This window comes from Zingiber officinale, chromosome 6B (assembly GCF_018446385.1).
Source record: "Zingiber officinale cultivar Zhangliang chromosome 6B, Zo_v1.1, whole genome shotgun sequence".
Taxonomy (NCBI): Eukaryota; Viridiplantae; Streptophyta; class Magnoliopsida; order Zingiberales; family Zingiberaceae; genus Zingiber; species Zingiber officinale.
In genome coordinates, this window is record NC_055996.1 from 110,701,554 (window position 1) to 110,773,642 (window position 72,089).

The following is a 72,089-nucleotide window of genomic DNA, read 5'->3' on the forward strand; positions in this document are numbered from 1 at the left end:
CCTTCGTCGACTCCTACTCCAAGGCCTGCACTCGTCGAGTGCTTTCGTTGGGCAATTCACTAGCAGTTCGCAAAAAGATTACAGAAATAAGTACAAGAATTCTTTAAAAGAAATACCGACAACAATTGAAAATAAACTTGAGCCGCAAATTTTCGGAGAAGCTTCGCAGTGTAGCAAGAGCGTCTTGGAAGCAACGCACACAAGAGTAGTCGTAGCAAGAAGTGTTGTTTGTAGCTCTGGAGAAAGGCTCCTTTTATAGGAGTGCTCCGAGCGTCCGGACCGTGACGTCGGTCAGGCCAATCAGCGCACTCCACGTTTGCGACGAGATAGACTTTTGCCTTTCGGGCGCCCGGACCACCATTTTCTAGAAAATCATTTTCCTGCAAGAAAATGTTAGTCCAAAGTAAAAGTACAATTTATACTACCCTGCAAAATAAAGTGTTGGTTGGTCCTAGGAGGATCGTACCGGTTCCATTGTACAAAAATTTTGTACAAGTATCGAACCTTTTCCTAAACAACCTATTGTGTTTTTTAGAAGTTAAATTAGGAATCACAAACGGAACTTAACATTATTAATTCCAAATTTAACTTATCTGTTCTTAATGGTTTAGACTTGGATTGCAAGCGGAACTTAACACTATTGATCCAAATCAACTTATGTTATAAATTCAATTAAATATTAATTTCCAAAATTGGCTTCCAGGACTGCATGACAAGGCACATGGCCTTCTTGGGTATGGGAACATCCACCACCGTCTAGATAAAGCCTTTTAAGGAAAACTAATATTTAATTTCCTTATATAATTCTAGGTTTAACCAAAAAGAACAATCGAATCATAAATTCGAAAAACCAAGAAAAACACAAACTCGAATTACAATTCAAAAAACTAGAATCTAATGCCTCTTGTGTTTGGAATTCATACAAAAGAAAAACTAGTATGATGCAGAAAATAATTACTAGTTATACCTTCCTTTGTATGCAACGACCTCTTGATCTTCTACCGTATTTCTCTTCTTATCCCAGACGTTGTGTGGGCAACGATCTACCGAGATGAGAACCACCCAAGCCCTTCTCCTTCCTCCTTGTAAGTTTCGGCCAAACCAAGAATCCTCCAAGGATGTAGAATTTCGGCCACCACCACCAAGCTCCAAGGGATGCAAGAAACAAAGCCTCTTTTCTCTCCTTCTTCTCCTAGCTAGAACCGGCCACCATCAAAAGCTCACAAAAGAAGGATGAAACCAGCCACTAAAGAAGAAGAGAAGAGGAGAGGGAAAGCCTCTAGGGACGACTACACCAAGGAGGAAAAGAGATGAAGAAATAGAATAACGTCGTTACACATGAAGGCACCTCTACCTCCTCTTTTATAATCCTTGGTCTTGGCAAATAAGGAAATTTAAATAAAAATTTCCTTAATTCCTTTGCCATGAAAAGGAAAATTAATTTAATTAAAAAAACAATTTCCTTTTCATTATTAACATGGTCGACCACCTATAAGATCCAAACAAGGAAAGTTTTAATTAACACAAGAATTAAAACTTTCTAATTTGTTTCCGGAAATTTATAAAAAATTTCTCCAATAATTTTTCCCTTCATGGTGGGTTATAAAAGGAAATTTTATAAATTAAAATCTTTCTTTTAAACATGTAGATGATTTTCAAAAAGGAAAGTTTTCTGTAAAAATTAAAATCTCCTTTCAATCAACAAATAAGGAAAGATATCAAATCTTCTCTTAATCTTTTGTAGAAACTTATAAAAAGAAATTTTTAATTTTAAAACTCTCTTTTTAAATCATGAACATGGTTACAAAAAAGGAAAGTTTTATCAAAATGAAAATCTTCTTTCAATTTACAAATAAGGAAAGATTTCAAATCTTTTCTTAATCTTTTGTAGACACTATAAAAGGAAAGTTTTAAATTTTAAACTCTCTTTTATAAAACCATGTTATCCAGATAAAAAAAGATTTTAAATAAAATCCTTTTAATTTTATTAGGGTCGGCCACATCATGCTTGGGCTCCAAGCATTGGTCGGTCCCTCTATCTTTGTTCAACCCTTTGCTTGGCCAGCCCAAGCTTGGTCTCCAAGCTTGCTTGGCCGACCCCTTTGGGTTGGGTAAGGAGTGGGTATGCGGTGGGTATAAATCTCTATATACAAGATGCTACGATAGGGACCGAGAGAAGGAATTGGTTTTGGTCTCCCGATGAAATTAAGCTTCCCGTGTTCGCCCCGAACACTCAACTTAATTTCATCAATAATAATTCATACCACTAAAGAATTATTATTGAACTACCGCACCAATCCCAAATTACATTTTGGGCTCCTTCTTATTATGAGTGTATTAGTCTCCCTGTGTTTAAGATGTCGAATGCCCACTAATTAAATGAGTTACTAACAACTCACTTAATTAATATCTCAATCCAAGAGTAGTACCATTCAACCTTATCGTCATGTCGGACAAAGTCCACCTGCAGGGTTTAACATGACAATCCTTATGAGCTCCTCTTGGGGACATTTTCAACCTAAATTACTATGACACAGTTTCCTTCTATAATCAACAACACACACTATAAGTAATATCATTTCCCAACTTATCGGACTTATTGATTTATCGAGCTAAATCTCACTCATTGATAAGTCAAAGAAATAAATACTAAATATATGTGTTTGTTATTATATTAGGATTAAGAGTACACACTTCCATAATAACTAAGGTCTAGTTCTTTTATCAAGTCAGTATAAAAAGAACTTACCTAAAATGGTCCTACTCAATACACTTAGAGTGTACTAGTGTAATTTATTAGTCAATATAAACTAATACCTAATTACACTACGACTATTCCAATGGTTTGTTCCTTTCCATCTTAGTCGTGAGCAACTGTTTATAATTTATAAAGAACTGATAACATGATCTTCTGTGTGTGACACCACACACCATGTTATCTACAATATAAATTAATTGAACAACTACACTTAACAAATAAATGTAAGTATTTGACCATTGTGATTCTTTATTTATAAATAAATGTTTATACAAAAGCTAGGCTTTTAGTATACACTCTAACATAAAGTGTTAGTAAATATAATAAAAAAGGGTAGTAATTAGACTCTGTCTCACTGAGACCAGAATCTAGTCACGATCTCAACTTAGATTCCCGAAATGGTTCTAAGTTGGATAGACGCCTACTGTTCCCTCGAACCGGAAACACGTCCTCACCAAGTCACTCCCCTCAATGACTTACCTTAACTTACAAGCCAGACATCCGGTCAGACCGTCGACCAGTTTAGACTTCATGCCAGCTATCCGGTCAGCCCGTTGACCTAGCTGGACTTCGTGCCAGACATCCAGTCAGTCTGTTGACATGTCTGGACTTCGTGTCAGCTATCCGATCGACCCGTTAATCTAGCTGGGCTTCGTGCTAGATATCCGGTCAGCCCATTGACCTATCTGATTTTCGTGCCAACTATCCGGTCGGGCCGTCAACCTAGCTGGGCTTCACACCAACTATCTGGTCGGCCCGTCGACCTAGCTGGATTTCTCCTGCACACTTAGTGCTAACACAACTAACTTAACCTACTTTATCATTTATTAAAACCTGAGTTAGATCGTTAGTACTAACCGCAACAATAATATGCATTAATAGTGGGAAATTTCATATATTCACAACTTTGTACTCAACCTAATATAGCATTTATAGTAGGGATGTTAGGCAAATATGTTAATAACCCAAGACTATCGTACTAGAAAGCGGTTAAGGGAATGATGCGGTATTTGCAAAGAACTAAAGGACATATGCTCACGTATTGAAGATCAAATCACCTGAAGGTGATTGGATACTTAGACTCTGATTTTATTGGATGCTTGGACAGCAGGAGGTCTACTTTGGACTATATTTTCATGCTTACTAGAGCGGCTATATTTTGGTAGTAGTCATTTCTACTATGGAGGTAGAGTTGGTAGCATACTATGAAACATCCAATCATGGGATTTAGCTGTAAAAATTCATCATAGCATTACAGATCATTGATGGTATTGAGAAGTCATTGAGGATCTACTGTGATAATAAAACCGCAAAACTTTATGCAAAGAACAACCGCAGTTCGTTGAAGTCCAAGCACATCGACATCAAGTTTCTAGTGGTTAAAGAAAGAGTTCAAAGTTGTTAGATCATGGAAGAACATATCAGTACAGATTCTATATTGGTCGATGCACTCACCAAAGGCTTAGTGTATAAGGTGTTTCATGCGTATGTTATGGATATGGGAGTCCTTCTTATGGAAGAAGAACTCATCTAGTGGGAGTCTATATTTGATAATAAAGATAAATATTTTATTTTAATTATTGTACGTACTTAAAGTTCAAAACATTCATGGGATTTGATTTGTTTATTGCACACTCTGAAATACAATATCATGATTTATTACTGTTGTTTAATATGTGATGTTTGTAAATATGATATAGATTCCATTTAGGAATCATAAGGTTTAGATCATGATTTATTATTGTAGTTTAGAATACGGTATTTGTAGGTACCCCATGGTAGTTTTGGTGTGATCAATCAAGTTAAATTAGATCCTATGTTTATTTGATATCTTGTGTCTAAGTGTGCAGGAATTTAGGAGCACAGGAAATCTAGTGAAAGACTCAGCTAGCGAGAAGGACGACGTAGGAGAGAGTCTATGGGCTTGGTGCGTTCGAGGGACGGGATGTTGTGGAAGAGTACGCTAGCGGACGAGAAGGAAGCGTGCAACATTTTTTGAGGTACAAGAAATCAAAGCGGAAACTTGCTCAGGAGAAGGCTAGAAAATGGATTTGGGCGAGCCTTATTCCGAATGACCGAAATCACCCAAGAGAACAGAGTTAGAACGGAGGAGAACCAAACAGTCAATGAGATGTTGATTGTCTGGGCGCCTGGTCCAAGTCCAGGTGCCCGGACCCTTAGGCACAGCCCAGGGCGCCTCCTCAACGCACCCTGTTTAACAACTGGTCAACACGATTCGGACGCTCAAAGCTACTCCAAACACCCATACCACTTAAGTTTTATCTATTATGCACTGTTGTTGGAACCCCAAGGTTGTTTTGATGTGATCAAAGAAGTTAGGTTAGGTCCTGTTGTATTTAATTCTGTGTCTAAGTGTGCAGGAACTTAAGAGCACAGGATATCGAGCAAAAGACGTAACTAGCGAGAAGGAAGGCACGGGAGAGAGCTGACGGACTTGGTGCATCTGAGGGACGAAGTGCTGCGGAAGAGTACATGGGCGGACGAGAAGGAGGCCCGCGATGTTTCCGAGGGATGAGAAGTCAGGAGCGGAAACTTACTCGAAAAGGTCGGAAGTTGAGTTCGGGTGAGCCCTATTCTGATTGGCCGAGATCACCCAAGCAAGAGGAACTGGAACGAAAGACCCGGACTGAGGCTAGTGAAACTAGAGCGGAAGGCCCGGATTGGAAAAAGTCAACTTGGTTGACTTTCCTGGTCTAAGTGCCCGGACTCCGGGCGCTTGGAACCTTCCAGGCGCCTGGAATCAGATCTTATCTGGATTGTATTTTGTTTTTTATTTAGCTTCTTTTCTGTGTGTTCGTTGTTGCAAGAGGCTTCTCCTCCTGAAGGAGATTTTTTAGTGCACTTTTTTGCCTTGGATTAACAACCTCCCCGGTTGTAATCAAGTAATTCATTGTGCCTCTTTCTTTTCAATTTCTTTATTATTCTTTTATGCAAGTGTTCATTTTATTTAAGTTATAAGCCGAGAAACGTTTTTTGTCTTGATTTATACAGGGGCTATTCATCCCCCCCCCCCCCCCCCTCTAACCGGTCGCTGAGGGTCCTAACAACTGTTGCCTCGTGGATAAAGTTTTATCCATGCCTAAGTGCTCGGACCCATTCTAGGCGCCCGGAACTGCCACATTAGCAAATTGTCAGATCCGACTAGTAGGATATAAATAGAGTCTTGGTCTCAGTAGTTCAGTACAACACTTGAAAACGATCTTCTTTCTATTCGATTTTGTAATCTAATGCTTAAACTGCTATAAGAGAGTTCTCAATCAGAAGGAGCTTTGATAGTGAGTTTTCAACATTTTGGACTACCAATCTCCTAATTGCAAACCAAATAAAAAGATCTGTCTCTTCCTTCTTTCTTGTTAATTTGTTTCTTATTAAACAAGTGTTTGCCTAACTTAGTTTGAAAAATCGAGAAAGGATTCATTTTCATTTTCAGGGCAATTCACCCCCCTCTTACCGGCCAACTGGAGACCAACAAGTGGTATCAGAGTAAGGACGCTTCTGAAGGACTAACCGCCAACCGAAACAAAGAAATCAGTGGTCAGACCAAGCTTCTACCCGCTAAAGTTCGAGGGGGAGTTTGTGCACTGGAAATGCCGAATGGAGGTATTCCTACAAACTAATTTTGAAATTCTATTAATCATAAAATTTAGTTTTGTAGTTCCTAAGGATCATCAAAGAGAAGAGAAAGAAGAAAGTCAATGGACAAAGAAGGAACAAAGTGATTTCGTAGCAAATAATATGGCAAAATACCATTTGTTGAGTGTATTGCCGCCTCAAGAAGTCAACCGCATCGGAAGCTACTCATCAGCCAAAGAACTCTAGGAAAAATTCCTGGAGCTCCATGAAGGCACATCCGAGGTGAAGCTTGCATGACGAGATCTCCTTCAAAATCAACTATCAAACGTCCGTTTGGAAAAAAAGTAAGAATGTAGCCTAAAGGTAGCCTAACTCTATGCGAAGATCAAGGAGCTGATCACTGGACTGGTCAACCTTGACAAAAAGGTCATCAACCAGGATTCGATACGCTACACGCTCAACGTCTTTCCCAGAACCCCAGAATGGACTTCGATTATAGACGCCTACTATATCTCGAAGGATTTGAAGATAAGTACCTTAGAAAAACTATTTTCAACTTGAGAATTATATGAATTTAGATGTACAGGGATAAGTAAAGAGTCAAGCTAGAACCTAGCACTAAGAGCCACCAAGAAGGGCAAACTTAAGTCAGACTCAGATATTAATGCAGACCAAGAAACTTATATGGTAAGAATTTTTTTAAAAAAATTAATCTAACAAGTTTAAAGAAATACATACTATAAAAAATCCAAAAAATAAGAGAAAGGTTTGATACTATCATTGTCAAAAAGAAGGATATATAAAGGAAGATTGTCTAGATCTCAAGAAGGAGAAAGAAAAGGGGTCAAAGCAAAACAAGCACAAAAATCTCAAAGCCACTTGGGAAGAAAGTTCATCATCCGAGTCAAAACTAGAAGCATATGCTAAATCAACGCTGATGACTAGTCACAAAGAACAAAACAACTCGGAAGCTATATAACATCGATGCAGGGGGGGAATTTAGCTTCAGATCCAACATTGTAAGTTAGATATGTCTGTTACCTCCTGATCAGCTATATTTGAGTATAAAATCTATGTCTAAGTTAATATGTAAATTGAAAAATAAAAATAAAAAATTGAAAAAAGAGAATTTAGAAATTAAAGTAATCTTAGTAAAATCATGTTTAATAGAAGACTTTGATAAATTAAAAATTGAAAATGTTAAATTGAAAGAGCAAATAGAAAACTTAAAAAATTCTGTATATTCAAATTTTACTACTTCAAATGTTAGAAATCATCAAGGACTAAACTGGTATTATAGATTTCACAAAGGTCAAATCAAAAGAGTAACAAAAAAAGTATATTTCTAGAAAGTACCTGATTAATCCGGTAGAAAGGAACCTATATTGAGTTTCAAAATAATGTTTAGATTAAATTCTTTACGCATATTTCTAATTTAATTTGATATTTTTAAATTATCTAATATTTTTAAATAAATTTTTTTGTATAATTTCTTTTTGAAATTAATTAGATATTGATTTTTATAAGAAAGAGGATTTCATTTTTAATATGTAGAAAAAATTTAAAAATTTGTTGACTATTGAATTATTTCCTATGAATTTGTTAACAAAAATTATATTTTTTTAATTTAAAATATTTTGCAGAGTTATTTTTTAAAAATTTTATTTTTCTATAAACACTTATGATGTTATCTATCAAAGGAAAAAAAATTAAAATTTTTTTATCATTATTGAATTTTCTATAAATTTTTTTATAAAAATACTAATTTTTAATATTAAAAATTCTCTAACATTCAATTTTTAAAATTTTATTATTTTTTATAAAAATACTTGCTATATTACATTCTCAGAAAGGTTTTCAATTTTTTTAGAGCTTAGAAACTATTTTAAAGTATTTTTTAAAAGAAATTATAGCAAATAATTTATTATTCCTTAAATTATCCTCCATTATTTGTGAAAATTTTATCACTACTTTAGATATATTTGTTTAACTATTATAAAATTTTTCAAAATTTTTAAAAAATAAAAATAATTTTTTAAATTATTTTGGTTAAATTACTTTGTAATCATAAAATTCAATTTTCAAAATTTTCTAAGTGTTAATCACAAAATTCAGTTTGTGTATCCCTTAGTATTTAATTCCAATTTATTTTTAGAGCATACCCCTATTTTTAATGTGATCAACAAGGGAGAATTAGAAGTTAACTTTAGGGAGGTTAAGTTTAGGGGAGATGCATTTTTGCATATTTAAAAATTGCATAACATGTCTATTAATTGAAATTATTTCCATGTTATTTTTTTAATACTTTAATTTGCATATTTATTTACTTTAATATTTTATTTTACCCTAACATAGGTTGATCTACATCAAAAATAGGGAGATTGTAGGTACCCCGTGCTAGTTTTGGTGTGATCAATTAAGTTAAGCTAGGTCTTGGGTTTGTTTAATGTCTTGTGTCTAAGTGTGCAGAAACTTAAGAGCACAGGAAGTAGAGCGAAAGATGCAACTAGCGAAAAGGACAGTAAGGGATAAATTCAACGGGTTCGGTGCATCCAAGGAACGAGATGCTGTAGAAGAGTACGTTGGCAGACGAGAAGAAAGCGCACAACGTTTTCTGAGGTACAAGAAGTCAGAGCGAAAGCTTACTTGAGGAGAAGGCAGGAAAATGAGTTTGAATAAGTCCTTCTCCGGATAGCCGAAATCACCCAAGCAAACGAAGTCAAAACGAAGAACCAGATGATCAACTGGATGTTGACTGTCCGAGCACTGGACCAAGTCCAGGTACTGACAGTTAGGGCGCCTAGACTGGTCTGGGCGCCCAGACCCCCTAGGCATAGCTCAAGGCACCTCCTTGAGGCGCCCTGTTTGGCGACTGGTCAACATGGTTCGGGTGCCGGAGCTACTCTAGGCGCCCGGACCACTTAAGTTTTATTTGTTGCGCATTGTTGCGTCGTGAATAAAGTTTTATCCACGCCTAGACACCCGAAGCTGTCATGTCAGCGAATGGTCAGATCCGACTAGCATGCTATAAATAGAGACATGGTCTCAGTAGTGTTGGGATCTTAAAGTAGCTAGAAGGGGGGTGAATAGCTCGTCACGTGCTAGGTGCTCGTCGTTGCTTGTTTCTTCAGAGATATGCAGCGGAAATACAAGAAACAAAAACACGCAACGCTAACAAGGATAGTTTACTTGGTATCCACCTCACAAGAGATGACTAGTCCAAGGATCCACACCTACTCACGCACCCTCCACTATGAAATACTCCTTTATGGTAACTACCAAAGGCGGAGAAGCCCTACAAGACTCTCAATACAAGAAGAAAGGGAAAGGTAATGAAATACAAGCACAAGCTTACAATGAGTACAAAAGCCCTAACCCTAGCTTCTTCTTCTTGCTTTTGATCCGCCTCTTGACTTGGAGGAACCTCCAAGAACCTTCAAAAACTGACGATCTGGAGCTTAGTGAGAGCTGTGGAGTTGCTGGTGAAGATCGTGATTGAACAGTCAAAGTTCTACCGAAGAAGACGCACGCCAACGGCCTTTATCTGCGCCAACGGTCGGATCCAGATCGATTGAATTGCTCCCAATCGATCGGGGAGGCTTTGGATCGATCCACGGATCGATCCAGAGCACCTCTGTGCTCTGGAAATTCGCCTGGATCGATCGGCTGATCGATCCAAGGCTTATCGCGACATACAGCACCTTCCCAATCGATCAACTGATCGATTGGGACCTCTGGATCGATCGGATGATCGATCCAGAGGCATTCTGTGCGCTCGCGACTTCCTCCCAATCGATCCACTGATCGATTGAGACGAAGGCTTCTCGCAGGAACACCCCAATCGATCGACCGATCGATTGAGCTCCAGCCAATTGATCGACCGATCGATTGAGCTCCAGCCAATCGATCGACTGATCGATTCGGCTTCTGGTTTTTGCCCAAAACTAAGTCCCAAGCCTCCCAAACAAACATCCGGTCTACACCTTGACCTACTTGGACTTTCACCAGATGTCTGGTCAACCTTGACCCATCTGGATCTCTCCGTGTCAAGTATCTAGTCAATCCTTTGACCTACTTGGACTTTCACCAGATGTCTGGTCAACCTTGACCCATCTGGATCTCTCCGTGCCAAGTATCCAGTCAATCCTTTGACCTACTTGGACTTTCACCAGATGTTTGGTCAACCTTGACCCATCTGAATTTCCCCGTGCCTGGCTTCACTCACAAGGACTTTCAATCTGCCTAGCTTCACTCACTAGGACTTCCGATCTACCTAGCTTCACTCACTAGGACTTCTCTTCTGCCTGGCTTCAGTCACCAGGTCTTTCACCTAGCTTCACTCGCTAGGATTTTCACCTGGCTTCACTCACTAGGATTTTCAATCTGCCTAGCTTCACTCACTAGGACTTCCGATCTGCCTAGCTTCACTCACTAGGACTTCTCTTCTGCCTGGCTTCAGTCACCAGGTCTTTCACCTAGCTTCACTCACTAGGATTTTCACCTGGCTTCACTCACCAGGATTTTCTTCTGCCTGGCTTCACTCACCAGGACTTTCCAGTCAAGTATCTGGTCATCCTTGACCTACTTGACTCTTCTTCAATCAACCTTGTATTGTCAAAACATTGAAACTCAAACCAAGACTCAAGCTTGGTCAAACAGGTCAACCTTGACCTGAGGGATGTTGCACCAACAATCTCCCCCTTTTTGATGCTTGACAATACCAACACTACCACTTACAATACCACATGTAAGTTAGGCTAATCTCATAGCCTAAACCTTCTTCATGCCACTAGGTAATGAATACATAAGTTAAACCCTTCATTCTCCCCCTAAGAGGGCAAACTCCCTCTAGGTAATGAAAGCCTAACTTATTCCCTTTCATTCTCCCCCTATTGGCACACATCAAACCATGCCCCATTTTTGGGCACACATCAATAAATTCACTTGTTGAAAACTCTCCCCCTGAAGAGTTGCTCATCGTTGTTCACAACTTCACTCGTTGTGATCAACACGATAATGAAGGTCTCATACCCTTCATTATCCTTAACCCTACATTCTCCCCCAATGTAGGCAAATGCCCATCCTTGAGCATTATCCACTTGAAACCACTTGAACAATGAGGATATCCACTCCCCATTAAAGTTCAAACGCTCAACCTTGAGCATGTTTTGAAAAGAAGGTTAACCACCTTCCAAGGTTCATGAAAAAATAGTTTTCATGTCTTTAAATAGTCCCTCCCCCTAAAGACATGGTGGTCACTTCTGTCATTGCACCAACAATGACTTGGAATCCCCAAACCTTTAGGAAACCCAAATTTAGAAGTTTTGAGGTTCAAAAATTCAATATTGAAACAAACCTCAACCTAAACTTCAATTTAGTCTTCCTTAACCAATTCATCCTTGTTTTCAACATGAAAACACCCTTTTAATGTATACACATGTATTTTGAGGGGTTAGGAATGGTTACCTAGACTAAAATAGGTTCCAAATGCTGAAAATAAGCTTTCCCAGCCAAAATCAGCATCTTCGATCGATTGGAGTTGGGTTCCAATCGATTGAACCCTGTTGAATCGATCCACTGATCGATTCAGTCTTCTTGGATCGATCGGCTGATCGATCCAACGAGCTTCTGCTCGCGAGAAATGCCTTCTCAATCGATTGACTGATCGATTGAGGCACTCCAATCGATCCACTGATCGATTGAAGGCCTGAAATTGCTGAAATTCAATTTCATCCAATTTCAAAAACCCCTAGAAAATTCTACAAAATTTCAAAAATCGTGAAAATTTGTGTAGACATTATTTAGGGTATACTTTATCATGAAAAAATAGTTTGCTATGAAAATACATCATATTTTTAAAGATTGACACAAACTTGAAAACTTGCATAAATTTTAGTGTTTTCTTCAAGTTTGTGTCTAACTATTCAATGGTGATTACTATCAAAAGATAGCCTTCACCAAGGTTTTCCAAAATCATTTTAAAAATATTTTCAAAACCAATATCCCACCATGTTCCTTGGGCTTAATGCACATGACTTGTACATTAGCTTTCCCAATGATGGGAAAACACATAACTATGTGTTTTGATAAACTCAAAACTCAAAAGAATGCACTAAATCAACATCTTGAGTTTTGTTCATCATCCTAACATCTCACTTGTATCTAAAGTGCACAAAATACATACAAATCATCTTATTGGTCTTTGTGAGATGTAAAGGTTGGTTTTGCCCTAATCTAGGGATCATGCATATCTATCTAGGCATTTTGTGGATATTGAACATCCACTTAGGATGTTACTTGTTAATACCACTTGTTGACAACACTTGTTGAAAATCCTTGTTGATAAATGTCATTTGTCCTTGCTTTTAAGGAATTAAACATAATGCATGATAATATTATGGCATACATCAAAATGAAATAGCTTTCAAGAGAAAGATTCCTATAATTACATGATGTATGTATGACATGACATGATATTTTTGCATTTTTCATAATAAGTCATGAATGAAAAATACAAAACTAAATATGGTGTCATGGCATGTGATGGGAAAACATAACATGGCAAGGTTTAGCATAAATAAAATTACCTAGATTACCTATCTAAGTATCCTTAATCTTAGCTAAATTAAAAATTAAAACTAGATTGCCCAAAAATGCTTCAAGAAAATGTCAAAACCTATATTGGCATTTCTAATTCTCTTGATTAATTTTTACCAATTGAAATTTAGCGTATTCCTCAAATATTGGCAAATTTCATTTTTCCACAAGAGTAGCACTTTAAATTAAGGCTTAGCTTGTCTTTAATTTCCTAAGAACATACCAAAATCCCAACTTGGTAGTTCTTATGTTTTCTCAAATTTTGCCAATTTAAAATAAAATCAATACTTCTCCAATTTGGCACATTTTACTCTTTCAAAGAGTAAATCATAAATCCATTTCATTTTAAAAGGTTAATAATAACCTTGAAAATGCTCCTTGAGTGTCAATTTCTTCAAAGTTGGATTTACTGCCCTTCTTCTTAGAGTTGACACTCTCTAGCCCATCTATGGGGTAGAGAAGATGCTCCTAGGAACCCAAAACCTATTGGTGCTCCTTGGATGCTCTAGGTATTCATTAGGGATAACTTCCCTAGATACCTTCCTAGTGACCTTGTTTGGCTTCTTAGAAGCCTTGGTCACTTTTTCTAGGTCAACTCTAGGGATTGCTTCCCTTGTGACCTTGTTTGTGACTTTCTTAGACTTCTTAGAAGCCTTAGTCACATTTATTACAAAAATACTCTTAGGGATGACCTCCCTAGTATTTTTGGCTTGCCCACTAGACCTAGGATTGATTCCATAACTATATGGAACCCTATGATAGGAAGTTACATCCTTCTTGGCCTTTGATTTGTATCCCAAACCTCTATGGCAATTGAATGGCTTTGATACTCCTAGCCCTAGATTTTCACCCTTAGACCCTTATGTCATATTTGTGATTTTTCTAAGGGTCTTCTCTAAATTACCAAGTCTTGACTTCAAGACTTGATTTTCCTGCCATAATTCTTCAACCTTAGGTTTTTCACTAAAACCTTGGTTTTTCTTCTTCTTAGGCAAATACTTAGAATCCTTAGGGTTCTTGCCTAAATTTCTATCCACCTTTTTAAACCTAGGTTGAGAGGTTTTAGCATGATTAGCTATATGTTTTTCCTTAATGCTATCATGCTTCCTATTTTCATGGTAAATAGCATTAAAATGATATAGATTAGAATTAGCATGCTTTTTACCATAATTTAAAGGGGTAGGCTCAATGAAAGTTATCTTTCTTTTTACCTTGGAGGCTCCCCCTTGAATTGAGCTTCCTCCTTGAGCCTTGACCACCTTCTTCCCCTTTGGGCATTGACTTCGGTAATGCCCCTTTTGATTGCAAGAGAAGCACACAATGTGTTTCTTGCTCTTCTTTGTTGTGGGGATGGTCTCCTTGGGCTTTACCTTGCCCTTTAGTGCCACTTGGCCCTTTTTCTTGGCCAATTTAGGGCATTTGCTCTTGTAGTGCCCTTTTTCTCTACACTCAAAACAAATAATATGATCTTTATTATTTATTGAAATGTTTATACCTTCATGTGTAGGGACGGCACTTGCTCCTTTATTTGACTTGGAAGTAGAGGCTTCCTCTTGATCCGAGGATGATACTCCACCATTTGATTTTGCTTGACTTGTGGAGGTGGAAGCCTCTTCCTCCTCTTCTTCTCTTGACCCGGATGTAGAAGCTTCTCTTTCTTCTTGATCCGGCGTCACCAAGGACTGCTCCCCCTCAATCCTAGAGGTGGAGGCTTCATCATCTTGTACATGGAACAAGGAGTATGCTCCCTCCTTGTTCCCTTCATTGCATTCCCTCGAAGATGAAGCTTCTTCTTGGACTTCTTCTTCTTCAGAAGTTGAGCATCTCTCAACTTCGGAATCCTCCTCTTGGTCTTGCTCCAATGAGTCGCCCTCTTTGGATTCCTCTTGATTCGGTACAGTGGAGGGGATCTCATGAATAGTTGCCAACTTGCTCCAAAGCTCCTTGGCATCTTCAAATTGTCCAATTTGAACCAAAATGTGGCTAGGCAATAAGTTGACCAAAAGCTTGATCACTTTATGATTTGCCTTGCTCCTTTGAATTTGCTCCGAGCTCCATTTGCTCTTCTTGAGGACTTTTCCCTTGGAGTTCTTTGGAGCTTTGAAACCTTCCATAAGAGCAAACCATTGCTCTATCTCCACCATCAAGAAATTCTCGATCCTTGATCTCCAAAGATCGAAGCTTATAGATGTGTATGGTGGAGCCACCCTCGTGTCAAATCCAAGTCCATCTTGGAATTGCATCTTGAAGTTGAGCTTCTTGAATTCTTTGACTTTTGATGAGTTTGCTCCAACTTCTTCACCCTCTAGCTTTGCTTGTTTTGTTTATCCCTTCCGGCGATGATTCCGGTGAAGAGCGACCTGGCTCTGATACCACTTGTTGAGACCGAAAAGTAGCTAGAGGGGGGGTGAATAGCTCGTCGCGTGCTAGGTACTCGTCGTTGCTTGTTTCTTCAGAGATATGCAGCGGAAATACAAGAAACAAAAACACGCAACGCTAACAAGGATAGTTTACTTGGTATCCACCTCACAAGAGGTGACTAGTCCAAGGATCCACACCTACTCACGCACCCTCCACTATAAAACACTCCTTTATGGTAACTATCAAAGGCGGAGAAGCCCTACAAGACTCTCAATACAAGAAGAAAGGGAAAGGTAATGAAATACAAGCACAAGCTTACAATGAGTACAAAAGCCCTAACCCTAGCTTCTTCTTCTTGCTTTTGATCCGCCTCTTGACTTGGAGGAACCTCCAAGAACCTTCAAGAACTGGCGATCTGGAGCTTAGTGAGAGCTGTGGAGTTGCTGGTGAAGATCGTGATTGAACAGTCGAAGTTCTACCGAAGAAAACGCACGCCAATGGCTTTTATCTACGCCAACGGTCGGATCCCGATCGATCGGATTACTCCCAATCGATCGGGGAGGCTTTGGATCGATCCACGGATCGATCCAGAGCGCCTCTGTGCTCTGGAAATTCGCCTGGATCGATCGGCTGATCGATCCAGGGCTTATCGTGACATACAGCACCTTCCCAATCGATCAACTGATCGATTGGGACCTCTGGATCGATCGGATGATCGATCCAGAGGCATTCTGTGCGCTCGCGACTTCCTCCCAATCGATCCACTGATCGATTGGGACGAAGGCTTCTCGCAGGAACACCCCAATCGATCGACCGATCGATTGAGCTCCAGCCAATCGATCGACTGATCGATTCGGCTTCTGGTTTTTGTCCAAAACCAAGTCCCAAGCCTCCCAAACAAACATCCGGTCTACACCTTGACCTACTTAGACTTTCACCAGATGTCTGGTTAACCTTGACTCATCTGGATCTCTCCGTGCCAAGTATCCAGTCAATCCTTTGACCTACTTGGACTTTCACCAGATGTCTGGTCAACCTTGACCCATCTGGATCTCTCCGTGCCAAGTATCCAGTCAATCCTTTGACCTACTTGGACTTTCACCAGATGTCTGGTCAACCTTGACCCATCTGGATTTCCCCGTGCCTGGCTTCACTCACCAGGACTTTCAATCTGCCTAGCTTCACTCACTAGGACTTCCGATCTGCCTAGCTTCACTCACTAGGACTTCTCTTTTGCTTGGCTTCAGTCACCAAGTCTTTCACCTAGCTTCACTCACTAGGATTTTCACCTGGCTTCACTCACCAGGATTTTCAATCTGCCTAGCTTCACTCACTAGGACTTCCGATCTGCCTAGCTTCACTCACTAGGACTTCTCTTCTGCCTGGTTTCAGTCACCAGGTCTTTCACCTAGCTTCACTCACTAGGATTTTCACATGGCTTCACTCACCAGGATTTTCTTCTGCCTGGCTTCACTCACCAAGACTTTCCAGTCAAGTATCTGGTCATCCTTGACCTACTTGACTCTTCTTCAATCAACCTTGTATTATCAAAATATCGAAACCCAAACCAAGACTCAAGCTTGGTCAAACAGGTCAACCTTGACCTGAGGGATGTTGCACCAACAAGTAGTTCAGTATAACACTTGAAAACGATCTTCTTTCTGTTCGATTTTGTAATCTAGTGCTTAAACTGCTGTAAAGCTTCTCTACCATAATGAGATTTGATAGTGAGCTTCCAACTTCTTGAACTAACAATCTCCTGATTGTAAACCAAGTAAAAAAGATGTCTCTTCTTTCTTTTCTTGTTAATTAGTTTCTCATTAAACAAGTGTTTGCCTAAGTTTGAAAAATCGAGAAAGGGTTGATTTTAATTTTCAGGGCAATTCACCTCCTCTTGCCGACTGACCGAGGACCAACAGTATTTACAAATATGCTCATACCCTTTTGGGTCACTTAAGACCAATTGAAAATTGACATGTATTAATCATATTTCATGTAATTTTCATTCTACATATCCACATCTTGATCTATGATATTAATGGCATTGGTATTGTGATTATTGTTGGGGCTTGTTACAATCATATATAATAGCTATAACCACTTTAGTCATATACTAATAAAGTTAATGGACCAAGTTATTTACAGGGGTATCTTGTATCCATAAAGTATGATATCAACTAAAGTTATATTCGCGCGTTGTCAATAATCACATATAGCCCAAGTGGGAGATTGCTAAATTTAATATCCCTTAAGGTGGGCTCATTAAGAGACTTATGTTGGGGTTGCAAGGTTGCAAACATAGTCCCATATTGGAAACACATGGGAAAGATCATGGGTTTATAAGAGAAAAGATATCTCCATTGGCATGAGGCCTTTTGGGGAGAGCCCAAGAGCAAAGCCATGAGGGCCTAGGCCCAAAGTGGATAATATCATACCATTATGGAGATATTTAAATTCTTTTCAATCCTACAATTGATATCAGAGCCCGAACTACCAGAAGGTTTAACCGCCGACTGTGCACAAGAGCTATGGTATGATTGAGCCAAGAAAGTGGAGGCTCCTATGTTCGGATCAAGAGGACCAGACACCAGGCAGGAAGACACTTAAGGTTATTGGATTTCGAGTTATTGGATGTAAGTTCATTGCATAGAACTCTTTAGCCCAATTTGTTATTATCTATTGGCTAATAATAGATTGATTCCTATATAAAAGGGAGGTCCCTAAGGGTTTAGGGTAACCTTGACAGAGCTTTTGATTTCCTATTGACCTAGAGCTTTTTGGTGTCGTCATCCCCTAAGCCCCTTGGAAGACCTTCCTTTTTGCTACTTCTTCTTCCACGGGGATCAAGCCGATGATGCTAAAGACAAGGCCATGGATCTTTAATCAATTTTTTTTTTTTATCTATTATGCTTTCTTATATGTTGTCATGTTTACAACATAACTATATTTTGATTAGGTCTATTATTTATCTCTTTAGATTTCTTTATTTGTCCTTAGAAATCATAAGGTTACGGTAATTAGATTTTATCTTTAGGATTTAGGAGTTGGGCTATAGTGTTTAAGTTATAAAAAATTTAAAATAAAAAAAAATGCTCACTTGATATAGTATATATATTTAGAGTTTAAGATTTAAGGAAATGTTAATTTAAAAAAAATTTTAAAAAAAAAAGAAATCGAGTCGCTTGCAATAATTTCAGGTGCCTCGATCACTCAGGCGCAGACCCTTCCGTAACGAACTGTACATATATAGTTTTGATATGTTTCTCATCTTATGTCACATACTCCGTGCCCACATAGTATAATTGATTTTTTTTTTTTTTTTGTTTTTTTAAACTCTTGGTTATCTAAATCAAATTTTACCTTTAAAATTTAGAAGTTCGTCTATAGTATTAAGCAAAAAAGAAAATTATATATATATATATCGTGATATGCTACGTGTCGTACAGTGCGCGACTGAGCTTGTGCAGCATATCAGACTTTTTTTTTTAGATTTTGAATTAAAAAAATTAATATTTCTTTATATAAATCTCTAATACATAAATATATCCCCTAAACATATTATAATACTCCATAAATACTTAAATTTATTTCATTTTTAATTTTTTTTACTAAGTACTATAATCTAATTGGGAAACCTGAACCCTAAAGATAAAATCTTAAAAAAATAAGTTGAAAATTATAATCCAATTGGAAACATGAACCCTAAAAATAAAATCTTTAAAAAATATTTTGATTATTCTTTTAATTCAAAATTTAAAAAATAATAATAATAAAAAATAACAGACGATATCTATTAATCATATATAAATCCCTAATTCATGAATATATCCTCTAAATACATTAGAATACTCGGTAAATACTTAAAGTTATTTTATATATATATATATATATAGAGAGAGAGAGAGAGAGAGAGAGAGAAATGCTATGCTGCGGGCAAAATCGTGCGGATCGCTGCGGATTGCCTTCCTGATCGGTCGGTAGACCGATCAGATCATTTTCTGATTGGTCTACAGACCGATCAGGGAAACTCCTGATCAGGAGGTTCCCTGATCGGTCCAGAGACCGATCAGGAATATACGTGGACTAAACCGCACCGATGCCGCAGTATAAGCACCGCAGGCTAACATTTCTGTATATATATATATATATATATTTGATGATTTTAAATGCTGAAATGATATTTTTAAAAATAGCGGTTTTTCCCTTCAAAATTTTAAAAATTTGCATAATAATAGTATATAAATTTTTAGCATGACAATAAATATTTTTTTTAATAATTCAAGTATTTAATTGCTACTATCCGATTTTGAAAGTGATGAATTGGATAATAGAGAAGCTTACTAGTTACTATTGGCCATCAAAGAATTAGTATGGTAAAACACATTAATTCATTTCGACAAATTTGCCCGACCAATCCCGAAATGATATAAGTTTTGATTAAAATTTAATCTACACATAGTTGCAAAAAAAGGAAAAAAACACCTCTTGCTCTGCAAAACATTTAATATCTCAATGATATTTATATTTACTGAAAAAAAATTAAGAAAAAAAATAATCATATCTATAAAACTATAAATAAATATTTTTAATTAAAAAAAATCATCTACCAAATTTGACAACCAACAATTTTAACAATACTAATCAAAATTACTGACAAGTGATCAGTAAAAATCACGAAAATAAATATATATATTATGGTTCAATTGGTCTTACAGCGGTCATGATCACAATAAACTAACAAAAAGAAAGATGATGCATGGAATAAACTGCTGCATCCTTCTTCTAAATGCCCAAAATGGAAGGAAAAAAAAAGGAAAAGAATATCTTTAGAACCATTCTGATCAGAGGCATATCGACACTGTGACACGTTTTATGGATGAAAGATAATTTAGAAAAATGAGCAAACAAAAAAAAAAAAAGAAACTTGACCTAATTGATTATAACCATGTCTTCTCCTGCAGCAGCCTCCAGTCTTCTCCACAACAAGTCTCTTTGCTCTTCCAGGGATTTGGCCTTTACTTGCTTTTCTACATACTGGCGTTGACATGCCTCGAACAGATCACTGTCCATGTCGAGGAACATCTTGCGGACATTAGCTGTAAGACCGTTAATCGCTTGGTTCCAGTGGCCCTCCATGTTCATCTCTAGTGCTTTGTATATGATGGGAAGTATTTCCCTCCGGTTTTGGGCGATTAAGCTCACTATATGATCATTGTTCCAGAAAAATAAAGCCCTTTCTGCAACCTGTAATTGATTTTATCATCACTGTTTTGCACAAGGGAAAACAAAGAACAAAAAAAATTCTAAAACAAATAATCATTTAACATTTCTGTAAATTATGGCAAACAAATATAAGAGAAATGTAAAAGGGTTGCTAAAATTTGTCAACTCATAATGAGGTCGAAAATCTTAAATGAAAACAAATCACCTACATCATCAAGACGCCGCTGTATTAGCCACATTTATTTAGGATGGGCTAGATTGATCTTATCCCTCCACATAACAAGATAAAATGAGTATCACAAAAAATAATCACACAAAACGCCAAGTTGGCGTTAAGAAATTGTTCGACACTACATGAAAATCATGTCTTTAAGTCTTCAGCTTTGTTTCAGAGTCATAGACCTAAACTTGAGGGTTCATAGATTGTTCACGAGTCACATGACTGTATTCAACGCTAGTTGAAAATCATGTCTTTAAGTCTTCAGCTTTGTTTCAGAATCATAGACCTAAACTTGAGGGTTCATAGATTGTTCATGAGTCATGGCTGTATTAGCAATTGTGACAGTTGGATGTTGAAATCATGAACAACCTTTGAATATATATTTCAAAGACAGCATTGTGTTTTTTAAGCCTGAATCCGGGATATAAGGAGTCTCTAAAGATATTGAAAATTTTGGGAGTTATGAAGCCTAACATAATCAGTATAATATAGAATCTCCTGACTGAGATCAAAAGCAAAGAAAGAACATGCAGATAAGTTTAGAAAAGCAGGTAGAAGAACACAGCTCTTCTTACAGTGCTTAATTTAATCAGACGCCACCTATGAGACAATGCCTAGGTAAGAGACTGATGAAAAAGAAGATAGTGACTTTTGGATTTACCTAATTGATTCAACAATTACAAACTACGAATAGGGATAGACAGATGAGGAAAGAAAAAGTTAATCTTTGGTATGATTAACTCGCTCCCATCCTTTGCCTATAAAACCTAAATAAACAAGAATCAGAGATAAAAGATGGTGGTCTAGCCTACTTATGAATTAATCAAGTACACCAGGAACCGATCTTTTTTGTCTTTAAATCTTAGAACATATTTTTGATTTTCTGATCATGCTTTACCCAGCTAATCCTAGAAGGAGAGCCTTGGCACAACGGTAAAGTTATTGTCATGTGACCAAAAAATAACGGGTTCAAATCCTGAAAATAACCTCTTGCAAAAAGCAAGGTAAGGCTACGTACAATGGATCCTTCCCCGAGACCCCGCATGACGGGAGTTTCGTGCACCGGACTACCCTTTGCTTTACCAGCCAATCATATTGGATCATTCACACTCAATCTCAGTTTAGTTCCAAAAAATATTCATCAAAGATCAAAATTAATCTTGACTTTGTAGGACCATAGAATAACAGTTCAAATCTGTACAATTTGGAGAAAGGAAATAATATGTAATTAACATAAATTTTAATTATTTGTAGATGTGGACATATTTATTTTTAATGTTTTCCTCTTATTTTCTCTTCGGCTTGATTTTCTATTTCAGCTTTTCTCTTGTTCTTTTAGAGGGTGTTTGGCTGAGCTTATAAGCTCTTTAAAAAAGTTTATAAGTTGTTTTAGAGCTTATAAGCTCTTCAAATTTATTTGGTAAATTTTTTTTCAAACAGCTTATAAACGGTCAAAATAAGCTGTTTTAGAGCTTATAAGTTGTTTTTAAAAAAATATGGAAGACCCTATTTTTTAAAAAAAAGATCTTATTTTAATAATTTTTTTCTCTAAAATATCCTTATATAATTTCATAAATCCTCATCTTATCCTCCATAACTTTTTATAAGTCTAATATCTTTTTATCTCCGTCGACTTCTCTTCCAGCGCTGTGTCATCTTCTCCGCCAACGCCTCTTTCCAATTTTCTCTCCCCCGTTACAAAAGTTCGCTCAAACCCTCTATTAATAAAAAGCCCAAAGCCCTCTATTAATAGTATTATATCCTTTTTGGTAATTTTATTAATAAAAAGATCTTATAATACCAAACACATCAATACCTTTAAGTTGATTGTAACAAGTTTACCCAAATACTTTAACAGTTTATTTTTAAAATAAAACCTAATAACTTATAACCTCCTAAAACAACTTATAAACTGTACGAGCTTATAAGCTGTTTTTAATAAATTTAGTCAAACATCCTCTTACTCAGGTTAGACCTGACAATCAATTACTTCCTCAAAAATAAACTAAGCTTAGGTACAAGATGGCTGAGAAATGAAATTACATAGAGAAATAAACAAACAATGTTGACTATTTTGAACGACCCACTAGTACAACCATTGGAGATGAGCAGAGTCAATCCTAGGGCCCTGTTTATTTGGGATAAGGGAAGGAGGGCAAGGGGACAGGATAGGGATTTAGGAAGTATGATTACCTTGTCTACTTGTAGGGAAGGGATGAAAGTCAAGATCTAACAATATGAGATTGAATTGAAAAAAAAAACATTTCAGAACATTTGCAAATTCTATTTAACAAAATAGGAAAATTGGATGTCAAAATAAACAAGCATTTAAGCTAACATTGTAACACAATCTAAGAGAATTTGGATAAACCTGTCATACAAGTCAAGACTCAAGTCACAACAATGAATGTATGATTCATCAAAAAGTTGAACTAATAAAATGGATAACTAATTAAGACCAAATAGTGTAAACCAACTCAATCTAGGGGTGGAAATTTGGCCTACACTGTTTGAGGCAGCCTGCCCTACCCACCCCATAATGTAACTTGGTTGCGTGCAGGGCAGCACAAGCAGGGAGGGAATAGGGAATAAGAGTTCCTCCCATAACCTGTACCATCCCCATAACATGGGGCGGGGATGGATAGTTAAAATCACATTAGACCCACCCATTGTCATCCCTAAATCCCTCTCATATACAAGATCTTTTTAATAATATTTAAGAGTAAATGGTAAATAGATAAAAAAAACATATTTACTAATTCCGCGAAGAGATGCATCCTCAAGTAGTGAAGTTCTGCTCTACAGAAAAATCACAGATAATATACATAACAAGGCAAAAGACCCACCCCCATTGTCATCGCTGACTCCACCTCATGTACAATTTTTTTGGCAATATTTAAGAGTAAATAGTAAATAGATAAGGCACGTTTAGTAATTCCGTGAAAAAACGCATACTTTTAGTGAAGTTTTGCTCTACAGAAACTTTCAAATCACAGATGGTGATGTACGAAACAAAGGCAGACAAAGGAAAGTTTCTATCGGTGAAAATATAGGATGAATCAAATTAATTTGCGAAGCGGATGAGTAAACAGTATCATGGGCTGAAAAATAAACGAATGAGCAAACTAGAAGTTAAAACCTACAATACGCAACTTTGTATGTTAAACCATCATAATTGAAATATTTTCCAAAGCCTGCATAACAAGGTAATAGTTATAGGCAAATGAAAGATTGAAATGACTCTTACCAATCAAATTACATAGTTTCAGTCACGAAGATCGAAATTATCGAAATAATTACTGCTCGATTGAAGAGTCATGGAAAAACATATAATTTGAACAACATTTAAGATTTCCACTCATTGAGCAAATGGGCAAAGAAATAGAAGATGAGCCAAACTTCAAACCTGAAAATGAGAGCTGCTGAGACAGCGAGCAATCTGCTTGAATAAGGGAACCATGCACCGCTGGAACTCTGCAGGTTGAGTTGCCTCCAATACCTCTTCTAACTCCCCGAGGAAAAGCACCTCCTTTTGGCAATTAGTAACAGGCCAATACTTCAAAAGTCCCCTAATGACTATATCTGCTAGCTTATAATCCTTATCGACAAACTGCACTATACAGTAGGAGAGCTGCTGGTGGTATATCCCAACCGACTTCGGCTTATGTAGTGGGATGAGCGCACGGACAAGGAACAACTTATGTTCCTCCTTCATAGGCAGTGCGAAGCCGTTGATTATGCTCCCAAGTATCTCCAACAGCTCACTAATGCCGCTGTGCCTCTCGATCTCAAAAATGAATTTGTAGAAGATATTGTTGATGGCCTTACGGATGAAAGGGCGGTGTACCATGAACTTTCCGTAGATGCGGTGCAGGATGGTCTTGAGATATTCACGTTCGCGAGGGTCCTCCGATTCGAAGAGGTCCAGAAGGTGAAGCACAAAGGAGTGGTCGATGTAGCGCTTGGCAACCTTAGTGTCGGTGTCCGACGATACGATGTAGCGCAGGAGGAGTTCATAGACGAGCTGAAGGTGTGGCCAAGCAGGGTCTAGGAAAGGATCGTCCTCCTCGGGGTCGGTGACCTCGGAGCCGGTGTTCTCGTAAGAACGCGGCGGGAGGCAGCGGAAGATGTTGGCGGTGACGGTGCGGACGAGCTCCTCCTGCACGGATTCAGCGAGCCTGCCGGAGCCAGACTGCACGAAGTCGACGAGCTCCGACAAGGTCTGCCGCTTCAGCTCCCTCTCACGGGCCAACCCGAGCGTCTCGGAGAAGTCGAACGCCGCGGCGCAGATCTGGAGCTTGCGGAGGAACAGCGCCTGCTGCTCGGGCACCGACACGTCGCGAAAGAGCGGGAGGGACTCGATCTGCGTGGCGGCGCTGCCAGCAGTGGAGGTTGGTAGTTGATTCAGACTGCCGCCGCCGGCGGCGGCGACAGGAGCGCCGGTGGAGGGGGAGACGGAGGGCATAGCGGAGCGGGAGGCATGGTTGACGGTGACATTGCCGCCAGGCTCTGCTGCGTCCAGCTTAGCGCCCTTGCGGGAACCGCGCTTCATGAATTTGTTCAACATTTTGAGTCAAATCTTCCACGCTCCTTCCCTGGATCGATCTCGCTCCCCGATCGAGGGAGTAAGCTACAAACCCTAGCTAATGAAAGCAGAACGCAAAGGGGGAAGAACTCTGATTTCCATCAAGGAATTGAGCGCGGAGAAGAATGAATTGGAGATGCGCGCGATTCATTCATGGCAAGAAAAGAAGAAGAAGCAGGAGGAGGAGGAGGAGGAGGAGGGGGAGGATTGATCAAATGATTCCTTTTGTTTTGCTCTTCTTGTTTTTTTTTTCCTTCGTTTCTTTTGTTTTTTGGAAAGATAAAAGGGGAAGAAATTGTGGGGTTAGGGAGGGAAGACGATTTGGATATTTATTTATTTATTTATTTATCATGAATTGGCGATAATTACATATTTAATTACAGCTTAAATGCCAAAATGCAATGCACGTCAAGGATTTTAGAATTTCAACAAGTTCGAATCGGGAATTATGACGAAATACTTACAGAAGAGATATGAATAATTGTCACATGGGTTACACGTGAATGATGAAGGTCTCCACTGGTTGCACGTCAAGGATTTTAGAATTTCAACAAGTTCGAATCGGGAATTATGACGAAATACTTACAGAAGAGATATGAATAGTTGTCACATGGGTTGCACGTGAATGAATAAGGTCTCCACTGGTTGTTGTTGTTGTGGTTGGCTTCATGCGGGCCCCTTGGTGGGGCTCTATAAAATAATATCAATGTAATTAGCGAAGTAAAAGTATCAACGTAATTATTGAATTGTTGGAGATAAAAACAGTGTTATGAGTTAGTTTTTTTTTTTATTTTTTTGATAATTTAGACTTAAAAAATAAAACAAATTTTACTATTATAGAGTTTCTAAATGATAATTTTTTATTCACAATACTTAATTACACCCTGTAAGATTTGTCAAAGATAAAACATGTTAATATTTTGTTATTATTAATAGGATGTCAATTCCAATAGAATGAGTAGATTCAGATCGGATTGAAATTAAGATTTTATAAAAAAAAAAAATTAATCTAAATGATCTAAATCTAAACACATTTGAAAATTTTAAATCTCAATTCAGAAAACCCAACCAACTAAAATAATACGATAAAAAATCTTTTTTATATATATATTCTTTATAATTTTTTACTTTTGCTTTAATATTTTATCATCATCATACTAATGTTGATATTGATATACATAAAAAAAAAATTAATTTCAAAATAATATTTAATTTAACCCTAAAAAATTCATTAAACTGTAAATTCAGGTCAACCTGAATTTGAATTCGAACCTTAGGAGTGTAATCAAACCAGCTAAGCCAAATAATAAGAGGCTCGACCTCAGACTCAGTTCATTATCATTAAGCTCGAGCTCAACTCGAGTTCGATTCAAATTTTAATTCTTAAACTTGAACTCGACTCGTAATAAAATAAATAACTTAAGCTCAGCATGATAAAAGATCATTTAAAAATTAAACAAGCTTACTTTAAAATCATTTAAGATAACTAATTATAATAATTAATAAAATATTATTATATTTATTATTTATATGATATTTAGTTATATATGTAGAGAGAGGATTGCTCTATTACGGAACATACACTAGGCATATATGTGCGCTTAGTGATCTAGGTACTTGGATTTCATTTTATCTTTTTTTTTTTTCAAAATCAACAATTTTTTTAAAAAATAACATTATACTTAGTGATATCTAATTTTTTTTTTTATCTTAAATATTATAATCCAAAAGAGAATCTTTAACAAAAAAAAAAAAAAAAAAATCTTATTAGTTTAAACTCATTTTAACTCAACCCCTAAATTCTAAAATTTTAAATATTAAATATATATAATATATTCTGTGAGTATTTAAAATTTTTTATCTTAAACACTATAACCCAAGAGGGAAGCTTGAACTAGAGGAAAAATCTTATTAGCTTAAGTCCACTATAACTCAACCCCTAAATTCTAAAATCTTAAACCCTAAATACATATAATATACCTAAAAAAATAAAAAAAAACTTCTGATTGATCTGCATAGTCCCGCAGCATGCGCGCAGTCCGCAACATATATATATATATATATATATATATATATATATATATATATATATATAAAAAGATAAACGAACTTCTTAATAAACATGTTCGTAAGCTCACGAATCAAATGAATAACAGACACGTTTGTAAGCCTCTAAATGAATATGTTCATGAGTTCACGAACCAAATACTATTAAACTTGAGCTCAGCTCGATAATATTTTCAAACTCGAAATCAGGCTCAAGCTCGGCTCATTAACTTAATCGAATATTTTTTTTTTAAATCGAGATCCTAATAACTCACGAACGGTTTAACTCGTTTACACCTTTCACATAATCCGATCAAACCCTCAATCTGAATCTAAAAATCTTCAATCCATATTCGATATTTTTCAGGTAGACTCGAATTGGATTGACAGGTTGGGATTATGTTTGACAACTAATTATTAACACATTAACATTCACTTTACACAAATTACTTGAATTTCATTAATCAACCAGGCAAGGTTAAGACCTGTGTCAACAATTATCCTTTAAAAAAAAATACAAATAATTGCCTTTCATTAACAATTTCCTACAATTCCTGGCCATTGCCCGCCTCCCCTGCCACATGAATCATCGTCTCCGCCGGCTGCCGAGGCGGACTCTCCGCCGCCGGCGCCTCGCCCGAGGACGGCGCAGAGTCGCAGATCCGCAGCGGGAAGTTGAGCACCGCGCGTGCCCCGCGGATGCGGAAGGCGGCGCGGTCGTACGCCAGCGCTGCCTCCTCCGCCGTCGCGTACGTTCCCAGCCACACCCGAGTGCCGTTCCTCCCCGGATCGCGTATCTCCGCTGCAAACTTCCCCCACGGCCGCTGCCTCACCCCGCGGTAGTTGTTCCGCCGCTTCCTCCTCCCCCGCGACCGCGCCGCTGCCCCCGCAGCGGCCGCCACCTGGTGATTGCCATCAGCATCGTCGAGCAGGTGGCGCCGGGCGAGCTCGATCAAGGCGAGGTCGTCGTGGCGATCAGATTGCGAGTACATTTCCATGAAATTAAGCGATTGAGATGGAACCAAATCAATTGGCATGGAGAGATTGCAGGGATTGTGGATTGGGATTTGTATATATAGTAGAGGAGGAGCTGGCGTTGATGCACATAAGCGTGCGTGCGTGCATGTTGGATGGGCCCTTCCAGGGAAGCTTCTTGAGTAGCGAAAACTTCAACAGGTGTGGATTTAGTTCTTGCTCGTGAAATCTGAGAGAATAGATTAACTCGAGGAGTTATTTGAATAAGTAATCATTTGAGGAAAGGGATGTCTTTCTTGATCGTTGACTGCGACAGGTCAGCGGAAGGTATCGCTGAAAGGGTCAATGGTCGGATTCGGCTGCGTAGGCTTTTAGATATTCTGGGTTGACCAATGAGACTACTCAAATTTGATTTTTGATTATTATTATTATTATTATTTACCAATTAACAGATCTATTCCAACCAGACCCGTTGATCCTCCCAACCTACCTCACCAGTTTGGTTTAAACGGATCAATTGACTCGCCCCATATGGATCAATCGAATCAAGCGACAAACTTGGTCAGACTAAATTGACTGATGCAATTAGATCCGCCAACTCATCTAAGACATTCAATCAGAATGCTAAACTCTAAAATCAAGCTTTGATTCACTGCTTTAATGACGAGTTGACGGCGGGCAGACGACATGTTTGACCATTCATTCCTGCATCCACGTGCAAAATCAGCATAGCGGTCAAACAGTCAAAGTGATCAAAAGGCAGCGGTTTGCACATCATTAGTCTTTAATCGAGTTTTTTTGCTAATTATAATATTGTTTAAAATTCTGTACAGCTATTTTGGATGACAAGTTCTTAGTTTCGAACTGTTCTTTAAAACCATGCCTTTTTTAAATTTTTGTAAATGACAAAAAAAAGCCTTAAATAGTTCAGTAACAATAGATCAACTCCATGACTAGAGGCAAATTTATAGAATCTAGTTAATTAGACAGTTAACAAGTACAATGCATACGATTAATTAATTTCTTTCTAAATTTCTATCTGAACAAAAGTTTATTGGAAATTACACGATGAACTTTTACCTGCTATAGTATAAATTATGACCCTATGATCGTCTAATACTCCCCCTCCTCTCTCATAAACCATAAAATTGTATTTGTATGGGGGCAGAGATTTCAGTGGTTTAGCCTTGGAAGAAGCTTTGTGGAATTCCAGCCTTTAAGAGAGAAGTGATCATGTAGTTCACAGCCTCAGATGAATGTTCACAACTGTCGGTTGCATGTACGTCTGCTGGATCGAAAGCACAAGAGGCCAGTAAGGGTGGAATAGGAAAGAGGACCGCTTCACCCTGTTGTCCGCACCACCGGTATCGAGTCCTACATACAAAGAATCACTGTGGTGTAAGTCCATGTTAGAATGATCTCATTGATTCAGATAATCAACAATGTGTTTATCATGACACAATACATGTATGATCACTTTGCTCTCCAGAAAAGGTCTCAGGGCATTTTTCAAGTTGTTGAAATCAGATAGCCAAATAAAACATCTAAGGACACATGATCTATCATTTGCATACATATGTATAACAGAAACATCATAAATCCTAAGAACTAAAAGGATTTTGAAAGGAAGGGCTAAGTAATATATTACCCAAATTGTATCAGTGCAGATAATGAATCAAGAAATTATACATCAATTAGTTTATTTCATACTTCACCAAAACACTACTGTGAATGAGAAAACAAACACTTTGGTTAAGTACACCGGTATTATAAGACCATATTGGGGCCCTCTTTAGTGTAAATTGTATGCACTCATCCAATGTTCAAAATCTCAAGTTAAACTTTGCATTATGTGATAGAACGTAGTTTACCTGTCTTTATCTTGAATTTTGGGACATTTGGTTGCCTTCTTGAAATAAATTTTATTGGATGATCAGTAGAGTGCCTATGTCGGTCTGTGGAGGAAATCAACTACCAACGGAATTGCAACGCCACATATATAAGAAGTAGATCAAAACAACAATGATCGAACTGAACATGCAAATTGAGAGAAAACATAGATACAATAAAATAAAATGAAATAAATAAAATTCATATCCTGCAGGTCAACCAAAATGAATTGCTTGCTGTTACATTCAAAAACTAGTTTCAAGAAAATAAAAGTGCATTGCATTACCAAATCAACTTAAACCATCCATTTAAAATGAATGAAAATCATAGAAATGTGAAGTATCACTACAAATAAATTGCCAGTATGCTGAGGATCAAGGTTCAGAAAATCATGGAGAGATGTAGCCAAGAAGATCAGCTCGTCTGCAAACTGCCAAGTTTGTGAAACCAGTAAACCCAATTCATAATCAGGCAGGACAACATCAGAATATTGCCTAATGTCTATGCATCATCCTAATGCGTATGGCATTGGCATAGACATATCAATCCTTGTAAATTTATTTTCTTATCATATTTTTAATAACTCCAATTAAAACAATCAATTAAAATTTTTCATCAAGATGAACAAACCATTACATAGATGGATTACATCTCCCACTCAATTAATTAAAAAAAAATGCAATCATAGCCTAACCTCAAACATCTGCCAAATTGCAGACAATTAATGCTTATAAAGAAGCATGAACTTCAATATGCAAAACGGATAATTGAACAGTCAAATGATGGACAGTTTTGACACCTTGTTTTCATAATTTTTAGATAAGTCTAAGCATAAGTTCAACACTTCTAGTTGTGCATTAAATTGAATATAAACAATAAATTATAGAGTCACATTCCTCTAGTTGTTAATTTAATTCAAATCAGTAACTTTGGCTGGGTTCCCATGACTCAAAGATTATTCAATTAAGATTATAGCCATATGCCATATGCAATATTGTATACTGAATCTGTCTGTAATATGACTCAATATTTAGTCCGACTACATAATGCTAGTATGAAGGCCTAGCACATGTATATCAGGTTACATGGAATAAACTTCCCTTCATTTTTCACGCCTTAAATATTTTTCTATTTTAGATAAGGTATCAATTCTAGACCATACTGACAAAATAAAGACAGCCCTTTCCAGGAACATGTGCAACATGAACATATCTCAAGTGCATGTGACTTGAGGTTTTCTTAATCTTAGCAGGCTTCGTGATGAGAACTGAATCTGTATATATTCCTTTTGAATCTGACCATACTTTCTAACAACTCTAAAGGAGGACAATCACATCAAAGACTTCCATATACCAAAGGATGGTACAGCTGCACTAATCATTCTAGAATATAATTTGATCTTGTCCAAAAACGGAGAAGGTGGCAAACTGAGGATGTGACCGGAAAGTTAACGAAACGAAAACTCCACACAAGCATGCAACACAAAGTCGTTACTGTCGGGCCGGGAAGGGTTTCCCAGCGATGACCCTCTGACACTCAAGTCAATTTCCGGCGAATAGAAAAGATGGAGAATTGTAACAAGAGCATGTAGAAAATGAAGTTGGGCATACCTTCGCTTGTAGGTGGGAACCTCCTTTTATAGTGTCACTAGCATTCGTGCACGCATCTCAAAGCATAGACATGTTTTCCTACCTAGGAAAAGACAAGTCAAAAAGTACCTCTGACATCATTTCTTAAGAAGCTATGCAACTTTCTGATGTGACAACCTAAACGCTTCTAAAGTACGATTTGCCTGCTGGACATGCTTTGCTGTCAGCGGTACAAATTCCCAAAAGGATATGATGGGATATTTCGTGGGTCCACATGTGGCTGACTGGCTGCTAGTCGGTCGAGTAATCCCCGTCCGGACATAATGCATAGAACCATTGTCCTGTTTCCATTCGGCTGTATGTCGGAGGGCTACCCTTGGTTCGACCGAACATGTCTTCCGCTCGGGAGTAGCGGTCTGAGGGAGTTGCTGCTTGGTTATCAACTTTAATCATGAGTTTTCTAGAGCAGTCATTTGGGCCCGACTGGGGCAACCGAGTGAGCGCAGGATAGACTATGCCGACGCTCGGCTTAATTGATTTGTTTCCTGGGTCGGGGTCTTTGACTGCTCTGACTTTGAACTCCACGTCTACTACTTTTCTTCCACTTTGACCGACTGGTGGGGCCCCTCTTCATCACCGCATAATAATCTATGAGAGATCCACAAAATTTAGCTAAAATATCAAAAAGAGTGTTGTCAAAGTTCTCAAAGTCAACCATCAAAGTGGCCAAACTATCTTAAAAACACTAATTATTGAGTAGCTATGCCTAGGATAATTTTGATCTTCAATCAAAACCTTAGGTTTAAAACTACAGATTGCTTGGTATATACCATGGTCCTGCTGCTAGTTTTCATTCAAGTCATCTAGTCAGTTGCAAATAAATCCTTGCAAATAATAGAAAGTAAAACACACATAGCTACAAATAACTACAGTAAATAATATACGTAGCTTCTGCTCTCTACTAAAGTACCTGATGAACCATTGGTAATTTGTACCACAAATCAATATTTCTTACAGAATAATAGCTACTATAAAGAAAATAAAACCAAAAGAACAAACAATGTTACACTAATCTAAGTAAGAGAAAATTTAGCATACTTATGAAGATAACATAGACTAAAAGGTCAAACCTTTTCGTCGTAGCGAAAGAGTGAGAGATCAAAATACGGTGAAGGGCTTTGTGATTGACAAGTGTATGGCAGTGTGCCCAACATTTTTTTCACATACTGCAAAAAAATAATGAAATTGGATTATGAGGTTTAAACTTTTCAAGAAACAACAGTACCTTGTTTCTAGCCTGCAATTTATTAGTGCAAAAAACAAATATTTTGTTCAGTTAAGAGAAAATATAACCGATTAAGATGTTTGATAAAGAAAAAAAATTATAGATCCATGCAAAAATGGCCTCTCAAGTCTCATGAACATCATGACCTAGTCATTCAATCAAAATTTAGGCAGAAATATGTTGCTTATTGTGATAATCATCTAGGAGGCTAAAAGGATTAATAAATTGAATTAATATAATAATGTCACAAATTAAGAAAAAAGAATAAAAATAAAAAAACATACATAAACTACATCAAATAAATAAACAATTTGCAGCGATCTATACATCATATGTACACATCTCATGCAACCTTTTATCTGAAAAGAAAGAAAAAATATTTGACGAAGATATTTTGCAATATCCTGATTCAACATCTTCCTAGGGTAGAATGTGGATACCTTTCTTTTTGTATGAAGGAACAAGTACATATGTTTGTTAGTGCAATTCTCCAATATTAAGGGCACCCAAATGCATTACCTCTTCCTTCTTGTTTTCCTAAAAAACTGAAGTTGACACCTATTAGAGGGAAAATAAGATTACTTTTTCTCAGCTAGTCCACTCCACTTGTATTTTTTATTCATTACTGTAAATATACAATTTATGCCCTAGAATATTAAACATCGCTTGCTCAAGCTGATTCAAAGATATTATGAAGACCCAACTAGTTACAGCTATATACAATTGTACTTGTCTACTTGCTTCATCCTTTCATGGAATATTATATCAAAGGCTATGTGCATGGCAGCTTCGTTGTCACGATACAGCTTCATTGATCCTGAGGGATTATGCCCCAACTGGGTCAACCATTATTTGGTCACCTGTTGCTAGGATCATAACCATCCTACCCATTTATGATTCCAAAAGTGATCTGTGATTTATTTTTTTAATCCTAGATTTAAGATGTGAGTGCTGGATTGTTCATTAGTTTGACTTATGATCAGTAAGGCATTAGATGTGAACGATGACCAACAATATCTACTTGATCGATTTTGGCTTATGATTCTGTTTTTGATAGAGAATATGGATCTCTATGATTTTATGATCTCTGTGTGCAGATTTCGATGATCTGAAATCTATCATTATTTAATCTTGTTAACTAGTGGTTCCATCATTTTGATGGGTAAACTAATGTGTGGAATGATATTGATATGATATTATATATTCAGGGTTAATGAGATGAGTATTTGATTCCAGCAATGCAGCAGAAGTGAGGTTGAGTGTGTTGCTCCAAAGTAAAATGAAAATAATTGGAGAAATGACTCCAAAAATATGATTTGAATTCTTTGAGGATCAGGCTTACTTATAAGAGATTTGAGATGGAAGAATGTTATGCGTCACATTAATTAAAATCTAAGTAGGAGATCAATTAATCTATTTAACCTCAGTATGACACCTTAATTGACTTAATTAGGGCTTTTGGAGTTCTAATTAGAAATTATAAGGTAGTAATCAAGTTGATTGGGTTTAATATTGGCTTTTGGCTTGAACTGGGCTCAATTTAGGCCTAAACTTATGTTGAGCCAGTTGACTCAGCTATGAATCACTAACTCATTTCAACGACCTCAGACTCAATCGAACTGGGCCTACTGAGGTCTTTAAGTTTGTGTTAAAGAGAATCCGGATTCCAACAGCACACCTGCTCCCCCTTAATTTGAACCACCATCTGACAGTAGACATCGTGTTCGATAGAGTTATGGACCTTTGAGCAATATAACCTTAGCAGATTGACCTGGTGTGCGTGGGTGTAAACAGATAAACAAGTGTTTGAATAGTACAGTCCTTTTGGCTCCACAAGCAACAGATAGATGTATGAGAAAAATTAGCAAGTATCCTGAACTATGTATAGTCCTGATTATTAAAATCAGTAAATCACGTTTTGCTAGTCTTCTCATGTCGGAACTTCAGATTGTCAATATTCAGATTCACATATTTGTGCAGATTTATTACGAAACTTTGTGGGATGAGGTTCACCTGTGAGAAGCCGCTTGCTTTGCTTTTCATGCTTTGCAGTTGTTCAAGAGCATGAATATTATTGGAGTGTGAAGAAATGAAATTAGCATGCACAGACTCTCTCGAGTCCGCATGAAAATAGTCATAGAACCGCTCAAACAAGGAATATAGTTCCTCAGATGAATTCTGCCAAAAGTAAATTGTTATGAAATCAAGAATCATATCTAATGATAACATTAATGAAAGGTCATTTACCTGATAAAATGCAACAATCTCAGTAGTTTCCATGTTATAAACAGCAAAGAATGCTGGATGATGATCAGAATTCCGAACCTAAATTATTAGATGTATTAGGACAGTTGTTTGCCACAGATCCCATGTTAAAATATAAAATAAAACAACTAAAACTTTTGCCCAATGTAAATGACATGGTATAAATGCTTACACCACCATCAGTACTGCCAAACTTCAAAAGAAGATGCTGACGATCCAAAAATTGAACCTGCTGAGTACCCCAAGTGTTACAGCTTCAAATAGAATGACTAGGAAAAATAGCATGAAGGGGAGGGTGGGGAGAAGATTGGGAGTCAGAGTATCCAGAAGCTGGAGCAAGAAAGATAAGCAGGTAATGAAGAGAGTAGTACTTCTACACAAAGACTTGAAGATTTCGTGTGATGTCACCAAGTCAAATAAAATGTCAAAAGAAGTAAGCATTCAAATAAAAGGTCCAGTTTCTCCAGATATAGAGCTATGAAACGTCCAAATATGACAGTGCTCAATTTGAAGATCCATAAAACTTCCAAAAAAAACTTAGTGGATACCTTCAACATGATGAGATCAAGATAATCTTGGAAGAGATAATAGAACTTCTTCTTAAGATGTTGAACCCTCTGGAGAACAATATTTAAATTTAGCATTTTTCTACCAACAATTTCAGTATCAAATACATGTCATAGAGATAAATTATAGATCAAAAGGCGAGTATCTGAAATTTTCAAAGTTCTCTGTTTACTGTGTTTTCTGATTTCAGAAAAAGCTGTGCAAGTAAAAAAGTTAGAAAATTAAACTATAATGTATTATGTCACTTCCAATCAGTGAAGCCAACAGTTTCATCTCTTAATGATGCACAGATTTCTAAGCTGCCATTCCTACCATGTTCTCCATTGTCAATTTTTCCTCTTATATGAACAAGACTGTATGAAGACTTAATTTAAACAATGCTTCCCAAGATTCATCTTTATAAGACTTCCCAAATTTTAACATACCTTAGAGGATTTATGACAATGATGCAAATTATATACCAAGAAGCCAGACTTTAACATACCATAGTGGGTTTATGACAATGATGCAAATTATATACCAAGAAGAACTGAATCAAAAAAACGTCATAAAAGCAAAAATCACAACAAGGCTAACTTTATAATTTTGACAAAATTTCAATTTCAATCAGGTTTAAAATCTAAAGATGTTTCTTTTCTAAATGTTTTAGATTCAAGTATTTTGAATTGCGTAAGAGACAATAAATTAGTTATAATAGTGGGGTCACAACATTGTAATTTCTTAGTTCTTGATTTTTCTTTAAATCTTAAGTTTTATGATCTCCAAATTTACTTAGCCCCCAAGTACATATGTCCACCGAGGATTCTATATATGGGTTTTGTACTAAATTTTCTTTGAATGCAAGGTGTTGCCAAGTCTTTCAACTTTCAGTGTAAATCTCTGACTTCTCTTTCTTATAATTGCTTGGGAAACTATAGTTGTGGTTGCCTAGTTATCTGTTTTTCTCCTTCCTTTTTCACCATTCAACCTTCGCTCCTTAGCTATATACTTACACCATACTTTAAGGTTATTATGGTAAATGATCCTGCACCAGACAATCAAGTAAAATGTTATCAGCACTTCCAGACTAATGTTCTTATGCAGCTACCTCAAGAAAAGGATTCATGTGGGTGATTTTCGTATTATTTTCTGTTCGCACCAATGTTCCTACAATATGAAGGATTAAAACTACTATGCTTTGTAGTTCTGAAAGGGACAGCATTTTTGTCCACTGCAATCTTCCACCAGAATCAACAATGTTGCATCGCAACAATTCTGCATGCAAGGCTGCATGAGTGTGTTGCTACACACAAGCAAAAAGCCTGGACTAGAAATTAGACATGTGACCTCTCTGGTTCCTAAGGCTAGTGAAGGTCAAGGATAGCTGTATTATAGCAATTAGACTAGAAATTCTGGTTGCAATAAATTCTGAAATCATCAGAATATGAAGGTTCCGGAAGTATGGATGAGATACAAGAAATGTTTTGAAGAGCAATTGGTTGTGGTTAGCCTCAGAGATCATATTCCAAGCAGCTGCTGAGCAATGAACCAGGACAGAACATTCACAAGTTCCTCATGTTCTTTTCTCAGGGCCCAACATTGCAATTTAGTGTTTTATGCTTTATGTGGGTACAAACATTCTTTGCTCTCTATTTCCTTTCCTTTCTTTAGTATTTTCTCCCTTTAATGCTTACCAGTTACTTTATTAAACAAGTATCATTTTGTAGCTAACTAATCTCCTATCTGTTGTCGATTCTTTATATTTGCATTGGATAGAAGAAGAGAGAGATCATCTTCCTGAAATGCATTCCATTTTTTTTGAGACAACTCAATGCACTATGCAGCTTGTGTAGGGATGTGTACTATAAGCCTAGCTTTTGTATGAACATCTGTTTTGAAATATTTTGAAATGAGAATCACTTTGGTCAAATGTCTGCATTTTATATTTCTATATATGTCAATGCAGTTGTCCATTTAATTTATATTGTAGATAACATGGTGTGTGGTGTCACAGACGATCATGTTATCGGTTCCTTATAAATTATAAATAGTAGCTCACAACCAAGATGGATTGGGACAAACCATTGGAATGGTTATAGTGTAATTTGGTATTAGTCTGTCTTGACTATAAAATTACACTAGTACACTATGTGTGAATTGAGCAGAACCATTTGAGGTTGTTCGATTTATACTGATTACATAAAAGAACAGAACCTCTGTTATTATGGATGTGCGTCCTCTTAATCCCTATATAATAACAAGCACGTATACTTAGTATTTATTTCTTTGACTTATCAATGGGTGAGATTTATCCGTTAAATCAATAGGCCCGATGAGTTGGGAGATAGTATTATTTATATGGTGTATTGTTGATTATAGAAGGAATCTGTGTCCTAATTATTTAGGTTGATGATGTCCCCTTGAGGAGCTCATAAGGATTATCATGTAAACCCTATAGGTGGACTTAGTCCGACATGATAATAAAGTTGAGTGGTACTACTCTTGGACTCAGATGTTAATTAACTGAGTTGTCAGTAACTCATTTAATTAACGGACATACGATATCTTAAACACGGGGAGATTAACACACTCATAATAAGGAATCCATATTGTAATATGAGATTGGTGCGGTAGTTCAATGATAACCCTTTAGTGATATAGGTTATTATTGATGGACTTGAGTTGGGTGTTCGGGCGAACACGGGAAACCCAAGCCTATCGGGAGACCTAAACCAATTCCTCCTCTAGGTCCCTGTTGTAGCATCTATATATATAAAACCTCGCATCCACTCATCCATAACCGGGTTTGGTTTAACTTGGTTTGGTTTAACTTAACTTGGTTTGATTTAACTTAACTTGGTTTGGTTTAACTTAACTTGGTTTGGTCTAACTTAACTTGGTTTGATTTAACTTAACTTGGTTTAATTTAACTTAACTTGGTTTGGTTTAACTTAACTTGGTTTAATTTAACTTAACTTGGTTTGGTTTAACATAGTTTGTTTAGATTTTTTCTAAACAAAATTTTGTTAATTTTTCTTTCCTTGTAATCGACGACAAGTGTATAAAAAGGAGTAGGATGTGGCCCCTAAAGCCTAACTTTCTAATTCTCCACAACTCCCTTCTCTCCCTGTGGTTGTCGCCCCCTCTTCCCTTGCTAGGGCCGGCGGCACAATCAATTCTCTTCTCCCCTTGTGGCCAGCACCACCTTCTTCCCCACCTAGGGTCGGCGCCAACCTCTCCCTTGCAAAGGGTCGGCGGTTTCCTCCTCCACCTTGGCTAGGGCCGACGGTTCCCCTTCTCCCTTGGTGACCGGCACCTCTTCCCATCCATTGGTGGTCGGCGGCTTGAAGAAGAGGAGGAAGAGAAGAAGAAGAGGAAGAAGAAGAAAAGGAAGAGAAGGAAAAAGATTAGAAGATGCCCCATCTTAGAGACTTCTTTTGTGGCCGACGGTTTAGAAGAGAAGAAAAGAAGGGTGGTGTTGTCTTGGTAGATCGTCGCCCACACGATGTCCAAGAAGAGGAGAGGAATACGGCAAAAGATCAAGAGGTCTTTAGTACGAAGAAAGGTACAACTAGTTCTTTAATTCCGCTGCGTAATTGTTTTTGTTTTCTTCGTGTCGATTTTGGATATCGATTTTGAATACCAACACAAGAGGCCAGCGATCTTGTACTTCAATCAAGATGTGCTTTGATCATTCAAGAACTTGCTTGATTGATCAAACACTTGTCTGATCGAACGTGCGGGTTGCTAGGAATAGTTCTGTACTTGTATAATTTTTTTTTGTATGGAAAATTTAAATAGAACGGAATTGCCCTTCAGCTTGCCTCTTAATTTAACTGGAAATCAGTTCTGACTGCACAATGGCAGCTCATGTGCATATGCACTGTTGTTGATCACAACATAAAACCGCATGAAACATTTTTCAAACCCATCATATTGCAATTAAAGAACTCATATTATTAGATCCATTAAGAAACACTCTCTGACCACTCAACTGTTATTTATTAATCAGTAACCACTTGATGTGTAATGCTCGTTTAAAAAAGAAAACATGCTGATTTTCATTTACAGAAGAACCATGTTTAGGCACTTAGCTGAAAATGTTGTGTGAATACCAGTTGAAGGCCCGATGGAAACAGTGTCTTTCCACAATTTCAAATCATAGGACAAAAAAATTCAATGATAAGTCAGCATGCAGTTGATAAGCTAGGAGTGATAACTAGTGGTATAAAAAAAAATAGGGTAACTGAAAGAAAACTACAAATAAGCTACTAACTTTATAATGGAGCAGACCATTGTGATTTAGTACTAATATTCTAGCTTTATTTTTATCATTTGGGCATGTTAAGGTATCTTTTGATTGTTTGCATTCCATTTTGAATTTCCAGGTAAATGTGCTAGTTTCGATCAATAAGAACGAGTAGATGTTAACAAGTCTAATCATACAAGCAATTGTAATACAAAGAAACTTGATTGATTCCCAAAAAGGGGGTGTACCAAGGATGGATCTGGTTCTTCATTCCATGCTTTTCTAAAAATAAAGGAAAGCAGACGTTGCTTGATACCAGAAATGAAAGAATTTGCTTCTGTAACCTGCTGGTGATGAATATCGTTATTTGACTGATGAACAAATTCCTGAGGCCTGCTTTTATTAATTCCGGCACACTGAAGAAACATCAATTCTTGCCAACATAATGCAAAAATAGAAAAAACACAATGAAATTTGGATTTAAAATTTTTAATGTTTATTGCCAAATTATTATGATATTATCAGATGTGAAATTAAAAAGGGCACATGGGTTTCATGTCTGTAAACATTCTTATGCTAAAGGAGTGGGGTCTTCCCCTTATAGGTTAATCACATGGGTCAGCATTCCTATAGTTGGGCAGCCTTTGGAAGGCCAGAGTCAACATAAGTCACCATAATGGTTATAATATATCGGTTTTGGGGGTCTGAATAAAATGTGTAGTGACAACTTCCCATTCTGATAGAAACCATACTCCACATTTCTGATTTATAGGAACTTTATCTTCAAGAAACATCTCCGTAACACAAGCAAGTACCATGTGTCATCAGCAAACATTCTCACATGACTTAATACAGGGATAAATCAGTTTGCCTCGTATAGCAATTTCATGTGGCTGAGATTCAGTGTAAAAGAAACTGAATTTCTTTAACCATAAAACTAGAAATAATTAAACTATTATAGGTTCATAATCCAGACCAAAAACTAATTTATTTCATTGAACTGATATGTTTATAAAATAGCAAAAAAAAAAAAAACTATATTTTTGCATCATTCTCCTCCACTGAGAACTTGACTCGTGATAGGATATTGTCATCTACAGCCCATCCTCTATAATGAGTAAAAAAATATACAATCATCTTCTTTTAGCCTTCAAGAAACCAAAAAATTAACTTTATCATTAAAAAAAACTTAGAGAGCTTTGAGCAAGAAAAGTCCCCTTCAATTCGAGGCTTCTCTTTAGAATAGCTAAACTATCATATCTAGATTTGTTCCAAAGGATAGCTTACAGCTAGTATATGCTAATTAAAAAGAGAATAAACGATTTACAATCGTTAAAGATAGTTGGCAAAGCTAATACAATGCGTATAATATGCTGTTTTAAATGGCCAACTAATAATTTGCTGATTTTAAATGGTAATTGCTGACTATAAATGGCCAACTAATGCATATAATTTTCTACCTTTAAATGGCCAACCAGTGGATATAATCTGCTGGCTTTAAAAGGCCAATTAATTCCTTTGACAATCATCATCTTATTCTAGTTCGCCCCTTTCAATTAACAAGGAAATGTTTTGAGCTGTTACAAGGTGAAGCTTTATTTGCATCTCAACTATGCCCTCTGATGTTCAAAAATGATAGTGCTTAGGTGAGGTGTTAGCACTAGGGTGACGTGAATTGAACCAAGTGTAAGCTTGACAGATGTCTATATACTAAAGTTGGCACACCTCCATATTACCAGAGTTAGTAACAAGTTGTACTTATGAAGCTTTCTTATGTTGTTATTTTCATAATCACTAAATCCCAAATATAATTATTAAGGACCCACATGTAGATAGTTATGGGTATAATTTTGAACATACAAATCACAAAGGTGCATATGTCAAATGACAATAGCTCAATATTTTTTACTACTAACATGGTGGTATCAGAGCCACCAATTCCATGACACCAATTCCAAGGCTTCCTCTCCTGATCTACTTCATTGGCTGTTCCTGAGTTATTGCCTTTATAGATTGCTATTTTCTATATTGTTTTCCTGTTGATGTTGCATCCTACACTTGTTTGCTTCCCTCTTGATGACTCTCAGCATAGTCATCCCCAACACTGAGGATGCAAATAGATTTAGACTTGAGTGCAGAGAACATGGAATCTATATAATCAGCAGATCTTCAAGCGCATGACAGGGTCCTGACTATTGCAGCTATTCCTAGATTATATAACATCAAAATTAATATCTTAAATGAAATAAAGAGAATATAACCATGTCCATTTTGAAGAGCACAAAATTTCCAAACACTCATTAAGCCAGGCATACTGATTTTAAAGAAGTAGAAGAAAAGGCAATGCACCTGAGAATTAGAGTTAAGAAATAGTTCATCATCCTCTAGGCAGAATGGGCCAATCCTTCGTACATCAAATAGATTTCCTGAATCACGAACTTGGAGGATATGTATTGTCTGATGTCTTAAGGACAATATACACAACAAATTTTCATACAAGAAAACCCCCATGTTATGCACTAAGTTGACATAGTCATTGCAAAAAGATTTCTCGTCCATTACCACTCCATCATTCAGTCTGTCAAGAATATTATGAAACTAAAAGATGAGATATTGAGCAGCTAGACAAATTAAGAAATGAGCATGGAAAATAGAAAGTATTCCCTGAGTAGCTAAGTACCTTACAAGGTGAAAAGTTATTTTGTCTATTGAAGGAAGTCCATGAATTGCCCCCTCAATAGGAGGAACTTCATGAGTTTGTGTGGTTGATGTTGCAAATAAGCCAAACTGATGGTTCTCCAGATAAAGAAAGAATTCCTTGCAAATGAATTCATTGCTGGATCCTAGTGATATACTGTACAGATGAGTAAAGAAACTGTCGAACTTCTTCGCTTTCTGAGTCAAGGTTTGGTGATCACAATTTTCTCCCTTGAATGAATATGACAACCATTTAGGTCTGAAAACTATGATATCCTGCATGTTCCTGCTGACACTAACAAGGTACTGCCCATCATCTGTGAACTTCCGAAATGAATGATCTGGACAATCAATATCACATATAGTAGAGCCAGGAACAAGATTCTCGTAAAATTGTCTAACAAAGTTAATCTGCAAAAAGGGTGAAATTTGTACAGATAATTTGTTTATCTAAGAAACATAAAACCAACAATATAAGTCTGTTGAATCTAGTAGTTTGAACAATACTAACCAAAAAAAGGGTAGCCAAGGTTTTACTAAAATAAAAAATTAAAAAAAAAATACAAACCAAAATAAGTGGAAAATGTAGATGTTATCATATTACCAGATTATTCTTCACAAGTTTTGTTCCTAGGACATATAATGCTTGAGAGTCAAAAAGAAATAGAATGGGCACTTGCTCATTTTGTTCCTCTGTTGCTAATCTGTATAGCATACTTCATGTAAGTGTGATTGTGAAAAGGAGTTATCTTATACAATTTTAATTTTAATTTTAAAAAATAAATAAATGACGCAAAATATATGCGTCAACCTTGTGAAGACAAATTCAGCGTTTTTGTCTTCGTGTTATTCCATAACAAGGCTCCGCGATCAGTAGTTACTATAAGTTTTGCACAATGCTTAAAAGGCTACAGTGAGGAATCCAAAATCAAGCAAACGAAGATTGCTTACAGTGACAGAGACCATCACAAAACAAAAATCCTTTTAGCAACCAAAATGACAATGCCAGGAGGCAACAAAAGTAAGCGTCAACTTTCAGCAATGGCACACAGACATACTTAATCATAATCAAACATTTGGAATAAAAATCGGTGAACAGCATACACTGGCACCAGGACGAGGAGCGTGGATTTGGCGCTTGAAGACCCTAGCCGCGACGTTGGTGATCCTAAACATCAGAATCACCGTGGAAAGAGGATGGACAAGGAAGATGCGGACGCCTGATTCGGGAGGGGGAAGGCGCGGCTGTGGCGGACGCGCATTCCTCCCAGAAATCTCGCTGCTTCGGTCGATTGGAACTCGATGCCAGCGAAGGAGTCACAGGAGAAGGGGATTGCGAGCCCTTACCACCATGACGGGCGTCAGGCGTGGTGGCTAGCTTGGATGTCTGCTCGCCAGGGAAAGATTGTGAGGACGAAAGTGCTACACGGTGAGACTAGAGAACGAGAGCTGATTAGCGTCAAGGTCGAATCCATACGCCCACTACTGTAGGAGCCGAGTGGTCATATCTTGCCTACACTGTCAAAGCCTAAAGGCTCTTTTTTATTTTTAAGTCCAAATACGTATATGTTATTTATTTATTTATTTATATTAATTTTTAAAAAACGAGATGATGAATTATGAAAGTGGGTGAAAAAGTATATATATATATATATATATATATATATATATAGAGAGAGAGAGAGAGAGAGAGAGAAATGTTATGCTGGGCGATGCTTTGTGTGCGACCGTGAGCGACGCGCAGACGTGACATCGCCAGCTCGATTTCACTACAAATAAAATAATCCACAATAGTTACTCTCTCCCTTTCTCGCCTTTGTTCAAAATTTCGGCGGCGCTTATTACCAAAAATAAAATCTCCCTCGCCGCTCTCTCTCTCTCCCTCCCTCTCTCTCGCCGCTCTCTCTCCCTCGCTCCCGGTCCCCTCTGGCGTCCGTCCTCCGGGCGTCCTGACGCTTCCCCGGAAAGTTCAATATTTTTTGTCTGGCTCGCCGCTCGCCCCCCCCCCTTCCCTCGATCCCTCCGTCAAAACTCGTCCCTCGCGATCCCGGCCGGAAAGTTGCTCCGGCGTCTTCAATCGCAGGTCTACTGTGAGATCCTACCACCTCACTCCAATTTAATTTCTTAATCCACACCGTTATTACCTTGTGAAATCGGTATAAAAATAGTTGTAATAATTGTATAAAGATGCACCGCGACTTTGCTCCCATTTCTAACCGTTGCATCAACTACTACGACTGATGAAACTGTGCTTGTAGGATATGACTTGGATTGGTCATGGTAGAAGGTCGGAAGGACTTATGCTACGACCTGGATGGTCGACGGCTCCAACAACCGCCTGCTCTCCGGTGGACTTTCATTTTGCTGCTACAAGGTGTAGCAGCTTCATGGGGAGGAAACTGCTACAACGTGTAGCAGTTAACTGTGCATGAAGCTGCCACACCTTGTAGCAGCTACCTTGATATTTTCTAGCAGAGATTAACGTACTCGGTACCCATAGTTTTCATATTGTCTTTATCAACCCGATTCAAAAATTATTCTTAAAAAAAAATTTCACTGCTTCAGCGCCTTTCCTGCTACAGATTGATTGAAATTCTCTCTCCTTCACTCCCTCCGTCTCCCTCGTCTTCGTCGAAGGTCGTCCGGCTAACCACTTGGGCCCCTGCCGGGAAAGTGAAAGGTCGGCTGCACCAACCGCCTGCTCTCCGATGGACTTTCATTTTGCTGCTACAAGGTGTAGCAGCTTCATGGGGAGGAAGCTACTACAACGTATAACAGTTAACTGTGCATGAAGCTGTCATACCTTGTAGCAGCTGACTTGGTTAGTCGGATTTCTAGCCCCTCTATCTTCTAGCATAGATTAACACTACACTTTAGCCATTAACCCTCTATTTTCAGCAACAATGTTGGTTTGTCGGTCTTCTAGCAGGCCTATTTTCTAGCAAAGATTAACCCAGTAGCAGAGTTTTCATCTTGCTAAAAAAATGTGAAAATGTAAGATGCGATGTTACACCGGCTTTGCCTTGTTTTTGTGCCACGCGTTGAAGCAGTTACTTCGACTAATAAGCACTACACATTGTAGCAGTTACCTCAACATGTAGCTGCCACAACTTGTTGCAGCTAATGTGGTAAGGCCCATTTTTAGTAGCAGTATTTTTGTAATAAGATTAACCCCAAAAATATTTACTGGTCATGTCTTTAATTAAAATTGCTTAATATTTGATTTAAAAATATTTCAGATGCTTCAGTGCCTTTGATTTTATTTGCTTTGCTGCGACGCGGTGTAGCAGCTACCTCTGCTAATAACTGCAACACCTTGTAGCAGCTACATCTACATGTAGCTGGCAAAACATGTGCCAGCTAAATTCGTAAGTCCTATTGTTGGTAACCATGATTTTCTTATTATACACAGATTATCAACATGAAAAAAAAAAGTTTTTAAAATTATCTCCTCTGCCTGAGCTGGTTCGGTTAGTTTTTCAATTATTGTGATAATATATATTTATAATGTTCAAATACATTTTTACCCTCATAGATCAAAGTTTTTTACTCTAAACTCACCGTGTGACAAATATTTCGAAGAAATTTCTTCGATAGTTGTTCGGTGGCCCACGGAGTCTTCATCAATCAACCTCTCTGTTCTGTGACGTTCTTTGTGTCATTCGAAGCTTCGCCTTCATTGTAAGTAATATGTTAAGGTTTATGTTCCAAAGCTTCGGCTACTTGGATATTTTGAATATTTAGGGTTGAGAACCGTCTCCTAGCTGCTAGGGGTTTAATGTTTTTAGGTCGCTCACCAAAGATGGTTTACTTTGAGGGATCAATGAGGTTAAAACAAAAATATATATCTTTCGTGGTGTAGCTCTTGTCGTTGAACTGCTACAAAATGAAACAACTCGCTTAACCACTACAGTCTCTATTGTCTTCTTACATATGTTGCAGCTACTTGACACTAACTGCTACAATGTGTAGAGTACTCATGTTAAGCACAACTAGTCACATTGATATATATAGGAGAGATTATAGAACTTGTAATGTATTAGATTATGGTTACTTATAACAGTCTCCGGTTTCATATTATGGTTGATAATATAGAGATTATAGACATGGTAATGTATTAGGGTCTGGTTACTACTTACTAATAACAGTATCGGGGTTTATATTATGGTTTATAATATAGAGATTACACATAAGGGAAGTGAGTAGCATTATGAGCTTATGTTTGTGTTTGACAGAACTAAATGGCGAGCCAAAGAACTGCAGCTTCCCGTGCATATCGCAAGAAAGTGCACTGGAAAAGTAACTACCCTCACTTCAAGGGGTTTATATCATCACTCCACATAACCGACCGGCAGCTGGAGATGATCAATGGAAGCCCATTTGCTTGGGCATTAGCCATTCCTGAAATTGTAAATATTCGTAGTCTTATTCAAAATATGTTTGACAATTGGGACGTGCAAGTCAGATGCTTCATCTTTCATAACAAGGAGATTAGCTTCACCAGGAAAGACGTCTCTTTGATACTTGGACTTCCAGACAACGGCGCTGAAGTTATTTTGCAACAGCATGCAGCTACCACCCCACTATTTCTACAACACTTCCATAATATGGAGTGTACACAGAAGGAGCTGGAGAAGAAGATGATAAACCTCAGCAACCAACCTCCCTCTGCTGAAACCGATACTCTGTTTTGTCAATTATTAATATTGTATTTCTTTGTTAGTGTTTTATTTACTACTACTAGCAACATATCTAGATTACCAGTACAATCACTAATAGACTGCGTAGATGATTTTGCCAATTTAGGTAGGTATAATTGGTGAAAGGCTGTATATGACTATATCAGCCCGCAACTGGGGGCCATTGGTTCGATGCTTTCACTGAGGGTGAAACCTGAGGGCCTTGCGGGAATGCAAGCTCCCATGCTCAGAGGGTTCGCACATCTCCTTGCTGTAAGTCTCTAAATATAATGATAGTCTCATAAGATAAATCCAGAATGTATCAAATTTTGACAGTTTTTATTGTATTGCAGGTCTGGATGTGTGAACATGTCAGAATAATGGATCCTTACAGACAGCATGCCCTTCCAAGAATATGCAGATGGAAGTGGTCAGGCTCCCGCGTGGAGACAATAAAGTCGAGGATTGCTGAATTACCTCCTGCACAAATAATTATTGATTTGCAACCTTCGGACCTAGAGACACACCTGTTCTCAAACGATCCCCTAGAAGATATTGTAGAGCATATAGATTAACAAATTGCAGAGGGGTTTTTACAATTAGCTTGGGAGGGCTGATCAAATTCCTAAGCAATCTAATGAAGAGGCAGTCGATGCTCAGGGTATTCCCCACCAAGTTCCTGTACAGGCAGCAGAATGTATGGAAAAGCCGTATCGAGGTCCAGAGCCATTTTCTGTAGAATATGTTGAGAAAAAGAGGCTTGTACAAAATGTCAAGCCTGGGAGGCAGAAAAATCTCGACTGGAGTCTGTGGTTGAGGGCAAGGACCAGGTCATTGCCGAGATGGAGCGCATGATAAGTGAGCTAAATCAGGAGAAAATTTTTTTTGCCAGTGATGCAAAAAAATCATTATCTTCCAAGGATAAAATAATAGATGAGAAGGACAGAAGTATAAAGTTAAAAGAGCAAAATATAGCAGAACAAGAGAGGAAAATCAAAGAGCTTGAAAGTCAATTGCTTGCCAAGGTTATTGACCCATTACCTGCCACGCGGCCAGTACCCAGAACAAAGACTTGTGCTACAAAGAGAAGGAAACCCCCAACTGACAAAGAGATTAAGAGATTGCACTTGGCCAAAAGGAGTAAAAGAGTAATTTTTGAAGATGAGCATGAGGTAGAGAAGGCCAAGGGCAAAGGAGAGGCAGTTGGGGAGGCTCCTGTTAAAGTACAAGAAGGCCATGTACCATCTACTGATGTAGCTGCCACATCTTCATCGAATGAAATTTTGTCTACCCTTACCCAACTTAAATCAAAATACTTAAGGTACGGGTTAGGTTGGTTAAATGTGTCTTCTATTACTCTTAATTCACATTTGAATACTCACGTTGAAACCTTGCCTATATATTGTGTTTCAGCAATCGAAGTCATATTTTAAGAAAAATAAAGATGTTGTTGTGGCAGAGACGTTGTTGAAACTGAGGCAGCTAACGTGAGTTGGAAGTTTCTAGAGTTATATACCATTTGATTGTGAACACAAGGTTATTTATCTTGGAAGTGGTTTTGCTTAATTAATAGTGAATCGAACATTTCATTGTGTTTAAGCAAATCTACTGCTGCACCTGATATTAAAGTTTATATAACACATATAATTTAGGCAACCACTTTAAGTGTAGCAGCTATTGGGAGGGGTGACGTAAACAAAATTAATGTAAAGGTTTTTTTAAAATTTTTTTTTTTAGGGTTACGACAAAACCAATATGGTCCAATGGAACTATATCATTGGGTTTGGCATCTTTCATGGGTATCTTTGATTGGACTGACTACAGAGATGGTGATTGCATAAATGCATATTTTGCAGTAATTGCAGAGGAAGCCAAAACTTCCGGCATCCCTTATTGGCCATCTATATTTTGTCCTGTTGGTTTTGATGTAAGGATGACAACAACTACTCCTATGGAGTTTTTATTTTCAATATATGCCTCCAACAATGTTTGTCTGCATACACAGGATTTGTTTACAATGATATCATATGAGGCATTTGGCCTAGCAGCAAGCACTGACACCGACAAACCACTCAGGTATATATTCTGTCCATTAAATAATGCAGATGATCACTGACACCTACTGATCATAGACCTCCAAGAAGCTCAATATTTGCATTACAACTCACTTGGATCCTCACAACTATACACATCTAAGTTTCGAAAGTTTGTAAGTAACTTCCATGTTGAGTAAATCATATTGTAATGGATGTATGTGTGCATTGGTTACAAACTTCAAACTCATGCAGGTTGATATTTTTAAAAATATTGACCCACCTTACTACGAAATATGGTATCCAGGGCTACATTCCTTAATGTCAAGAAAATTTGAGGTTTCTACGATCCTGGGGCCAACACAAGTTAAATCGTAAGTAGATATGCTTAATCATAAATTTGATACATGTCCAATCCTCTGCTACTAATTATGTTATTGACAGTATGATATTAACTCTATCTTGCAGGATAGATTGTGCAATTTTTGTGATGCGATACGCTGAGAGTTTAATGTATCGAAGGCCAGCAAATTTTGGACAAGATGGAATGAGAGAATTTAGTTTTCATGTTGGTCATAAAATTTTAATTTTTAATAGCAAACACTGGATTAATGACAAGGTGGGGGTGTAAAGGTATTGATAATCTGATTGTAAACGCATTGTGAAACTGATTAGAGTCAAAAATTTAGGCTTCGTGGTGGTAATTTATTTGTAATACTGCTGTCAATGCCTTGCGAAGATAATACATTGTATAGCAGCTAAAGATATGTATATTAAATGTGGCAAAAGATAATTGTATATTTTTTTGATAGGAAGTAGATACTACAACTTGTTGATGCTAATCGTGAGCAGCTTAAAATTTTTGAAGATGCTTACCCGCAATAACTGCAACAGATTGTTGTATCTACTAATGAGATGTTGCTGTAATTTGTAGGAGATAACTTTACAAATGTAGCGTGATAAATTATACTAAATTTTTACCACCCCATCAGGTTGCCATTAATGCGGTTTATGGAATGGAGGAGAAAAAACTGCTATAATGTTGGTATGTATAATAAGTTGAAAAAAAAAATGTGTGTCACGCCCCGGAGGAGTCCCTGTCCGAGAAAATTTCGGCAGCATTCCCCTGTACGGCGGACAATCTGAAATTTTTCTACATCCTCATATACCTCAGCCACATGCGGCTGGAATAATTGTTAGGATGTATATTAAAAGCCTATCTTTTGGTATAAATATTTATCTAGAAATAAGAATCACATTGGTCAAATGTCTACATTTATGATAAATGTAATTGTTCAATTAATTTATATTGTAGATAACATGGTGTGTGGTGTCACACACAGAAGATCATGTTATCAGTTCCTTATAAATTATAAACAGTAGCTCACGACCAAGATGGAAAGGAACAAACCATTGGAAGGTCGTAGTGTAATTAGGTATTAGTTTATCTTAATTATATAATTACACTAGTACACTTATGTTGGTTGCTACTCGGAAAGCCTATAGGTTCCACTGCACAAAAATTTTGTACAAAGGTCTGAACCTTTTCCTAGCTACCATGTGTTCTTTTAAATTAAATTTTGGATCTCCTGCGGAACTTAACACGTTTGATCCAAAACTTAATCTATTTGTTCTTTTAGGTTTTGACTTGGATCTCCTGCGGAACTTAACACGTTCGACCCAAGTCTCCTTAAGTTATTAATTCCATTAAATATCAATTTCCATAAAAGGTTCCCAGTACTGACGTGGCGAGGCACATGGCCTTCTTGGATATGGGAGCAACCACCACCGACTAGACAAAACCTTTAATAGAAAGCTAATATTTAATTTCCTAAAATAACTTTAGGTTAACCAAAGAGAACAATCAAATCACAAGGAAAAGAAAGAAACAAAAGAACACAACTTCGAAAAACCATATTCGAAATACTAGAACGTAAGCCTCTTGTATTTGGTATTATTTCCATAAATAACTAGCATGATGCGGAAATAGAAATTACTAGTTATACCTTGTAGAAAAACCTCTTGATCTTCTACCGTATTCCTCTTCTAACCTCGGACGTTGTGTGGGCAACGATCTTCCAAGATGAGAAACCACCAACCACCTTCTTCTCCTCCAAGCAAGGTTCGGCCACAAAGGAAGAACTTTACCAAAGAAGAAAATCAAAATACTAACCAAGCTCCAAGAGATGCTAGCTTTCTCTCCTTCTTCTTCTTCTTCTCCAAGTAGTATCCGGCCACCACAAGAACTCCAAGGGAGAGGAAGAGGTTCGGCCACCACAAGAGGAAGAGAGGGAGAGAGTAATGGCCGGCCACAATCACCAAGGAAAAGGGAGAGAAAACAATAGAGGTTGTCCCTCTTGAAGGCACCCTCACCCCTTCTTTTATATTCCTTGGCCTAGGCAAATTAGGAAATAAATTTTCCTTAATTTCCTTGACATGATTTAATTGAGAGAAATAAAATAAAATTTCCCAAATTAATTCTAAGTGGCCGGCCACCACAATTGGAAAACAATTAGGACAAGTTTCAATCAACAATTAAAACTTCCTAATTTGTTTCCGGAAATTTTAAAAAAATAAAATTTCTCTTTAAAATCTCTTCATGGTTAATAAAAGGAAATTTCTATAATTTTAATTTTATCAATCATGTGGATAATTTTAAAGAGAAAATAAAATATCTTACCAATCTACAAATTAGGAAAAAGATCTAATCTCTTTCTTAATCCTTTGTAGATCTTTTACAAGAGATATTTTAATTTTAATTCTCTTTAATAAATTATTTCTTCCACATAATAAAAACTAAAATTAAAATCCCTTTTAAATTCTATTTGGCCGGCCCTACTAGCTTGGGTTCAAGCTAGGCCGGCCCTAGCTTGGTCGGCCCCCTTTGAGTGGGTATAGAAGGTGGGTATAGGTGGGTATAGTACTCTATAAATAAGAGGCTACGATAGGGACCGAGAGGAGGAATTGGTTTTGGTCTCCGATAAAATTAAGCATCCGTGTTCGCCAACACACAACTTAATTTTATCAATGATAATTCATTCCACTAGAGAACTATCATTGAACTACCGCACCAATCCCAAATTACATTTTGGGCTCCTTCTTATTATGAGTGTGTTAGTCTCCTGTGTTTAAGATATCGAATGTCCACTAATTAAGTGAGTTATTGACAACTCATTTAATTAATATCTAAGTCCAAGAGTAGTACCACTCAACCTTATTATCATGTCGGACTAAGTCCACCTGCAGGGTTTAACATGACAATCTTTATGAGCTCCTCTTGAGGACATTATCAACCTAGCATCACTAGGACACGGTTTCCTTCTATAATCAACAACACACACTATGGTGATACCATTTCCCAACTTATCGGGTTTATTGATTCATCGAACTAAATCTCACCCATTGATAAATTAAAGAAATAAATATCAAACATATGTGCTTGTTATTATATTAGGATTAAGAGCACACACTTCCATAATAAGCGAGGTCTTTGTTCCTTTATAAAGTCAGTATAAAAGAAACGACCTCAAATGGTCCTACTCAATACACTCCGAGTGTACTAGTGTAATTATATAGTCAAGATAAACTAATACCTAATTACACTACGACCTTCTAATGGTTTGTTCCTTTCCATTCGGGTCGTGAGCTACTGTTTATAATTTATAAGGAAATCATCTTCTTTATGTGACACCACATACTATGTTATCTGAAATAAATTAAATGAACAACTACAAACAAATGTAGATAATCGGACCAAATGTGATTCTTTATTCATAATGAATGTTTACAAAGCTTAGGCTCTCAAGTATACACTCAACAATCTCCCACTTATACTAATGACTAAGCCATATCTTCTACCATACATCCGATTCCATTCCTCCACATGCCGATCGAAAGCTTTGGAAGGGCCTTAGTGAAAGGATGCCAGTTATCCTGATGCAATCTTGGCGATGACAACTTCTCCTCGCTTCACGATATCTCTTATCAAGTGGTACTTGCGCTCTATATGTTTACTTGCCTTATGGGCTCGTGGTTCCTTCGAGTTTGCACCGCTATTATCACAATAAATTGTGATGATTTTGGGCAAACCAGAATCACATCTAAGTCCATTAGAAAGTTCTGAGCCATACTGCTTCTTTGCCTCAGAGGCTGCTACATACTCGACTTCCATGGTTGAGTCCAAAACGCATTCGCTTAACACTCCTCCATGAAATGGCTCCACCTCCTAAAGTAAACACATAGCCGATGTAGACTTACTATTGCCCCTTTGGAAATCAGAATCCGTGTAACCCACAGGGAGCAAATCATACGCTTGGTAAACTAGCATATAATCCCTAGTCCTTCTCGGTACTTTAATATATGCTTTATCGCAGTCCAATGTCCTTGTCCGGGTTACTCGATATCTGCTGACCATGCCTACGGCAAAGCAGATATCGGTCTCGTATAACATTGCATACATTAGGCTTCCTCAAGCATAAGGAATTGCTTTCATGTCCTCTATCTCTTTTGATGTCTTTGGAGACATCTCTTTAGATAGAGCTACTCCATGTCTAAAGGTAAGAAACCTTTCTTGGAGTCTTGCATGCTAAAACGAGCAAGGATTGTATCTATATATGAAGCTTGGGATAGACACAACATTCTTTTCTTGCGATCCTTATAACTTTGATCCCAAGAATGTGTGCACATTCTCCTAAGTCCTTCATATCAAATTGTTTGGACAACCATACCCTTACGCCCGATAATACCTTGACATTGTTGCCAATTAACAAAATATCATCTACGATAGTACAAGAAATACCACCACGTTTCGTTACACTTTTATATACACAAGACTCATCCGGACTTTGAATAAATCCATATATTGGATTACTTCATTAAACCGGATGTTCCAAGACTGAAGCTTGCTTCATCCATAAATGGACCGATTGAGCTTGCATACTAGATGCTCTTTGCCTTTTCAATAAATCCTTGGTTGCTTCATATGGATGTTCTCTTCAAGACTTCCATTAAGGAAAGTGTCTTGACATCCATTTGCCAAATCTCATAATCCATGTGAGCAAGAATGGATAAGAGTATCCGGATAGACTTAAGCATGGCTCTTGGTGAAAAGGTTTCCTCATAATCGATTCCTCTTTCGAGTGTACCCTTTCGCAACAAGCCTAGCTTTGAAGGTTTCTACCTTCCGTCATCCCTCTTTTCCTTTTGTAAATCCACTTGCATCCAACGGCTTTTACCATCAGGTGGTTCTACAAGCTCCCAGACCTTATTAGAGTACATGGACTCTATTTCGAATTCATTGCCTTTTGCCAAGATGCGGCATCTATATCTTGGAGTGCTTCATAATGGGGATCAGGTTCATGTTTACCCGGATCAAGTCCAAGACTCTCCCAAAACATGAATCTTTCAGTACAACCCTCCCACTACGACGAGGCACCGTCGTGGTTGTGTATCATGTGTGACACGTGTTGCGTCTCTTGTGGTACTTCATCTTGTCTGTTGGGATGAAGTAGACATGTCCTCTCTAAGTTCTTCTAAAACAAGTTTACTCTGGGCTTGTGATCCATTATATAGTCTTCTTCTAAAAACTGGGCATTGGTGCTAACAATGACCTTCTGGTCTTTAGGACTATAAAATAAACCACCTTTCGTTCCTTTGGGATATCCTACAAACACGCGAACTTCTGTACGAGATTCTAACTTATCAGCATCTGGTTTCAGCACATGTGCTGGACTACCCCAAATCTGAATATGTTTTAAACTGGGCTTTCGCCCATTCCACAATTCTATGGGAGTAGAAGAAATTGATTTAGAAGGTACTAAGTTCAGAACGTATACTGCTGTTTCCAGAGCATATCCCCAAAACGAATTTGGTAATTCTGAATAACTCATCATTGATCTAACCATCTCCATAAGAGTCCTATTCCTTCGTTCTGCTACACCATTCTGTTGGGGTGTTCCAGGTGCAGACAATTGGGATTGAATCCCGCTGATAAATAATTCCTAAACTCTCCTAAGAGGTATTCGCCACCACGATCGTGGTAGTGTCTTGATACTTTACCTAGTCGTTTCTCCACATCGCCTTGTATTCTTTGAACTTATCAAAGCACTCGGACTTGCAGCATTAGGTAAATGTATCCATATCTTGAATAATCGTCATGAAGAGACAAAATATTCAAAACCTCCTCTTGCCATGACATAGGATCACAAATCGAGTGAACCAACTCTAACACTTCTTTGGCTCTATACCCTTGGCCTTGAACGGCCTTTTGGTCATTTTACCTTCTAAGCAAGATTCACAGTTGGAAAATTTTCCAACTCTAATGAACTTAAAAGTCCATGCTATAAGCCTCTGAATCCTACTTGTTAATATGACCAAGCCTTAGATGCCAAAGATATGCTTGGTTCATTTCAAGGTTCTTTTCTCTTATTAGAATTAGAAGATGAATTATAAATTTCCATGTTTTGCTTTGTGGAAGAATTTGGATTTAAAATATACAAATTGCCAACTAATGCACCAGAACAGATAATCACTTTATTTCTTTTAATAACTACATCGTTACTGAAAGAAACTGAATATCCATCTAAAAACAATTTAGAAACTGAAATTAAATTCTTTCTAAAACTGGGTACATAAAGACAATTTCTTAAAACCAAATTTCTATTTCTACTAAAAGATAAGTAGACGTCTCCCACTGCAACAGCTGCCACCTTAGTAGCATTGCCCATGTAGACAGTAATCTCCCCTTCAGATAGTCGTCGGGTTTCCTGGAACCCCTGCAAGGAATTGCAGACATGATCAGTGGCTCCCGTATCTACACACCAGGTGCTGGTAGATAACACCGCTAAACATGTTTCAACAACTAGAGTATGAGATATACCTTTGTTTTGGTTCTTACGAGGACAGTTCGCCTTCCAATGTCCTGCCTGCTTGCAGATGAAGCACTTGCCCTTCGGCTTCTTCATTCCAGCTTTAAATCCCGTACTCTGAGATTTATTCACTTTCTTTGCTGAACCATTTTGTTTCTTCTTCTTCTTACCTTTCGGTTTAGAAGTAGAACCATTTTCAACATAGTGAATTTGAGCATTGTGACGAAATAACCCTTCTGCAGTTCCGTCAGTAGTTCCCCAATGAATAAATCCTTTTATTCATATTATAGTTCAGTCGAATCTGTCAAAACTTCTAGGTAGGGTTTGGAGGATCATATCGATCCGGGTTTCCCATCAATTTCTCCTCCAAGGATCAGTATTTCGTTCGGATAAGCCATCATGTTTAGGATATGATCCTTACAGAGTACCCTCTTGCATGGTGGTGTCATTATCTTTCTCATAGCTTCTTGTCTAGAAGCCCTATCCCGATGACCAAAGAGTTCCTTGAGATTGTTCATAATATCATAAGTCGTTGGTAAATCTTTATGTTGATGTTGCAATACATTTGACATTGAAGCCAAAATGTAACACCGCGCCATCTCATCCGCTTTTACCCATTTCCTATGATATTCAATCTCCTCTTGGGTAGATTCACCGATGGGTGCATCAGGGCAATGCTCAATCATAACTTTCAGCAGTAAGAACAATGTCCAGTGTTTCTTTTCCAATCTATGTAATTTGGTCCAGAAGTCTATTTTGTTGAAGTATGATGGACAGTGGGTTGAAAGTCATCCTAAGAATCACAAATAACTTTTGGTGAACTCTAAATTTAGAATAATATTGATTCCTCAAACAATACTATTTTAAATTAACCAACACCTTAAAACACCGTGAATTTTGTATGCCACGTTAGTGTGGACGATACAAATTCAACATTCGTAAAAGGAGGGCTTTAACCCATTAATTTTATTATCTTGTCAACCTAACTTTTGACAAATAAAATTAATAGTTGGTATTATTTGGTCACACAAATAATAGCGGTGACTGGGAGGATACTATTAGATGTGTCTAAGTGTACACCATTACTTGACACTAAGTCCATTAATAAGATTATGCCCCTTCCGTTGGGAAGATCACACGCTCTTAATTAACTTCCTATAGTCATCCAAAATGGAAGTCTGTTCTAGTGATCCATGAACAAGCTCATCCGTTATGGAGGAAGGCACTCAGAGCCAACGCGCAAGCTTGTTTGCATCACTTACAAACCAGTAATGGAGACCATGGGATTTACTTAAAAATCCCTCTCCCACTTAGTTATTTATAAATGAGGAATTTTAACTATGCTAGCCTACTAAACTTGTAAACTAACATGCACACAGATATAAAAGCAATAAATAGAAAATCTAATTTTCAACTATTATGGCTTTTATCTTTAATTATCCTCCGTGTGTTGTCATCCCGTTGCCATATTTGGCCACCGCCATCGGGTCTATCTGTCGCATCCATCTTGCTCGAGTTCCGCGCCTCCGGTCCTTAGAAGGTTCCACGCTTTGCAAGATTCGATCCATGACATAAATAGAATTACATTTTGATCCTATATTCCATAAAAGGAATGTACATGTATCTAGATCAAAATAAAATCCTAATAAAACTAAATACACTCCTGCTGTATTTCAATACAATCATGCACACACATATAAATTGCCCTTGACATGTCCAAGGGTCCAATCACACACATAATTAACTAAAAGCCATAATAGTTGGATCCTGCATCCACAAAGTTAGCACATCCTACTATTATCCTGCCTAAATTATGTATGACATGTGCATAATTAAACTAAATACCAAATACACAGAGGCAAACCCTAGCTCTGATACCAATTGTTGGTTGCTACTCGGAAAGCCTATAGGTTCCACTGTACAAAAATTTTGTACAAAGGTCTGAACCTTTTCCTAGCTACCATGTGTTCTTTTAAATTAAATTTTGGATCTCCTGCGGAACTTAACACGTTTGATCCAAAACTTAATCTATTTGTTCTTTTAGGTTTTGACTTGGATCTCCTGCGGAACTTAACACGTTCGACCCAAGTCTCCTTAAGTTATTAATTCCATTAAATATCAATTTCCATAAAAGGTTCCCAGTACTGACGTGGCGAGGCACATGGCCTTCTTGGATATGGGAGCAACCACCACCGACTAGACAAAACCTTTAATAGAAAGCTAATATTTAATTTCCTAAAATAACTTTAGGTTAACCAAAGAGAACAATCAAATCACAAGGAAAAGAAAGAAACAAAAGAACACAACTTCGAAAAAACATATTCGAAATACTAGAACGTAAGCCTCTTGTATTTGGTATTATTTCCATAAATAACTAGCATGATGCGGAAATAGAAATTACTAGTTATACCTTGTAGAAAAACCTCTTGATCTTCTACCGTATTCCTCTTCTAACCTCGGACGTTGTGTGGGCAACGATCTTCCAAGATGAGAAACCACCAACCACCTTCTTCTCCTCCAAGCAAGGTTCGGCCACAAAGGAAGAACTTTACCAAAGAAGAAAATCAAAATACTAACCAAGCTCCAAGAGATGCTAGCTTTCTCTCCTTCTTCTTCTTCTTCTCCAAGTAGTATCCGGCCACCACAAGAACTCCAAGGGAGAGGAAGAGGTTCGGCCACCACAAGAGGAAGAGAGGGAGAGAGTAATGGCCGGCCACAATCACCAAGGAAAAGGGAGAGAAAACAATAGAGGTTGTCCCTCTTGAAGGCACCCTCACCCCTTCTTTTATATTCCTTGGCCTAGGCAAATTAGGAAATAAATTTTCCTTAATTTCCTTGACATGATTTAATTGAGAGAAATAAAATAAAATTTCCCCAATTAATTCTAAGTGGCCGGCCACCACAATTGGAAAACAATTAGGACAAGTTTCAATCAACAATTAAAACTTCCTAATTTGTTTCCGGAAATTTTAAAAAAATAAAATTTCTCTTTAAAATCTCTTCATGGTTAATAAAAGGAAATTTCTATAATTTTAATTTTATCAATCATGTGGATAATTTTAAAGAGAAAATAAAATATCTTACCAATCTACAAATTAGGAAAAAGATCTAATCTCTTTCTTAATCCTTTGTAGATCTTTTACAAGAGATATTTTAATTTTAATTCTCTTTAATAAATTATTTCTTCCACATAATAAAAACTAAAATTAAAATCCCTTTTAAATTCTATTTGGCCGGCCCTACTAGCTTGGGTTCAAGCTAGGGCCCTAGCTTGATTCCAAGCTAGCTTGGCCGGCCCCCTTTAGGTGGGTATAGAAGGTGGGTATAGGTGGGTATAGTACTCTATAAATAAGAGGCTACGATAGGGACCGAGAGGAGGAATTGGTTTTGGTCTCCGATAAAATTAAGCATCCGTGTTCGCCCACACAACTTAATTTTATCAATGATAATTCATTCCACTAGAGAACTATCATTGAACTACCGCACCAATCCCAAATTACATTTTGGGCTCCTTCTTATTATGAGTGTGTTAGTCTCCACGTGTTTAAGATATCGAATGTCCACTAATTAAGTGAGTTCTTGACAACTCATTTAATTAATATCTAAGTCCAGTAGTACCACTCAACCTTATTATCATGTCGGACTAAGTCCACTGCGGGGTTTAACATGACAATCTTTATGAGCTCCTCTTGAGGACATTATCAACCTAGCATCACTAGGACACAGTTTCCTTCTATAATCAACAACACACTATGAGTGATACCATTTCCCAACTTATCGGGTTTATTGATTCATCGAACTAAATCTCACCCATTGATAAATTAAAGAAATAAATATCAAACATATGTGCTTGTTATTATATTAGGATTAAGAGCACACACTTCCATAATAACTGAGGTCTTTGTTCCTTTACAAAGTCAGTATAAAAGAAACGACCTCAAATGGTCCTACTCAATACACTCTGAGTGTACTAGTGTAATTATATAGTCAAGATAAACTAATACCTAATTACACTACGACCTTCTAATGGTTTGTTCCTTTCCATTCTGGTCGTGAGCTACTGTTTATAATTTATAAGGTACTGATAACATCATCTTCTGTATGTGACACCACATACTATGTTATCTACAATATAAATTAAATGAACAACTACAAACAAATGTAGATAATCAGACCAAATGTGATTCTTTATTCATAATGAATGTTTACAAAGCTTAGGCTCTCAGTATACACTCCAACAACTTAGAGTGTATTGAGTAGGACCATTAGAGGTCGTTTCTTTTATACTGACTTTATAAAGGAACAAAGACCTCGGTTATTATGGAAGTGTGCTCTTAATCCTAATATAATAACAAGCACATATATTTGATATTTATTTCTTTAATTTATCAATGGGTGAGATTTAGTTCGATAAATCAATAAGCCCGATAAGTTGGGAAATGATATCACTTATAGTGTGTGTTGTTGATTATAGAAAGAAACTGTGTCCTAGTAATCTAGGTTGAAAATGTCCTCAAGAAGAGCTCATAAGGATTGTCATGTTAAACCCTGCAGGTGGACTTAGTCCGACATGACGATAAGGTTGAGTGGTATTACTCTTGGAGCTAGATATTAATTAAGTGAGTTGTCAGTAACTTACTTAATTAGTGGACATTTGTTATCTTAAACACAGGGAGACTAACACACTCATGATAAGAAAGAGCCCAAAATGTAATTTGGGATTGGTGCAGTAGTTCAATAATAGTTCTCTAGTGGAATGAATTATTATTGATAAAATTAAGTTGTGTGTTCGGGGCGAGTACGGGATGCTTAATTTTATCGGGAGACCAAAACCAATTCCTCCTCTCGGTCTCTATCGTAGCCTCTAGTATATAGAGATTTATATCCACCGCATACCCACCTTCTTACCTATCCAATGGGGCCAGCCAAGCTAGCTTGGAACCCAAGTTAGGGCCGGCCAAGACCAAGTGGATGAGCCATGTAGGTGGCCGGCCAAAGCTTGGGTCCCAAGCTTAGGTGGCCGGCCACTAGAATATTAAAAATGATTTTTATTAAAATTATTTCTTATGTGGATATCATGATTTTAAAAGAGAGTTTAAAAATTAAAAATTTCCTTTTATAGCTTTCTACAAAAGATTAAGAGAAGAGATTAATCTCTTTCCTTATTTGTAGTTTAAAAGGATGGTTTTAATTTTTGGTAAAAACTTTCCTTATTTGTAAATCATCTACATGTTTAAAAGAGAGTTTAAAATTTGAAATCTTTCCTTATTTGTTGATTAAAGGAGGATTTTAAATTTTAAGAAAACTTTCCTTTTTAATCATGTTCATGATTTAAAAGAGAGTTTAAAATTAAATATTCTCTTTTATAAGTTTCTACAAAAGATTAAGAAAAGATTTGATATCTTTCTTTATTTGTAGATTAAAAGAGATTTTAATTTATAGAGATAACTTTCTTTTTATCCACATGTTTAAAAGAAAGATTTTAATTTATTAAATTTCCTTTTTATAAACCAATCATGAAGGGATAAAAATTATTGGAGAAATTTTTATAAATTTCCGGAAGCAAATAAGGAAGTTTTAATTGGTGTTTAAAATTTTATTTGCTTGGAGATTTTATTTGTTATGACCGACCATTGTAATTTGAAAAGAGAAAATTGTTTTAATTAAATAAATTTTCCTTTTTAATGGCAAAAGAATTAAGGAAGTTTTTATTAAATTTTCCTTATTTGCCAAGACCAAGGATTATAAAAGAGGGGGTAGAGGAGGCTTCAAGGCTAAGGACTTTATTCTATTTTTCTCCCTCTTTTCCTTGGTGTGGTGGCCGGCCCTTCCTTTTCTCTTCTCTCCTCTTGTTGTGGCCGAAATCTATCATCTCTTGGAGCTTAGAGGATGTGGCCGGATCAAGGAAGGAGAAGAAGGAGAGAAAGCATGCATCCCTTGGAACTTGGTTGGTGGAAAATTCTTCATCCTTTGGAAGTTCTTGTGCTTGGCCGAAACTTGAAGGAAGAAGGAAGAAGGTGCCTAGGTGGTTCTCATCTTGGAAGATCGTTGCCCACATAACGTCCGAGGTTAGAAGAGGAATACGGTAGAAGATCAAGAGGTCTTTCTAAAAGGTATAACCAGTAATTTTTCTTTCCGCATCATACTAGTTATTTTTGGAAATAATACTAAATACAAGAGACATACGATTCTAGTGTTTCAAATTTATTTTCGATATAGTGTTCTTTTGTTTTTCTTTTCCTTGTGATTTGATTGTTCTTTTCGGTTGACCTAAAGTTATTTTAGGAAATTAAATATTAGCTTTCCTTAAAAGGTTTTGTCTAGTCGGTGGTGGTTGCTCCCATATCCAAGAAGGCCATGTGCCTCGCCACGTCAGTACTGGGAACCAATTTTGGAAATTAATATTTAATGGAATTAATAACTTAGGTGATTTGGATCAAACGTGTTAAGTTCCGCAGGAGATCCAAGTCAAAACCTAAAAGAACAAATAGATTAAGTTTTGGATCAAATGTGTTAAGTTCCGCAGGCGATCCAAAATTTAATTTAAAAGAACACATGGTAGCTAGGAAAAGGTTCAGACCTTTGTACAAAATTTTTGTACAGTGGAACCTCTAGGTTTTCCGAGTAGCAACCAACAATTGGTATCAGAGCTAGGGTTTTGCCTCTGTGTATTTGGTATTAGTTTAATTATGCACATGTCATACATAATTTAGGCAGGATAATAGTAGGATGTGCTAACTTTGTGGATGCAGGATCCAACTATTATGGCTTATAGTTATTATGTGTGTGATTGGACCCTTGGACATGTCAAGGGCATTTATTGTGTGTGCATGATTGTATTATAAAATACAGCAGGAGCTGTATTTAGTTTTATTAGGATTTTATTTTGATCTAGTTACATGTACATTCCTTTTATGGAATATAGGATTGATGGATGTAAATTTTATTTTATGTTCGATCTAGTTTACATGTACATTCCTTCGAGAAATATAGGATCGAAAAATGTAAAATTCTATTTTTGTCGCGGATCGAATCTTGTAAGGCGTGGAACCTTTTTGAGGATCAGAGGCGCAGCGGAACAAGGAGCAAGATGGATGTGACAACTAGACCCGGTGGCGGTGGCCAAAGATGGCAGCAGCTAGGGTTGGCGACACACGGAGGACATCAATAGATAAAAGCCATAATAGTTGAAAATTAGTTTTTCTATTTATTACTTTTTATGCTGTGTTGTGTGTGCTTGTTAGTATGCATGTTAGGTAGACTAGCATAGTCAAAATTCCTCACTTTAAATAACTAAGTGGGAGAGGGATTTATTTTAAATAAATTCTACGGTCTCCATTACTGGTTTATAAGTGATGTAACAAGTTTGCGCGTTGGCTCTGAGTGCCTTCCTCCATATCGGATAAGCTTGTTTACAGATCACTAGTTTAAACTTCCATTTTGGATGACTATAGGAAGTTAATTAAGAGCGTGTGATCTTTCCCATCGGAAGGGGCATAATCTTATTAATGGACTTAGTGTCAAGTAATGGTATACACTTAGGCACGTCTAATAGTATCCTCCCCATCGGAGTCACTGCTATTATTTGTGTGACCGAAGAAAACCAACTATTAATTTGTCAAATAAATAGGTTGACAAGATAATAAAATTAAAAACCCCTCTTACGAATGTTTGATTTTGTATACGTCCACACTATCGTGGCATACAAAATTTACGGTGTTTGAGATAATTTTATTTGTCATAAAGATTTATTGATAAGGTAATTAATGGGTAAACCCCTCCTCTTACAAATGTTTAATTTTGTATACGTCCACACTATCGTGGCATGCAAAATTCACGGTGTTTGAGGTGTTGGTGAAATTAAATAATATTGTTTGAGGAATCAATGTTATTTTTAAATTCAAAAAAGTTTTGACCAAATATTTGATCAAAGACAGATCAACTATTAATTTTATTCGTCATAAAGTAAAGTTGACGAGATAATAAAATTAATGAATAAAATCTCCTCTTCGATTTTGTATACGTTCACACTATCGTGGCATACAAAATTCATGGGGATTTTAAGGAGTTGATCTTGACCAAATATTTTTTGTGATTCTTAGGATTTAAAATGTTTGTCAATCCCCTAGTAGTCATACTATAGAAAAGACTTAGTAGTCCCAATTGTAATGATTGGAAATAGGACTTGGACATTAAGGTAGACTGTCTTCTTAGAATTAAGAACAATATAGGTGTATTTAATTCATTAGTTGAAACATGTTTAGTGGTGTTATCTACTAGAACCTGGAGTGTAGATACAGATGTCATTAATCATGTCCGCAATTCATTGCAGGGTTCAAGGAAACCCGGCAACTAAATGAAAATTAAAACACTGTCCACATGGGCACTACTGTAAAAATGGTAGCTGTTGCAGTGGCAGATGTTTATCTTTTGATAAGAATAAAACATGGATTTTTGAGTAATTGTCTTTACGCACCAAGTTTAGAAAGAACTAGTTTTCAGTTTCTAAACTATTCAAAGAACTTGATATTCTGTCTCTTTTAATAACAAAGTTGTTATTAAGAAAAAAGAGGGAAGTTATCTGTTCTGGTACGTTGGTTGGCAATTTATAAATCCAATAACTCTCATAATGCAACAAATGGAAATTAGTAACATATCTTCTAACTTTAAGAGAAAGCAACCTTCGGAAATGAACCAATTATATCTTTGGCATCTAAGGCTAGGTTATATTAACTTGACTAGGATTCATTGGTAGCTGATGAAATTTTGGGTTCATTAGTAGTGAAAATCTTTCCAACCTGCGAGTCTTACTTGGAAGGAAAAATAACCAAGAAGCTTTTAAGTCTAAGGGGTATGGAGTCAAAGATATGTTGAAATTGGTTCATTCTGATTTGTGTGATCCTATGACTATCCAGACAAGAGGTAGTATTGAATATTTCGTCTATTTTATAGACAACTATTCAAGATACAAATAAATTTACTTAATGTACCGCAAGACTAAGTACTTTGATTAGTTCAAAGAGTACAAGGCTGATGCGGAGAAATGTTAAAGTAAAAGTCACTATGGTAAGATCGTAGTGGCAAGTACCTCTTGGGAGAATTTAGGAGTCACTTATTAGAAGTAGGGATTCAATCTCAACTAACTGCACCTGGTACACCCCAACAGAATGGTGTAGAAAAAAGGAAGGTATAGGACTCTTATGGAAATAAGTAAATTGATGAGTTATTACCAAAATCATTTTAAGGATATACTCTGGAAACGGAAGTGAATATAGTACCTTCCAAAGACAGAACTCTCTACTCATATAGAATTGCTGAATAAGCGTAAGCCTATTTTGAAGCATATTCGGATTCGGGTAGTCCAGCACATATGCTGAAGAGAGATAATGATAAGTTGGACAGGAATTCACTTGTTTGTGGGTTATCCTAGAGAAATGAAAGTAGGAATATAGTCTTAAAAATCAGAAGGTCATTGTTAGCATCAATAACCGATTTTTAGAAAAAGACTATGTAATAAATCACGTGCCCATAAGAAAATTTGTTCTTAAGGAAATAATAAAGGACATGTCTAACCTAGTACCAACTGTACAAGATGAAATATCACAAGAAACTGCAACACGTATCACAAATGATACACAATTGCAGAAAGTGTCTCGTCGTAGTGGGAGTGTTGTTAGGCAACCTAAAAAGATTCATGTTTTGGGAGAGTTTTTGGACTCGATCCCTGGAGGACATGAACCTGATCTCCGGACATATGACGAAGCACTCCAAGATAAAGATGCAGCAAAGAGTAATGAGTAACAGAATTAGAATATATGTATTCTAATAAAATCTGGAAGCTTGTAGAACCACCAAATGGTGTAAAAGCCTTTGGGTATAAAAAGGTCTATAATAGGAAAAGAGGGATAGACAGGAAGATAGAAACTTTCAAAGCAAGGCTTGATGAAAAAGGAAACTTTTTTATTGGCAGCCATGCTTAAATCTATCTGGATTCTTTTATCTATTTGGCAAGTGGATGTCAAGACAGCATTCCTTAATGGAAGTCTTGAAGAAAGCATCCATATAAAGCAACCAGAAGGGTTCATTGCAAAGGGCTAAGAGCATCTTGTGTGCAAGCTCAATCAGTCTATGGACTGAGACAAAACTTCAAAGGTCTTGGAACATCCAGTTTATCAAAGTTATCCAGACCTATGGATTTATTTAGTAACCGGATAAGTCTTGTGTATACAAAAGGTGTGATGGAAACGTGGTGGTATTTCTTGTACTATACGTAGATAACATTTTTGGTAGTTGGAAACAATATCAAAATGTTGTCAAAAGTAAGGGTATGGTTGTCCAAATAATTCGATATGAAAGACTTAGGAGAATGTATATATTCTTGGGATCAAAGTAATAAGGGATCGCAAGAAAAGAATATTTTACTTATCCCAAGCTTCATATATCGAAAAAATCCTTGCTCGTTTTAAGCATGCAAAACTCCAAGAAAGGTTTCTTACCTTTTTAGCATGGAGTAACTTTATCTAAAGAGATGTCTCCGAAGACATCAAAGGAGATAGAGGAAATGAAGGCAGTTCTTTATGCTTCGGCTGTCGGAAGCCTAATGTATGCTATGCACGAGATCAGAAATCTGTTTTGCCAAGGGCATAGTTAGCAGATATCAAAGTAACCCTGGACAAGGACATTGGGCTGCAGTAAAGCATATATTGAAGTACCTTAGAGACACTAGAGATTATATGCTAGCTTACAAGACAGTTAATTTGGTCCCTGTGGGTTGCACGGATTTTGACTTCCAATCGGATAGGGACAATATTAAGTCAACCTCGGGGTTTTATGTTTATTTTAGGAGGTAAAGTCATAACTATGGAAGAGTGATAAGCATAGGTGTTTTTCTGGACTCTACCATAGAAGTTTAGTATATGGCAAGCCTCTGAGGCCGTCATAAAAGCTGAATGACTCAATAACCTCAAGATAGACTTAGATATGATTTCTGGTTTGTCCAAAGATTATTACAATTTATTGTAATGATATTGGTGCAGTAACAAACTCGAAGAAACCATAAGTCTATAAGGCAGGTAAACACAATAGAGCGCAAGTACCACCCAATACGAGAAATCGTATAACCGAGGAGAAGTTGTTGCTGCCTAGATTACATTAGATGATGACCTATAGATCTTTTCACTAAGGCCTTTAAGGCAAGAGCTTTTGATAGCATGTTGAAGAGTTGGGAATCAAATGTATGGCAGCAGATATAACAGCTTAGTCTTTTAGTATAAGTGGGAGATTGTTAGGATGTATACTAAAAGCCTAGCTTTTGGTATAAATATTTATCTAGAAATAAGAATCACATTGGTCAAATGTCTACATTTATGATAAATGTAATTGTTCAATTAATTTATATTGTAGATAACATGGTGTGTGGTGTCACACACAGAAGATCATGTTATCAGTTCCTTATAAATTATAAACAGTAGCTCACGACCAAGATGGAAAGGAACAAACCATTGGAAGGTCGTAGTGTAATTAGGTATTAGTTTATCTTAATTATATAATTACACTAGTACACTTAGAGTGTATTGAGTAGGACCATTAGAGGTCGTTTCTTTTATACTGACTTTATAAAGGAACAAAGACCTCAGTTATTATGGAAGTGTGTGCTCTTAATCCTAATATAATAACAAGCACATATATTTGATATTTATTTCTTTAATTTATCAATGAGTGAGATTTAGTTCGATAAATCAATAAGCCCGATAAGTTGGGAAATGATATCACTTATAGTGTGTGTTGTTGATTATAGAAGGAAACTGTGTCCTAGTAATCTAGGTTGAAAATGTCCTCAAGAAGAGCTCATAAGGATTGTCATGTTAAACCCTGCAGGTGGACTTAGTCCGACATGACGATAAGGTTGAGTGGTACTACTCTTGGAGCTAGATATTAATTAAGTGAGTTGTCAGTAACTTACTTAATTAGTGGACATTTGTTATCTTAAACACAGGGAGACTAACACACTCATGATAAGAAAGAGCCCAAAATGTAATTTGGGATTGGTGCGGTAGTTCAATAATAGTTCTCTAGTGGATTGAATTATTATTGATAAAATTAAGTTGTGTGTTCGGGGCGAGCACGGGATGCTTAATTTTATCGGGAGACCAAAACCAATTCCTCCTCTCGGTCTCTATCGTAGTCTCTAGTATATAGAGATTTATATCCACCGCATACCCACCTTATTACCCATCCAATGGGGCCGGCCAAGCTAGCTTGGAACCCAAGTTAGGGCCGGCCAAGACCAAGTGGATGAGCCATGTAGGTGGCCGGCCAAAGCTTGGTTCCCAAGCTTAGGTGGCCGGCCACTAGAATATTAAAAATGAATTTTATTAAAATTATTTCTTATGTGGATATCATGATTTTAAAAGAGAGTTTAAAAATTAAAAATTTCCTTTTATAGCTTTCTACAAAAGATTAAGAGAAGAGATTAATCTCTTTCCTTATTTGTAGTTTAAAATGATGGTTTTAATTTTTTGGTAAAAACTTTCCTTATTTGTAAATCATCTACATGTTTAAAAGAGAGTTTAAAATTTGAAATCTTTCCTTATTTGTTGATTAAAGGAGAATTTTAAATTTTAAGAAAACTTTCCTTTTTAATCATGTTCATGATTTAAAAGAGAGTTTAAAATTAAATATTCTCTTTTATAAGTTTCTTGATGTGCGTAGATTATATACTCTTTTATGCATACTTTGACGCACATCTACTTGTATTTCATTGACATAATTTATGTTTATTGCACCCTATTTCATTAGAATGTCATACTTTCATTATATTCTGTTCGGAGATCTACTCTTTGCTTATTTTGATTGACAGGACGTGATTTGGAGTAAAAACAGAGTTTAAATGAAGTCTAGAGCTTCCAGAGTGACATGGGCATGAAAAACTATGTTTTCTTCATGTTCTGGCCGTGTAGAACTCACATGGGCGTGTTAAGGCCGTGTAGGGGTCATGTTGGGGCCGTGTGAACCTCACATGGCCGTGTGAAGGCCGTGTGAGGTTTTCTGTACTGCAGACTGAAACTAAAATGGTCATAACTTTGTGCTCGGTTGGAGATTTGGGCTGTTCTTTATACCAACTTGTAGATAACTTCAAGATCTACAACTTTGATCAAGACTTCAACGGGAGAAAACCCCATCATGGTGGCCTAAAAGATGTTGCAATGAAACATAACTATTCAAAGCTAAGACAAAGGGTGTGCAAGGGCCATGCAAGGGGGTGTGAGCTGCACACGGCCATGTATGGCATCCAGTGCTGAAACCTTACATGGCCGTGTAAATCTACACGACCGTGCAAAGAAAACAGAAGCAGAACCTCACATGACCGTGTTCCGCACACGGGCGTGTTGTTGGTTGCTACTCGGAAAACCTAGAGGTTCCACTGTACAAAAATTTCGTACAAAGGTTTGAACCTTTTCCTAGCTACCATGTGTTCTTTTAAATTAAATTTTGGATCGCCTGCGGAACTTAACACGTTTGATCCAAAACTTAATCTATTCGTTCTTTTAGGTTTTGACTTGGGTCTCCTGCGGAACTTAACACGTTCGACCCAAATCACCTTAAGTTATTAATTCCATTAAATATTAATTTCCATAATTGGTTCCCAGTACTGACGTGGCGAGGCACAAGGCCTTCTTGGATATGGGAGCAACCACCACCGACTAGACAAAACCTTTTATGGAAAGCTAATATTTAATTTCCTAAAATAACTTTAGGTTAACCGAAAAGAACAATCAAATCACAAGGGAAAGAAAAACAAAAGAACACTATATTGAAAACAAATTCGAAACTCTAGAATCGTATGCCTCTTGTATTTAGTATTATTTCCAAAAATAACTAGTATGATGCGGAAACAAAAATTACTAGTTATACCTTTTAGAAAGACCTCTTGATCTTCTACCGTATTCCTCTTCTAACCTCGGACGCTGTGTGGGCAACGATCTTCCGAGATGAGAACCACCAAGCACCTTCTTCTTCCTTACAAGTTTCGGCCATCAAAACTTCTCCTAGGATGAAGAGGTTCGGCCACCACCACCATGCTCCAAGGGATGCTAGAAAAGAGGCTTCTTTTCTCTCCTTCTTCTCCTTCTTAGATCCGGCCACCAAAGCTATCTCCACCATGAGAAGGTTTCAGCCACACAAAGGAGAGGAGAGGAAAGAAAGGGCCGGCCACACCCAAGGAGAAAAGAGAGGAAAAATAGAATAGAGTCGTTAGCCTTGAAGCCTCCTCTACCCCCTCTTTTATAATCCTTGGTCTTGGCAAATAAGGAAAATTTAATAAAAACTTCCTTAATTCTTTTGTCATTGAAAAGGAAAATTTATTTAATTAAAATAATTTTCTCTTTTCAAATTATAATGGCCGGCCACTCTTCTCCCCAAAACAAGGAGAGTTTTAATTAAAACAAAAATTAAAACTTCCTAATTTGTTTCAAGAAATTTATAAAAATTTCTCCAATAATTTTAATCCTTCATGATTGGTTAATAAAAAGAAATTTTATAAATTAAAATCTTTCTTTTAAACATGTGGATAATTTCAAAAAGGAAAGTTATCTCTAAAAATTAAAATCTCCTTTCAATCTACAAATAAGGAAAGATATTAAATCTTTTCTTAATCTTTTGTAGAAACTAATAAAAGAGAATTTTTAATTTTTAAACTTTCTTTTAAATCATGAATATAATTAAAAGGAAAGTTTTTACCAAAATTAAAATCAACCTTTAATCTACAAATAAGGAAAGAGATTTTAACTCTTCTCTTAATCTTTTGTAGAATCTTATAAAAGGAAGGATTTAAATTTTTAAACTCTCTTTTAAATTATATTATCCACATAAGAAAAATTTTAAAATTAAAATTCCTTTTTATTTTAATAGGGACGGCCACATGAATTCACCCATGAACATACCCATGGCCGGCCCTAGCTTGGTCTCCAAGCTAGCTTGGCCGGCCCCTATAGGATGGGTAAGAAGGTGGGTATAGTACTCTATAATTAAGAGGCTACGATAGGGACCGAGAGAAGGAATTGGTTTTGGTCTCCCGATAAAATTAAGCATCTCGTGCTCGCCCCGAACACACAACTTAATTTTATCAATAATAATTCATTCCACTAGAGAACTATTATTGAACTACCGCACCAATCCCAAATTACATTTTGGGCTCCTTCTTATCATGAGTGTGTTAGTCTCCCTGTGTTTAAGATAACAAATGTCCACTAATTAAGTAAGTTACTGACAACTCACTTAATTAATATCTAGCTCCAAGAGTAGTACCACTCAACTTCATCGTCATGTCGGACTAAGTCCACCTGCAGGGTTTAACATAACAATCCTTATAAGCTCCTCTTGGGGACATTCTCAACCTAGATCACTAGGACACAGTTTCCTTCTATAATCAACAACACACACTATAAGTGATATCATTTCCCAACTTATCGGGCTTATTGATTCATCGAACTAAATCTCACCCATTGATAAATTAAAGAAATAAATATCAAATATATGTGCTTGTTATTATATTAGGATTAAAAGCACACACTTCCATAATAACTGAGGTCTTTGTTTCTTTATAAAGTCTGTATAAAAGAAACGACCTCTA

The 72,089-nt window shown here is 37.0% G+C and overlaps 3 protein-coding genes across 10 annotated transcripts; all 3 read right to left on the bottom strand.

Moving 5' to 3' along the window:
* Positions 1 to 19,975: 19,975 nt before the first annotated feature.
* LOC121988898 (serine/threonine protein phosphatase 2A 57 kDa regulatory subunit B' beta isoform-like) lies at positions 19,976 to 25,603 on the bottom strand. The gene is made up of 2 exons (XM_042542605.1): positions 24,160 to 25,603; positions 19,976 to 20,554 (listed from the first exon to the last, which is right to left on the bottom strand). The coding sequence occupies exons 1-2, from the start codon at positions 25,318 to 25,320 to the stop codon at positions 20,240 to 20,242; spliced, it is 1,476 nt and encodes a 491-aa protein (XP_042398539.1). The 5' UTR covers positions 25,321 to 25,603; the 3' UTR covers positions 19,976 to 20,239.
* Positions 25,604 to 27,775: 2,172 nt separating this feature from the next.
* LOC121988899 (ethylene-responsive transcription factor 2-like) lies at positions 27,776 to 28,573 on the bottom strand. Its single transcript, XM_042542606.1, has one exon. The coding sequence runs from the start codon at positions 28,419 to 28,421 to the stop codon at positions 27,930 to 27,932; it is 492 nt and encodes a 163-aa protein (XP_042398540.1). The 5' UTR covers positions 28,422 to 28,573; the 3' UTR covers positions 27,776 to 27,929.
* A 768-nt stretch (positions 28,574 to 29,341) lies between these two features.
* Positions 29,342 to 44,355, bottom strand: LOC121988900 (light-mediated development protein DET1-like). 8 transcript variants are annotated; one of them, XM_042542615.1, is made up of 11 exons: positions 43,985 to 44,355; positions 42,864 to 43,221; positions 42,533 to 42,761; positions 40,432 to 40,599; positions 35,937 to 36,005; positions 35,561 to 35,620; positions 35,371 to 35,448; positions 35,137 to 35,301; positions 32,969 to 33,064; positions 30,231 to 30,330; positions 29,342 to 29,733 (listed from the first exon to the last, which is right to left on the bottom strand). In XM_042542615.1, the coding sequence occupies exons 2-11, from the start codon at positions 43,160 to 43,162 to the stop codon at positions 29,600 to 29,602; spliced, it is 1,398 nt and encodes a 465-aa protein (XP_042398549.1). In that variant the 5' UTR covers positions 43,163 to 43,221; positions 43,985 to 44,355; the 3' UTR covers positions 29,342 to 29,599. The 8 variants fall into 8 exon arrangements, with proteins under 8 accessions (XP_042398549.1, XP_042398541.1, XP_042398545.1 ...); XM_042542607.1 differs by having other exon boundaries at positions 42,864 to 43,291; XM_042542611.1 differs by having other exon boundaries at positions 40,432 to 40,527; positions 42,864 to 43,291; positions 43,985 to 44,354.
* Positions 44,356 to 72,089: the final 27,734 nt, after the last annotated feature.

Excerpts from the sequence above, each read along its gene's own strand:
- LOC121988898 (XM_042542605.1), bottom strand. The coding sequence starts at position 25,320 with ATGTTGAACAAATTCATGAAGCGCGGTTCCCGCAAGGGCGCTAAGCTG. Across the intron at positions 20,555-24,159 it reads TCAGCAGCTCTCATTTTCAG|GTTGCAGAAAGGGCTTTATT; the intron begins GTTTGAAGTTTG and ends AATCAATTACAG.
- LOC121988899 (XM_042542606.1), bottom strand. The coding sequence starts at position 28,421 with ATGCCAATTGATTTGGTTCCATCTCAATCGCTTAATTTCATGGAAATG.
- LOC121988900 (XM_042542607.1), bottom strand. The coding sequence starts at position 44,056 with ATGTTTAGGATCACCAACGTCGCGGCTAGGGTCTTCAAGCGCCAAATC. Across the intron at positions 36,006-40,431 it reads AAGAACCAGATCCATCCTTG|AGGGTTCAACATCTTAAGAA; the intron begins GTACACCCCCTT and ends ATTGTTCTCCAG. Across the intron at positions 30,331-32,968 it reads TCTTTCGCTACGACGAAAAG|TTGATTTCCTCCACAGACCG; the intron begins GTTTGACCTTTT and ends TTCCGTTGGTAG.